Source organism: Biomphalaria glabrata, chromosome 17 (genome assembly GCF_947242115.1).
Source record: "Biomphalaria glabrata chromosome 17, xgBioGlab47.1, whole genome shotgun sequence".
In the NCBI taxonomy this organism is placed as follows: Eukaryota; Metazoa; Mollusca; class Gastropoda; family Planorbidae; genus Biomphalaria; species Biomphalaria glabrata.
The window spans coordinates 22967275-23039363 of record NC_074727.1 but is presented as its reverse complement, the minus strand read 5'-3'; the positions used below and the strand labels follow the sequence as shown (position 1 = coordinate 23039363).

At 36.6% G+C, this 72089-nt stretch overlaps 2 protein-coding genes across 4 annotated transcripts; one reads left to right on the top strand and one right to left on the bottom strand.

Moving 5' to 3' along the window:
• Window positions 1-4766: 4766 nt before the first annotated feature.
• Window positions 4767-31393, bottom strand: LOC106058647 (uncharacterized). Of its 2 annotated transcripts, none has more exons than XM_056016548.1 (16): window positions 31248-31393; window positions 30035-30170; window positions 28607-28695; window positions 28068-28247; window positions 19675-19795; window positions 18609-18714; window positions 17620-17711; window positions 13604-13777; window positions 12639-12739; window positions 11219-11411; window positions 9854-9975; window positions 9367-9448; window positions 8630-8761; window positions 7361-7469; window positions 6504-6649; window positions 4767-5526 (listed from the first exon to the last, which is right to left on the bottom strand). In XM_056016548.1, the coding sequence occupies exons 2-16, from the start codon at window positions 30146-30148 to the stop codon at window positions 5278-5280; spliced, it is 2010 nt and encodes a 669-aa protein (XP_055872523.1). In that variant the 5' UTR covers window positions 30149-30170; window positions 31248-31393; the 3' UTR covers window positions 4767-5277. The 2 variants fall into 2 exon arrangements, with proteins under 2 accessions (XP_055872523.1, XP_055872524.1); XM_056016549.1 differs by having other exon boundaries at window positions 30035-30149.
• A 14039-nt stretch (window positions 31394-45432) lies between these two features.
• Window positions 45433-65794, top strand: LOC106058287 (uncharacterized). Of its 2 annotated transcripts, none has more exons than XM_056015845.1 (4): window positions 45433-45608; window positions 46516-46971; window positions 61347-61473; window positions 62827-65794. In XM_056015845.1, the coding sequence occupies exons 2-4, from the start codon at window positions 46680-46682 to the stop codon at window positions 64430-64432; spliced, it is 2025 nt and encodes a 674-aa protein (XP_055871820.1). In that variant the 5' UTR covers window positions 45433-45608; window positions 46516-46679; the 3' UTR covers window positions 64433-65794. The 2 variants fall into 2 exon arrangements, with proteins under 2 accessions (XP_055871820.1, XP_055871819.1); XM_056015844.1 differs by having other exon boundaries at window positions 45433-45612.
• The last annotated feature ends 6295 nt before the right edge of the window (window positions 65795-72089 follow it).

Sequence of the window (72089 nt, the reverse complement as noted above, 5' to 3'; positions counted from 1 at the left end):
AGGTGACATTTATTTGCATAGAAAACGCATCTCTGTTTTTCTTTCATCAAGAGCAAAATAGCAGGCGTTCTTTAAACCTTGATGCATTCCAGGCACTCCTAAATGTGTGTAACATGTTTGGAAAAAGTCTTTGTCATATTATGTTACCGTCTCTTAGTCACATCCAAAAAGACTAAAAGCTCATTTGAAAATAAAATTCGACGATCATCTCCATCAGAATGGATCAAGAATGATTTGAAAGTAATAATAATAATAATAATAAAGTTTCTCGTTGTCTAATACTATTTTGTTTGGTGGGTCTCTACTACAGCTTTTGATATGATTGTTGAATTTGAACATTGATATTTTCTCCGCACATATTTTAAAATGAAAGATATATATATATATTAGCTTTTTTTTAAGAAAGACTATTAAGTTTAGTTTGGAGTTTTAGCAAAATTGCATCAATTATTTTGAACATTAATGTAATTAAATTTTAGTAGACCTATTGTAGTCAAACCATAATACATTGTCTTGAATGGAATTATTTATATTAAATGTTTGTGTTTAGCGAAAATGTCAAGCCCATAGCATGTTCAGAGCAAGCATTTTTGTGAACTAGTACAAAGCTTATACAACTTATAGTATCTCACTCTGTCTGTCTGTCTGTCTGGTAAAAAGTTTGTACACGTAATTTCTCCCACACCCAAGCTCGGATCAAGTAGAAATTTTGCACAATTATTTCTTGTACCTGGCAAATCAAAAATCAATAAAAAAAAAAACAATTAGTTAATTATTTGTAATTAAACATTTTGCTTGATATTAAATTAGGGAAAGAAATTGTACTAAGCGTGCGTGTGAAGTTTTCTTTCTTGTCTACTAGTCGTGTTTTGAGGTATAGGAATTAGTTTGCATTGGACTTGATTTGTTATCAAGGATAGTGTCTGTGTTTTACGACACGCTTAGTGCCTTTTAGCGGGGAGGGCTGTTCTGGCTGTAGATTCTTTTAGCGGGGAGGGCTGTTCTGGCTGTAGATTCTTTTTGCGCGACATTTTTCTCTGTTTCCACGTTTTAAAGGAACGTAGGTACATCAATGTGTCAATCAGGTTGATGTTTCAGTACGGGTGTCGTTAATGAAAGTTGTGTGATTTAGCAGCATCTATAGATCTCAGTATATTCCTCGTTTCAGGGTGTTGGGCTTGGGGCCACGACTTAGCGTGTGGCTTTGAGCTCACCATTGGAGCCGTGACTGACCCAGGTCTGGGACAAGTCTAACCTTGATGTATGAGTAACTCGACCGGAATTGAGTGTGCGTGCGTGGGGTGTGTTGTTTCGTACAATTACCAATGCATTAACTTATTATTCCCATGATTTGTACATAATTTGGATATTAACTATTTGTATTTAGTATTAACTCTTTCGCTCCTAACTGACGATATCAACGTTGATATGACCACAGCCCATTGAATTAATCTAATGTTTGGTTGTATAAACGTAAACACAATTCAAGACCTACAACCTTTTCTAAAATATATAAAATGCATTTAAAAAGTGATCACGGTAACATTTTAAAGATGGCCTCTTTTTCTCCCCCCCCCCAATCTTTCACATTGCAGGCAAGTGATAGGATCACTAGAAGCATGAAATAGCGATCAACAAAAACAATTGATAAAGATATTTCTAATTGCTCTGATTTTTTTGTCTAGATCTATTACAAATTTAATCCCGTGGCCAAACTAATTAATACAATTACACTTAACATAACGTATTGTTTTTTAAATAGAAGTATTTTATATTTTATTTTCTTGTTCATACCGTCCAATTGAACAACCTTCAATATAATTCCTCCCCCACACACTTTGGTTCCGAGACACACATACACACACACCTTTATTCTGTATCAAGATGTAGATCCAGCCGCTATTGGAGATTTACAAAATTCCATTAATAATGTCAAGGACGCTGAATTGAACGTCTGTATTGCCAACCAATTTAGAAAGAATTGATTTAAAATTTCAATAATATCTCAATACATGGCAGATGATCATCGTATCAATTCTTCTCTCTTAACGCTGACCTTTTTTTTGAAAAAAAAATAAATTCCAAGTCATAGAGTTAAAGTCTAAAGCTTCTTCTACATTGATCATAGTATTGAAATTATTTTGTGCACAGTGGCGTACCTAGCAATTTGCCACCGTTTCGGGGCCAGGAAGATCTCTTTAGGGGCCCCTGTATTTTGACATTAGACATCATGACATGAGATACTGGTGTAATATTTAATATGTAATGTAAAAAAAAATAATTCGAACACTGATCCATCACCCCACCGTAGCTACGCCACTGCTTGTGCTACAAACGAGAGACCTTTAAAGATTTGATTCTGCAGTGCTAAAAAGTGCCAACAAAAATACCGTTTACACTTTTAAAACCCAAGCTTATAAACACTGCTTTGATTTTGTACACCGGATACACCAGATAGCTAGCTATTTAGAGTTTTTTTCGCCATGTATGAAAATGCCCCAATAACTTTCCCTTTCACACTTAATAATTTAGGTAACAAAACAAACAAACAAAAAAACGCGTCCATGCAGCTGTCTCATATTGTGAAACATTTTCTTTTTCAAATGTATAATCATCGCCTCCCGCTTTATGTTGGAAGCTAAACCTAACATTCTTCTTTTACATCATTGAAAAACAAAAACAAAGCCAGAATGAGGATCGAGCCCACGGCCTCTGCGTTATTCCCTCGACCCTTATCAACAAAACTAATGAGTCAAACTATTTTGAAAAAAATACAATTAAGAAAGGTGAGTTAAAAAAAAAAGGGAGAAACTATTTGTTTGTTTGTCTACAGTATCCACAGTTAAGAGAAGGGGGCACCTCATGTTCATGAATGAATACTTATTAGACATTTGACTCTTCATTGTATTTCGCCTTAATGAAAACGTATTGAGAATTCAGGATAAAAACAAGGGCTTAGGGACATTGGCCAGCAACCATTTCTTAAATGAAAAGTATTACACGTTAAAACATTTTCATCGCTCCAAAGTCACAAATACACAATGACAGATTTAGAAAAAAAAAAATGATTCAAGTTTTCATGAAAAGAGAGGTCACTTCGCAGACATAACTTTGTTGTAATTTCTTTTCAGTTATTCCCCCTCAACCATACGTTGATTTCTATCTATACTAAAGTAGAATGTATGTATGCATGTGAATGACAAATAGAAACCAAAACCGCTTGACCAATCTTGATAAAACTAGGCAGGAATGTTCCTTGGGTACTAACTTAGACCGTAGTGTATGTATTGTAGCCATAAAACAAACTTAAGACCCTCAAAAAAAAAAAGTTGACCATCTCTCTGAAAGCATTAGAACTTCATCGAAATCTAGGCCATATTTACATGACAAACTATCGAAAGGGTCTAGATCTAGATCTACTTTTAAGAATTACACTTTGCGCAGATAGTTTTTTACTTTGACACTTTGACACATGAAAATACAAAATATAGTCTATTGATTTCATTACGTAATAAAATTAACCTTCAAATTTGTGTTTCAAAAGCATTTTTACATAAATTCGTTCTATATATCTGCGAATTCAGACGTCCTGACTTACTTTATAATTCCATTTACTTAACAAATCGGGTAAACCCGTTTTAATTGTACTTTATATCCTATTCATCTATCGCTTCTTTTCGTTTTTAATAGATATGAATGTATCGGCTTCGGGTAAACCCATTTTCGCAAAACTAATTTTATTTCCGTAGCGAAAGAGAAAAACTTGAAAGGATCATTAGCTAAGTTTAACATACATCTAAATCCAATCAACTAGATAAGTAAACACAAACTAGGACCCGCAGGCCGCGGGTAATGTCCGGCTAGTATTATATGAAGGTAAAGAGCATTTGCTTGACACATACTTTATAATTTGTCGTGATAAGGTTATTAACTAAGAAAACATTTATACAAATGAAGCTATTTACTTTTTGATGTTTCTCTCAATATTATCCTTCTTCACAATATACAGAAGAACTGCAAGTGCGGACTGGCTATATAGGCATTAGGGCAAATGCCCGGTGGGTCGGTACCTAAATGGGCCGGTAGGGCCACCAAAAGGGCAGCATGGATGTCACTTTCTTCTGAATTGTCAAACTTTCAAAGGTTGTATAATATTCTCTTATAAAAGCGGCCGTCTGAGCATCGTGTTTAAAAGAAATCTCTTTACACTGTTATTCTAATTTGATCTAACAAATTTTCCGAAATAATGTAATAACCTACAACCGTAGGCGGTGCTACTCGTAGGCTTCGTCCTTTTATGGCCTACACACTTAGCGATTAAAAATCAACTTAAGGCGTATATTTATTATACAAAAATATATAGCTCACTGCAAGTGTACAGTTATCGATGCTCAAACACAACTTACAGATTTTGAGGATGGGTAGGCCTATAATTGAATGCCCGTCATATGATATGCAATTTATGGGCCTGATGGTATAGAAATGCCCGGGCCGATTTTGACACACAGTCCGCCCCTGAGAAGAAGTGACTGATTGGTTGGACAAAATGTTCAGAGCCCAGTGTAGTCCGCCTTATCGTTCCCCAGTGGAGCTTAACGTTCACGGAAACTGAAATTGAATGGGCCGTTAACAGAAATAAAGATATTTCGATAACTGTAAAGAAAATATACAAATTAGTTAACAACAAAAAATATTGATCTAAAAAAAAAAACGAAAACAACTTCGCACAGTGTCGAATAAATATTTGAAACAATTTTATTGTCCAAATCTTACTTCTTGAGAATGGAAACTGTAATTAAACTTTTTACTTATCGAAACTAAAACGAAACAGTAAATGCTTAACTGAAATAGAATTAAAGAAAAAAATGCAATAAAAACTATAATCAAATAATCTCAAGGCAATGCTGAATAGTTGTGACCGTTAATTTAATTCTGTTCTCATTTCCTCAAACATTTCATTTTAGTTGGCATTTAATTTCATTAGACATAATATTGGTTCTATATTTTTTTAAAACTTTATTTAACTATTTATTATTATTACAGTTATTTGGTCAAATTCTGCTACACCAACATATTATCATCTTATTATCCACCAACATGTTACAATCTTATTCTTCGCCAACATATTATCATCTTATTTTCCACCAACATATTATCATCTTATTTTCCTATATCATTTATCATCTTATTTTCCACCAACATGTTATTATCTTATTCTCCACCAACATAGTATCATCTTATTTTCCAACATCATTCATTTTCGTTAATTGAACTCTATTATCGTCCTGGACTACTGACCAGCTTGATGTTCTTAGGGTGCTGGTCAAAGCACACGTTCTGATAGTCACAGGTCTTGTACTCCAGCACGTTGGTGCCAGGGTTTTTCCACAGCTCCAGGTTATGCTGGTGACCATTGGCCAGCGAGGTAGACACGGACACCGTCTCCCCATTCATGATGAGGTCGTAGTCTTGTTTGAAAACAGTGAAGTCGTGGCTGTGGAGTCCGCCAACTGTGGCTGGGTACAGCTGAGAAGAAATGGAAGAAACATGAGATTGTCTGATTTTCTTCTCACCAACTAGGCCTACACATTTACCAACTACACCTGGTATTTCTTTCCTGTTTAATACTCACTTATAGGCCTACATGTTTACCCACTTCACCTGGTATTTCTTTCCTGTTTAATACTCACTTATAGGCCTACACATTTACCAACTACACCTGGTATTTCTTTCCTGTTTATACACATTTATAGGCCTACATGTTTACCCACCACACCTGGTATTTCTAAGCTGTTAAATACTCATCTATACTTTTCTTCTTACCTACCACACCTGATATAACTATCCTGTTTAATAGTCAGCTATGCTTTCTTTTTACCCACTACATTATGGCTATGCCTATGGCTATGTGCTTTCTACTTCATTAAATGCTAGATCTTTATGAATTGTTTAATCTATTCGATGTTTGTGGTCCTTTGGACATAATATAATCGTCACAACTGTGTGTAAATTAGGTATAGATTTGTGGTGAAATAGTTGAGACTTTCTATGATTTTGTAACGTCCTGAGAATGTGTTCAAAGCTTTTATTTAAAAAAATTAAATTATTGCTTTTATATAACGCTACTTTCAAGCTCAGAGCGTTACAGTCTAATCTCATTTGTAGACAGTGGGGAGGGAGGGGGGGTACATGGGAGAATGTTTTCCGTGCTGCCTTTAACTCTGCCCGGGTCGGGTGTCGAGCCTCGAGTTCCTTTCATAGGTAGCCATGCGAAGCCAAATTCAAACCTACTTAGCTCTCGACCACGCTTTCACTACCCACTTTAGTGTGTTATTATCTAAGTCTCTTTCTTCAGTTCATGTGTGGTTCTAGTTAATAAAACCTTGATTCTAACAAAACTGCCAGGAAAATTAAAGATTTTTTTTTTTACAAACTTTGAGTTTTAGATGGAAATATAAGAAGAAGAAAAAAAAAACTCTTCTTTTTAGAAGTTTAGAAGTTACCTGCATTTGGTAGGCGGGTACTCCAGCGGACCCTGCACCCTGCATCACTCGGATAGTGTTTTTTACGATAGCCAGGTCCTTCCAAACGGTACTGCCCTCACCATGTATGGGCGGGATGGGGTAGCGTAACCTGACAGTGCCAAGACCTGGAACAATGGAACTAGTTTGGTGGGGGTGTTTTGTGTTGAAAATTATAACGTGGCATTTATCTATCTATCTATCTATCTATCTATCTATCTATCTATCTATCTATCTATCTATCTATCTATCTATCTATCTATCTATCTATCTATCTATCTATCTATCTATCTGTCTGTCTGTCTGTCTGTCTGTCTAATCTGTCTGTCTAATCTGTCTGTCTGTCTGTCTAATCAGTCTGTCTAATATGTCTGTCTAATCTGTCTGTCTGTCTGTCTGTCTAATCAGTCTGTCTAATCTGTCTGTCTAATCTGTCTGTCTGTCTGTCTAATCTGTCTGTCTAATCTGTCTGTCTAATCTGTCTTTCTAATCTGTCTGTCTAATCTGTCTGTCTGTCTGTCTGTCTGTCTCTCTCTCTATCTATCTATCTATCTATCTATCTATCTATCTATCTATCTATCTATCTATCTATCTATCTATCTATCTATCTATCTATCTATCTATCTATCTATCTATCTATCTATCTATCTATCTATCTATCTATCTATCTATCTATCTATCTATCTATCTATCTATCTATCTATCTATCTATCTATCTATCTATCTATCTATCTATCTATCTATCTATCTATCTATCTATCTATCTATCTATCTATCTATCTATCTATCTAATTAATTAATTTATCCTGTCAAAGTTGTTTCCTAAATCCACTTCTAACCAGCAATAGGTAAAGTAAAGATCTGTACGCCTGAAGCTGTGACATTACGGATCACCCCAGTCTTGTCTAAAACTCCAACAGTGGCTATAGCTGTATCTGCTGGGTCAGGCTAATAATACACAAGAAACATTCAGACAATAGTCTTCAAAATTTTAAACTTACTTATTCATAAAGATATACAAAATAAAAAAAAAACAAGCAAAATATACATAAAAATACTTTTAAAAAAAACTTTTATTAAGTGTATTAATTAGTTTGGGTCAGTCATGTAATTAAATCTGTAATAAACCTCAGACGACAATCTATAAAGGGGACGAATTCAGCTTATAACACCACTTCGGTGAAGTACTATTTCTTTCCCTTGTTTGAGATACCAAAGTAATTTATAACCAATAGATAATTAAGAATTTTTTTTTCATTGATTCTTCTCGTACTAGTACTAACACTACGGCGCCATGATGCGCTCTAGTTTGCTCTAGTCCCTCTACCAGTTTAGATTGAACGTTTCCAAGGACGCTGTGAGAGTTTCTTTCAACAGTTTCCTTTGCCCTCACTGCTCTCTCTTTAACTCTTTCTCTCCGTAATTGTTTTCCATGATCCGACAGTTATTCATTTTACTCATTTGTAGCTCACTTTCCTGTTATGATTCAACGTCAGTCACTTTGTCATATCAGAAAATATTTTTTTTTGGTTTAGAAATAAATGTGAATTCATGCTCCTTTTTATATAACACAAATTAATGTTTATAAACCAAAGAATAATTTAAAGTGCTTAAATCAACGATGGTATCGTCAATTAGGAGAGAAAGAGTTAAATAGCTTGCCGAAAAGGATTCTCTAAGGAATGCAGGAGTTTTTTATACTTCAGACTTCATTGAGTCTAAACCATTGTGATATCTTCATTGATATCTCTTGCCATCAGGAACTCATTCGATGCTATACCATTATAAGGGCGGGAGTGGTGGGTGAGTGGCAATGTGCTTGGATTCCGAACCGAGGGGGTCACGAATCCCGGTAAAAACTGGAATTTGGAATTTAGCAGTTTTCGGAAACCCCTGAGTCAACCCATTTCTAAAGGATACATGCCATTAAATAAAGAAGATTGGTCGTTGTGCTGGCCATATGACACCTTCGTTAACCGTCGGCCATAGAAAAAATAGATGGCCTTTACATCATCTGTCCCATAGGTAGCAAGGTTTGAAAGGGTGCTTTACTCTACGTTATGTTAGACCAATTATTATCAATACTGACTTTTAAGTCCGCCACGTACCTGGCCAGTTGTACTGCTGTAGAACTCTTTAGGTGTCAGATAGTAGTAAGCAATTGGACTAGAACCGTTAAACGCTTTGGTCACATCTGTAGTGCTGCCTGTTCTTCCATTCGCCGGCGGTGTTTTGAAGTCCTGCAAGAAAGTAAATATAGTGTCACGTGGTGTACGCGTCAAGGTTGCAAGAGAAGTGTAAACAGCAAGTTTATTTATACATCAGCATCTCGAAGATTCTACACAGAAATGTTTTACGACTAAAAGGAAGCTGGTAAGAAACTTGTATTTCATTTCATTTCCGGGCGTTTCACTTTGACAAAGTAAATAAAGAGGAAACGAGCTTGTTTCAGGATCTACAAATCAGACTGTTTAGTCTATAAGCTTCATGTTAAGTCTACGTTTGTGAAACTATTATTGAATTTGGATTATAATGTGTTTTCTAAACCTAAGCAAGTATCTCCGGCATACTTTGGACGTTAATTCATCAGATTTAACTTTTGACAGTATCAAGTCGTATTAACCACTAAATTCCTTTGAAACAATGGTGTATACATTTTAGTTTATTCTAGACCAACTATTTCATTCCAAATTATATTTACTTTTGATTATTTTTGTGTGTGTGTGCTAGTATCATATTTCTATATAGCTGATGTTTCGTTTCGTGTTCAATGCTTTTAAATATTTAAATAAACATTTAGGATTGGGCCTATATAACTCCACCTAGAAAATATTTATAACCTTACCGGATATATAGCTAAATTATAAGGATTCCATGTCAACAATGGCGTCATGTAAACAATCTCAAGGGGAATGGCATAGGAAAATCTAAAGAAAGAAAAATAACGTATAGAATAGGATTCAATGATTCAAATGATTCAATAACTCATTGATTCAATGATTCAATAACTCAATGATTCAATGATTCAATAACTCAATGATTCAATGATTCAATAACTCAATGATTCAATAACTCTATAAATTTATGAAATATTAAATAAATCAATCAATTAATCAGTTATTAAATAAATAAACAATTATTGATTTTACTGATGAATAAATATATAAAACAACTAATTAAACTATTTGTGAATCAATTATTAAATCAATCGAGTAAATTAATCAATGCATTGATCAATGAAGAGTTTTAAGTAAAAAATAAAGAAATCAATAAGTAAATAAAATTATTAACCAAACACTTTATTTAAACAATTTAAATGAACATAAAATTACCTGGAACTTCTTGTAGTGCAAGGTCCCCTAAAGACACATATGGTGAAGTCAAAGGCTGGAATCTGGGGCTGTGTGTTTTCTGCAACGAACAGCATCTCGTCTGAAAAGCCGCGATCCACCATCTAGAAGGTAAAAAGTACAAACAAAATGTATCAGCAGCCGCAATATATTCATTTTATTTTTTCGGGACACGTTAAAGTAGTAAATATAAAGACTATTACAGCTAATAATTTTACAAAGAAGTCAGAAAAAGTTTCAGACAAAAAAAAAATTATCAATAGCACTGTCATTATTGCAACTGGTTGTCTTGCATAAAAAACGTGTTTTTAAAATCGAATGTTCTTTAAAACCAGGATATTTTAAAGCAGCACTGAAACTGGGAATTTCGGCTTAGAGACTTGCATGGGGGTCAAGTCATCAACCACCTATAACCAGAGTTAGATACTTGTGTTTGTGGTTCGCTAATGGATACCTTGGGTACTAGTTAGCTCCTTATTAAGTATATGAGGTATATTTTTTTGTTGTTGTCCTGAGTTAAGAAATACGAAGTCTTCTTCATTAATTCTGAAGCGGTGTGGAGTTATGGCTTCAATCATGATTTCAACTCTCAATCCTCTGTTTCTATCCGCTACTAGCTTTACCGCATGGAAGCTACCCAGACACCAATCTCGAAGCAAGGTTCCAGTGGGCCCAGGTTTAAGAACATGATGCTGCTTCTCCCACTCAATAGTTTAGTTTTATCCAAAAATTTAATTGAGACATTCAATACATCGAGAAACATATCTCAATGAAAATAACAGTTTTTATACGCATAATTCAGAAAATACTTCTCTTAAGTACTCAACGCTTGTACCTCTTATTACAAATAAGAAACGACCATCTTTCTATATTCCTTGTAGACCTCTAATGTCGTAAGCCCAGGCTCAATGAGACCTTTCGCGCTATGATTATTACGGCACTGCCTAATACATTTGTATTGGCCTGCTTACTTTGTCGTAAGAGCTGAGTCAAAAACTCTTGAAATACTAGGCCCATGGAAGTTTCACCCTCCATCGGCCAGTCTGAACCATTTTTTCTGTCTGGTAGGGATCCAAGCAGATGTAAACTTGTTTCCTCTCTATTACCGATGTCGTGTGCCCCAAAATGCTCAAGTTGGAAGGGAGATCGAAGACCAAGCACACAAGGGATCTCCCCCAAATTTCTTCCTTTTACCACTCAGCCCTTTGAGAGTTGTTCACCGTTGTTGGTATGCTCTTCCATCCCTACCAGGGCACGTTCTGTTTTGCTTCCCTATTTAGCCGAATATTATCTTCTAACCACAGCTATTACTGGGGCGCCACTTGGAGGCTGAGAAGGGCTACTTACTGACAATCCCATAGCGTTTGCTGTCCCTGTCTTGTAACTACGGTGGTAATAGCCAGTGTTCAGCTTGGTAAAGTTGTTGAAAGCAGTGTTGTACACGCCCATGCCAAAGGCGACTTCATTCAGCATCGAGGGATTGTTGTCCAGCCCTGGGATGTCCTGCATGATCCGATCTAAAAGTGTGAAACCAGTGACCCTGAAAACAATTGAAGCATACAAGAAAATAATGAAGAAGAAAATCATGGTTTGTATAATCGCGGCTAATCATGTTAGGGGAAACTTTGTATGTGTATGTGTAAAAACCTGATAGGAAAATGGGTCAAAGTGTGGGGTTCGTTGCATACTGAACTATTATATGATTGAATAAATATTGATCGTATGTTACGTTATTCGATTAGTGCATGGGCATGGGCGTAGCCAGGATTTTTTTCGGAGGGGGAGGGGTTGTTGTTTTTTCGCCCCCCTCCCCATATATATATATATATATATATATATATATATATATATATATATATACACATTTATAACCATATTTATATATATATGTGTGTGCGCTTGTGTATGTACGTAATTAATCTTTAGTACATTCCAAACCTTCATTCTTTTGGCAGACGTTTATTATACCCTAGAATAGATTCTTCCATTCTTCCTAGAACTACTGGAAAGTCTGTAAACACCCCTGCCTTGCACTATTTCCGGTATCTAAAACAAAAAAAATCTACAGTGCATTATCATCCTATAAAAAAAAATTGTTCAAAAAATAAATCTGCTATTCTCTTAATGAAGGGACTGGTACAAATGTGTAACTCCTCTTGGCTACACTCGTGGAATTCGATGACTAGTTTGCTTTAGATTTTATATCGAAAAGGGAAGTTCTATCGTCTATGGGCTTTAAATATGATATCTAGGATCCTTCTGTAACATAGAATCCTCCTCTCTAGCTCTGCAGTCAGCATTTGTAAATTGTAAAATGTAAAATGATTTACATGTTTCGGATGTTCCTTCAGAGTTGAAGATAATTACTTCCTAGTCCAAACCTCCCGCAGGACGACGGGGGATGGGGCGGGCAGGGTTTGAACCCGGGACCATCGATAAGTCCGAACGACAGTCCAGCGCTCAAACCGCACGACCAGGCAGCCATTGAAGACCAGGCCATGACCAGGGAGCGCATGGGTCTGATTTTGGTGTCGAGGGCTATGTCTTAATCTTTCCATATGTAGTATGCGCTGACTAAATATTCTTTAAGCCACAATGCACATTGATTACGTACACATTAAATACCTATAACGTACTCACCTATTATGCACAAGCTTGTCACGCAACGTACGCAATGACCTTTTACGCACGTTTACATACATGTTACACATCTCATACGCATTTTGTTGTTTACCAATCATGCACCGATGCCACCGGTTACACCTACCTTTCATAGTCATACTCTGACAACCGGAAGCGACCTGCTCTAGTGTTGTTGACATTCTGATAACTCTGCCTTAATCTGGTCCTAGAGGCCAGGTCATCTTGCTGAAGGAATAAAAGAAACAAAAAAAAAAAAGCCCACTTAAAGGGAAGATGTCCATATTTACATCCACATATCTCAGTACTGTAAGATATATTGCCTTTTTTTAAATCACATAAATTAATAACCACTTATAAATTAATTAACTTTTTAAAAAGTTTTTGATTGATTGTTTCATGTTTTGTTAGGGACAATGAATAATTGTGCAAAGTTTAAACTTAATCCGAGAATGGGAAGGGGTATAAATAATTCTTAATTATCTTCCGCTATTCTTCACACATTCTCAATATCTTTATTCTACTTTATTACAAAGCTTATATAAGTTCAATATGTCTGCCTGTCTGTCTGTCTGGTTAAAGTGTGTACACGCTATTTCTCCCACACCCATTCTCGGATAAAGTTAAAACTTCTCAGAAATATACATCGATATAGACAAGACATGAATCAATTAAAAGAAAACAGTTTGACAATTAATTACTGGTAATTCATTATTTTGTTTAATAGCAACAAGGGAAACTAATACTTCAATATTCACAGATATGGCTAAATTTGTTGGCGATAGTCTCTAAAGTAATTGTTAACGCTATTTCTCCCTCACGCATTCTCCGAACAATTGATACTTTAAACAATTATTTATTGTAATTAATAAAACAAGAATCAATAAATTAATAATTAATTATTTTGTTTGATTTCGAATAAGGGAATTATTGATAGGTATAGTTTTATGGGCGGAGTTCTCTCCCTTTAGATAAGCTTTGTTGTTGTTGTTTTTTAAGGATTTATTATATTCTGCTTGTAATATATCCAAGTTGTGATATATATATAGAGAGAGATAAGGGAGAGTAAAACGTACGTCAACTGAATCTTACCACTCTGAAGTATTTCAAGGGAACCTCCACATCAATGGGGTTGCAGAGGATGCGATAGTTCCACTGGGCGTACACCGGCTTCCCCGTGATGCTGTTCACAGAGACTATGGTCGTGGGCAGGTAGGCCATGTTCTCTAGGAGGTCTTTAGTTCCAGTGTAGGAAGTGTAGAAGATCTAATGTAGAGTGACAGAGTTGGTAAGTGTAGTTGGTCGTTGGGTTGTAGCTTCAAACATCTAGTACAGCTAAACCGATGTAGGCGTATTTTATTCTTAATATTTAACTTGAAATAAAATTGAACATACCTCTTTTCATGGGCGTAGCCAGGTGTGGGGGGGGGGTGTTGGGGTTCACCCCCCCCCCCCAAATGAAATCCAGTGACTGATTTTTTGCTTTAATTTTGTTTATTTTAGGTGAGATTTTAATACTAAATCATCACTTACCACAGCACAGTCGAAGGGGTTTTGAGATAAAAATCCCTCTACCAGGGGGTTTTGAGTTTAAAACCCCCTACCAGGGGTTTTGAGTTTAAAGCCCCTACCAGAGGGTTTTGAGTAAAAAAAAAACTCCTATCAAGGGGTTTTGAGATAAAAATCCCTCTACCAGGGGTTTTGAGTTTAAAACCCCCTACCAGGGGTTTTGAGTTTAAAACCTCCTACCAGGTGTTTTGCAGTTAAATCCCCCTCTTCTATCAACAAAACTACAAAAAAAAAAATGCAAACGACAATCCCCAAATTCCAAGAAAAGGAAGATTTTCACTTTAAAAACCGCCTCCAAAAATTACGATAAACCCCCTCTCAATATAAAAAAAGCAAATTACACACTCAAAATTCTATGAGCGTAGCCAAAGGGGTTTTGAGTTTAACCCCCACCCCTTCCAGTTGGGGTTTGAAGCTAAAAAGTAACTCTTAAATATAAAAAAAAAAGCAAAATTACACACTCAAAATTCTATGAGCGTAGCCAAAGGGGTTTTGAGTTTAACCCCCACCCCTTCCAGTTGGGGTTTGAAGCTAAAAAGTAACTCTTAAATTTAAAAAAAAAGCAAAATTACACACTATGAGATCTATGACGGTAGCCATAGGGGTTTTGAGTTTAAAACCCCCTGCCAGCGGGGTTTGAATCTGAAAAATACCTCTTCAAATTACGCACTCAAAATGCTATGAGCGTAGCCAAAGGTGGTTTGAGTTTAAACCCCCCTTCAGAGGGTTTTGATACTAAAAAATACCTCTTCAATATAAAAGAAGCAAATTACACACTAAACTTCTTTGAGCGTAGCTAAGCTAATGAGGGGTTTTGAGTTTAAATCCCCCTTCTTCTGATGGCTTTTAAAAAAAATTAAAACCCTTTCAGATGGTTTTGAGTTTAAAATTCCCCTACAGAGCGTTTTGAGTTGAAAACCTCTCTCTTCAATATTATTTTTAACCCTTAAAGTGCTGAGCAGTTTTACTGTGAGTGCAAACAAAATGGAATAACAATTCTGATGTTTAGAGGCTAAACTACCACACGCGTTTTAAGGGTTAAAGCAAATTTTAAAAAAATAAAAAAACTCCATAGATTTTATTTTAAAACCCCTCAACAGATGATTTTGACGATAAAACTTTCCTTTTCGATATAAAATCTAAAGCGAAATACAGGCATGTAATTCCAAGAGCGTAGTCATGAGAGGTTACAAATTTTTACCAGTGGCTGGGCTTCATTAATCAACTGTGAATAGTCTTCTGCCGAAATTGAAAAACACTAAATGTGGCTCAACAAAGATGGCTAAGACAGATTTTAGGAGTCAGTTATAGAGATCGGGTCTAAATCAAAGAAATCATATGCCAAACTGTGAGTCGAACCCTTAGTAAGGTTGTGACAGAGCGTCGCAAGAGGTTTGCGGGACATGTTCTCCGACAAAATGAATTACGCATAATAAGAGTTGCGGAAACAGCTTGCCGAAAAATGCGCCGAACGGCGCGAGAGGGTCTAAGTCAGTAAGAATAGTACATACGTTTTTGAAATTAAACTTTTTAATAGCAAGATAATGCACTGTAGATACCTCAGAATATGCATTTTGTTGGCTTTCAATACCAGAAATAGTGCTCGGCGGCGGGGCTTCGCACTACGAGCTCCCCCAGGCCCCCTTGCTAGCAAGGGCGGGGAGTCTACAAGATTTCCACTAATTCCAGGAAGAATCTATTCTAGGGCACAATAAACGTCTTCCGAAAGGGTCAAAATGTAATAAAGATTAATTATGTACACGCACACACACATATGTATGCGGATTGCTGCCTGGTCGTGCGGTTTGCGCGCTGGACTGTCGTTCGGATTTATCGACTGTCGAGGGTTCAAACCCTGCCTGCTTCCATCCCCCGTCGTCCTGAGGGAGGCTTGGACTAGGAAGTAAACTATCTTCAACTCTGAAGGAACATCCGAATTATGTAAAACATTTTACAAACGTATATAATTTTTTTTCCGCGGGGAAGGGGGGGATCCCCCCAACCCCCCCCCCCCCTCCGAAAAAAAATCCTGGCTACGCCCATGCCTTTTTTTTTAAAAAAAAACTTGAATATAACTTTTATTTACATTATACTAGCCGGTTATGACCCACGGCCTGAGGACCTTAGTTTGGATATTACTGATCTACTGGATTGGAATTAGCACTATGTCAAACATGGAGAATGTTCCCTTACCATTTTTTTTTTTAATTTTGCCACGAAAATAAAAAAAAGAGTGTGAAGATTGGTTTACCCGTTTAGCCGACATATTCCTATGAAATATAAAATCCTGCGAAAACGGGTTTTCGTTCTTTAATAAAAATACAATTAGTTACTTTTTGTCTATTTTTAAGGCCTTCCTGTTGTGGGAGGGACATTAAACATACACTATGGTCTCCGCCACGATTTACGGAACATTTATGCCAAGTTTTATCAAGATTGGTCAAACGGTTCTGATTTTTGTTCTGGACATACGCACATACACATACATACGCCTTACTTTGCGCTTTATATTATAGATATCCATAAAATCAACTTTAAATGAAATATAGAAGTGACACAAATGAAATAATAATTACAACAAAATCTAACTTACTACAAATACACGTCTTATCTGTCCTACGTCTCTGGTACGTCTCAAATTCATTCTACAGAACCAAAACTATCCGCTCAAATTTTCACATGGTTACATCAGAAACAAGCACATACACTTCATAAATGTAAGAAACAGATTTTCCTACATTTTTTTTCCTTTAGTCCAAAACGAGGCTATCAGTTCACAAATAAAGCAAAATAGTTTTTTTTTTTTTTTTTGTAAATGCTCGTCTACATTAAAAGAAAACCTTTTAAGGCAAGTCATGTAATTAATTCCTTCTTTAATTAGGTACGAATGAAAGTTGGGTGTCCCAATGGCTAGTAACGTATATAATCTGTGGAAATGTCCGAAGCCTAACAAGGCCTGTCAGGTACCAACTACACGAATGTATTGTGTGATCAAGTACCAGCTACACTAATGTATTGCTTAATCAAGTACCAGCTACACGAATGTCTTGTTTGATTAAGTACCAGCTACACTAATGGTTTGTTTGATCAAGTACCAGCTACACGAATGGATTGTTTGATCAAGTACCAGCTACACGAATGTATTGTTTGATCAAGTACCAGCTACACGAATGTATTGTTTGATCAAATATCAGCTACACTAATGTCTTGTTTGATCAAGAACCAACTACACGAATATCTTGTTTGATTAAGTATCAGCTACACTAATGTCTTGTTTGATCAAGTACCAGCTACATGAATGTATTGTTTAATCAAGTACCAGCTACACGAATGTATTGTGTGATCAGCACAATGACTAACAGTCAACTTTCTTTAGATAAAGTCAGATAACCAACCCATTTTCAGCTGGGAAGATAACCTACTCATTTCCAGGCTACAGGGACTTCAGAAATAAATCAATCATAAAATTACAGATTTTTTTTCTTAAGATATAACTTATGGTTATTACACTATCATTAATTATGTGGTCATCGACTGACCTGTTCCTGCAACTGTTTCCAGGAGGATGCAAACAAAGCATGGCGGTCACTCTTAAATGGCTCCATTATATTCTGCTCTAAACTCCAGAACCCTATAAATATTCAATGCGGAGTAAGACTATCAATATGCATTAAATTATTATCTCTATCACTCGGCAAAGATGTGGTCATATAACTGTTTTACCGCTGAGACATATGATTCAAATTAATCCACTTCATATTGATGTAGTAAGTACATAAGTTCCAATAATATAAGAATAACATTTTTTACTACTTTAAAAATCAAAATACAATGCCTCCTTTACGTAGCTTATAGACCGATTTTTTTCTTTTAATCAGTGATGTATGATAGATTTAAAAAAAAAAAAGGATTTTTTTGCCACGCCCCATCACCCCTCCCCCACCCCGCCCGAGAAAGAATCCTGGCTAAGCGAATGTATAGATCTCTACTAAACTTTAATATTCCAATGATAGGCCTTTAGATCTAGACTTAGAAAACAATACGCAAAATTATTCAACTCTTTAATGAATAGGGTATTAGGGCCTACATGCGGAAATACCCGAAGACGTATTGTCCGTTCAAGATAAATATTTTCCCGTTCTCTAGCCGAATTAATTTTTTTGAAAGAGTTTATTAAGAGTGGCCAACGAGTAATTCTTTTACCAACGATAGACATCAAATTTCCAGGAAAACTGTTAGAGCCGTTTATGAGATCGTGTCCACCCACCCAGTTTTTAGGGTTTTTTTCCCCGCGAAGTTACGAATTGAATGGAGGTTTTGTAATTTATGATTTAAAAGGGGGAAATCAAAACATATTCATGCTAAATTGTATCAAATCAAATGGCGAGTAAGGGGTCAGCTTAGAGAACATTTAGTCATATAAGCAATAATCGATAAACCAATATTCATCAATAATCAAAACTCACACTTTCACTTATCTATAAATAATAGCTACACCATAAAATCAATGGGGGATAGGGATCATTACCTTCCATATAACAGATCACAGGTTGAAAGTAGGGGCGGTAATCCCGATGTGTAATGTTCTGGGTTTTGAAAGCCTTGAACCACTCTCTCATCTCCAAAATCTGAAGCTATAAATGTTTTAGAAGGGAAGACAATTTTCAAAGGTACATTTATTAAAATATACATGGAAATAACCACCTATCATAATACTATCAAATAAATTTAGTAATAGCTTTCCTTTTTTTTTTCGTACTGCTCGATAACGGCTCAATGGAATATTAACCACTAATTACGGGCTATTCCATCTTCAGCTCAATCGTGCAGTACAAGTGAGTGGCAAATGATTCAATGGAGACAAATTTTAAAAAAATGAATAAGAGGCTTGAGATTGGAATCATTTAATGTACTACTTTCACTTTTTGATTGTTCTATTCAATTATCCATTGTTAACATTTTCACTGTATGTATATTTTAACTACTTTATATTTTTTAAAAATATTCATTTTGTGCTATTATTTTTAAAAAAATGTCGTATGATGAATAACCTATACAAAGCAACTTATAACGATAAAATGCTATGACAATCTTAGGCAGTTTGCAGCATCCAGAGCTACACTCTGGCAGAACCTGCGACGCCGCTGACCCCAAATTATATCGGCACTGCCGTTCCTTTGGATACATCAGCTGCGTGGAGTGTGGGGGGGGGGGGGAAACTGATGTGTGAGCGACATCGTTCCGACCACAGCTACTGCCTAGGCATTCATCTCATTTCCATGAGATGATCCATATTCGCTTCGCGACTGAAGGAGGCCATATACCATAGAGCGTGTGGTATTTGACTCAGACCGCCGTCCTGAAGGACACTTGACCAGGACAAAAACGTATTATCGAAAGAAATCTAAAGAACAAAAGGGAAGTTTGCTGTTCAACACACACACACACACACACTCACTTAAGGGAAACATTGAACGTAATGATAAACTAAATATAGTTACAGAGCACGCGCCAACTTTTAGTTATCGTAAAACTAAGACTAAGACTAAGACTAAGACTGCTAATCAAATCAAATTACTAATCAAATTACTCACTGCCACTGTTGGTTTACTTGACACTTGAGGCGGGACAGGAGGCGGGATGATGTCCTTGACCGCACGAAACGTCCTTGTGCTCGTGTCTGGCTGAACCAGACGATAGTCGTTATGGCGGGTCCTGATGTTTGGTTCCAAGAAGAGAATAGATTTGAATTTTTTTTTACTGACCTCTTTACTAAGAATAATATCATGCTACTAGAGATGTTCCACTATGGCGGATACCAATCAATAGCTAGCCATTTGGTGTATCTGGTGTACAGACAACAGGAAGTGTTGAATAGTCACATATTGTTAATATTATATATTCGGTGACCAGACACCTCATCATACGAGACATTTCATCATTGCAACATTTCATCATTATAGCAATTCATCATTTAAGGTTAGGGTCAGGGTTAGGGTTAACTTACTTAATTACACCCAGTGGCGTCACTAAGGGGTTGCAGAGGGGGGGGTGCGGTCAGCACCGGGTGACACCCGATAGGGAGTGACACCCGAGTGGAAAAAAATGCACTTTTCCACTTAATGCACTTAAAAAGGTGACAGAAGCAAGATCATAAAGCATAGGAATAAACTTATTCCTAACGGGAAAAAAATCAATAGCAAGATTTTCTTGTTTGATAAATTGTGGACTGAGAACCTCGCGAGAAGAACATTTATCAAGACTTTCAAATGTGGAACAATTTGGCAGCCGCAATTGAGCTTCAAAACATTGACCGGGAATTTATTGCCATGATTGACGTGTAGATGAGAAAACAGAGGAATATCTTGCACTTATAGATTGCTTACTATCATATTGTTTCTAGCAAAGCAAAAATTAGTATATGGTGGCGTATTGAAGAAGACTTTTTATAAATAATGGAATTTTTTTCATGGGATTGTGGAAATATTATCCAAAATATGACCCAGTGCTGAAATAATAACTTATACGATTGCATGGGAGCGATGCAAAAAAAAAAAGTTACTTTCCAAGCTTGGAACAAAACTCAGAGAGTTTCTAAATGTTTTAGCAAACCACTTAAGGCCTAAGGGATATACTTATCAGAGACATAAATGTTGCAAGGTACTCTGCTATCTTGTAATACAGCACACCTAACATAGATCTCTGAAGTTGTAAGATATAGTAACAGTAGCAATGGTCATGTTCAAATGACTGAAATATTATGAGATATTCCTCCTTAAGTGGACCAAAAGTTGATGGTAGCAGTTCTGATAATTTAAAACTCGTGGAAAGAGATTGATATGATGAGCTCAAGGACTTGGTAATGAAGCTACAATGTCAAGGAAGCACGAAGAAGAGCAGGCAGTATTAATGATGAACAGAAAAGAAACTTGAATGGATGTGCACACCGTTTATATAAGCTATTGGATCAAACTCTTAATCAGAACATACTTCTAACATACATTTGTTACAAATCGATGGGATATTTTAATTGATGCTAGAGTTTCCTATGAAGAACTCGCTGGTGTGCTCATCGTGTTGCTGATAGACCCATGAAAGAACCATTTCAGGAAAGTGTGGAGGCGAAAATCTTTGCCGTCGCTTTGAAAAAACAAACACTAGCCCAAAGACAGTTGTCTGTGAATACAGGCATACCTTTCATTGTTTGACTTTCTTGTTGGCAGGTGTACTGGAAAAAAAAGTCAACAAACACAAGAGTACCTTCAAATTAAAGAGTTAATTATTGTCAAAGTGGTGGCAAAGCTAGAGCACTTCAAAGTTTTGAAGGACGTCAACGAATCTCTACCAGCCTTAGATTTTAAGACTTGAACTTTTTCTTGCCAAATGCATGTCTACGTGGCATATGGTTTGCCTACGTGGCGTCATGTGAAAGAAGCTTTTCAAAACTAAAGTTAATTAACAAATATTAATAACTTTTGGAAAACGAATTTCAAACCAAGCCATTTTGTCTATTGAAACCAAAGTCGCAAACTATATTGAGTTAAAAGTGATTTATAGAATTTGAAATCCTGAAAAGGAAATTTAAGTTTTAATTTTCTAAAGTTATTGCAGTCTTTTAATTGTTAAGAGAAAAAAAAATTTTCAAGTTTTTGTACCGATCAATATACTTTTCATAAAGTTGCTTTTTTTTTCAGAAGCCGTCCTCAGGAAACTACCACTATAATCTTAAATAGTTTCCGTTAGGAGCTCTTTAAAGTTTACTAAGGAAAGCACGCATTTTCAGCTTATGTTTAATTTGTTTCTAATTTTAAAATCTTAGATGTTAATCTTTGTAATAATGAACGATAAAATGTCAGCGACAAAAAAAAAAGTTAATAAAAAATTAAAACAGAATCGTCACTCATTTGAACGTTGTGTAACAGGCAATCAACGAACTGTGTAACAGCAATCAACGAACTGTGTAACAGCAATCAACGAACTGTGTAACAGCAATCAACGAACTGTGTAACAGCAATCAACGAACTGTGTAACAGCAATCAACGAACTGTGTAACAGCAATCAACGAACTGTGTAACAGCAATCAACGAACTGTGTAACAGCAATCAACGAACTGTGTAACAGCAATCAACGAACTGTGTAACAGCAATCAACGAACTGTGTAACAGCAATCAACGAACTGTGTAACAGCAATCAACGAACTGTGTAACAGCAATCAACGAACTGTGTAACAGCAATCAATGAACTGTGTAACAGCAATCAACGAACTGTGTAACAGCAACGAACTGTGTAACAACAACGAACTGTGTAACAGCAACGAACTGTGTAACAACAACGAACTGTGTAACAGCAACGAATTGTGTAACAACAACGAACTGTGTAACAGCAACGAACTGTGTAACAGCAACGAACTGTGTAACATCAATCAACGAACTGTGTAACAGCAACGAACTGTGTAACAACAACGAACTGTGTAACAGCAACGAACTGTGTAACAGCAACGAACTGTGTAACAGCAACGAACTGTATTATTGCGCTTTAAAAAGAACGATAGTTTTTATTGGGAAGACTAAGTGGAATGCTGGAAAGGGGGGGGGGTGACACCCTGATCTTACTGAACCGGGTCACACCCATCCTAGTGACGCCACTGACACCTACATGTACTTATGTTTTCAAAATGCACTTTATACAATGATGAAATGTTATGGTGATGAAATGTTGCAATGATGAAATGTCTCGTATGATGAGATGTCAAGGGAACCTATATACTCTAGTCGCGTGTTTAATTTGTTTACATTCAAACTTTTGTAGCTATTATTTTCCAAAAAATTTTAACCGAGTTTCCTTCTTCATTCTTTTTTTGTTAATTCTTGATTCAATGTTTACTTTAGAGTGAAAATGTCCAATAGACATGTTAAGTTTGGGGAAAAAATGTAAACAAATAAATAAATAAAAATAAATAAAAAATATTTTACAAATATTCAAAGATAACAACAAAAAAAAAACCCACCAACATTTTCACCAATGTTCTGAAAGGCGTGGATGATTGAAAAAAACAAAACAATGACTTGTCAATGAACCATTTGTTCCAAAGTAATGGTTCCCTGTCCGAGAAAGTTGTATGACTTCTAGAGCCGACATTCTGTCTACCACTGAACGAGGTGTTAACTAAAGTATCCAGAGCTGAATGGGTAGATAAAATAGGAGAGGGGAGGTATAGGTAGAGGAAGGCCTTAAAGAGTGTTGACCATAACGGCATGATGGAACAGGCATGTCCATTAAACATCTGGACCGCTATTAAGAAGATAAGCAAAATGTGGGTGGGGCGAACAAAACTGAATGACGGACATGGGTGTAAAAGGCGGCCTACATGATCAAAGTAAAAATGTTGCATAAAGTGAAGGGCCCATTAAAATGTTTCAGCTAGCTTGTTGTCAGATCGCATTTTTGAAGTATAATTTTGTTCACATACTGTTCTATATAACAAAGAATGAACAAATATAAAAAAATTAACAAAGAAACTCAGATTAGGCCCGATCTCTAGCAATCAATTTTTTTTGTGTGGAAATAATAGCTACAAAAGTTTTAATGTAAACAAATTAAACACGCGACTAGAATATATAATAGATGTTACTATCCAGTGAACGATTTGTCGGTGAACGAATTGTCAGTGAACGATTTGTCTTGTGAACGATTTGTCGCAAACCAACTGTCGGTGAACAAGTTGTCGGTGAACAAGTTGTCTGTGATCGAATTGTCGGTCAACGATATGTTGAGTGAGCGATTTGTCGGGTGTACGAATTTTCGGTGAACGGAATGTCAGTGAACGAATTGTCGTGAAACCGTGCAACTAGCGGAGTAGCTAAGAAATGTAATTCTGTGTTACTATGAAATGTGAAAAATTATTGTTTTTTTTACAATACCTTTATTCAAGTCAGAACCTCGTGGAACCAGGATCCAGAAACATAGACAGCTGATCTCAAAAAAACGGCTTTAATGATTCTGCTAAAAAATTTAACAGTCTTAGGTCTAGGTCACTGGCGGATCCAGAGGGGGGGGGGCGGTAGGGGCGATCGCCCCCCCCCCCCCACTCAGTCGAGTTGGTAGGATGGGGAGGTGGCGATTGCATCAATCCCGCCCCCCCCACCATAAACTTTCGAGTGGGGGGGGCGGTCCAGTTTATTTGTGGAAATCACAGCTTGTTAACAGAATCAATTAAATATCTATATAATTAAAACTTGTTATTGACATTTTAACCGATTGGGTGGGGGGGGGGCGAATACATCTACAGCCCTTCCCACCTAAACCCTTTGAGTGTGGGGGGGGCGGTGCTACTTTTATTTAGAAATCATAGTTTTTGAACAAAATTAGTTGAATATCTATATAATATAAGCTACATATTGATGTTTTAACACATTTGTATATTATGTCGCAGACAAACTCTGATCTCAAATGTTATCATTAGTAAATACAAAATTGAAAAAGTGTTGTACCAGGTGGGAGGGGCGATACATGCAATAGCCTTCCACCCATCGGACAAACCAATACTTTTTATATTTTGTAAGAAATTACAAAATTTTAAAAAAAATGTCACTAATACAATTTATATATGCTATAAATTAAATTCTTTTATCGAGTCGCCCCACCCCTACTCTTTAATGCCAAAATGCAATCATTAGCAGAAATTTAAAAAATGAGCGAGGATTAATCGTTTTCACTCTACCGCCCCCTCCTCTTTCCAGACAAAAAGATGACGTTTTAAAACAGAAAAGTCAAATATGGCGAGAGAGTTTATGTCATTGTATACGAATTTATCTGAGTTATTTTAGGAAAGACAAATATTATTTTCCTATTCATCTTTTTCAACCTTTACTCATACTGATATTTTTCTGTTGTATAAAAAAATTTGGGATGATAACTCACAATTTATACTCGAATCATAAAAATGCAAAATAATTAGAGTAAAATCGAATAGGTTCACTTAATTTCTCCTCCCACTTCCGAAATGTATTTTTTTTAAACTTTGAATCAAAGTTACAAACATGCCTATTGAACAAAATGTATCACTTACAAATGAGTTGTTTGTTTTTTAAATATAATTTTTCAAATAAATGTTTTTTTTTGGCGGCGTTCCTCAAAGTCTTAATCTAAATCTGTGAAGTATCTTATCTTTTCATAAACAAATCAGTTGTATTTGCAATGTAGTAAGAGCCTGTCAAATCATATTAGAATATTAGAATATAAAACATTATTCAAAAGGTCTTATCTTAGTAGAATGAATAATAAGCTGTAGATGTCAGGAGAATGCGTTTCTGCAGTTAAGGATGCAAGAAAAAGATTTTTGGCGTCGGGGCTTCGCCCCGATCCCCACTGGGAAATATTACAACTCTCCCCCATACCCCTTAGCTGTCTAGAAAAAGGCCTAAACATAGCTGATTTTTTGTTTCCTCAAAGCCTTATTATAAATATGTGGGGTATCTTATTTTTTCAAGGAACAAATCGGTATTTTTCAAGTAAAACATTATTCAAAAGATCCTTTTTTGAATTTTTGAATAATGAGCTGTAGATGTCAGGAGAAAGCGTTTCTGCAGTTAAGAATGCAAGAAAACGATTTTGGCGTAGGGGCTTAGCCCCGATCCCCACTGGGGAAGCTTACAGCGTTCCCCCAAACCCCCTAGCTGTCTAGAGAATGGCCTCAACGTGACTTTTTTTTGGTGCTTTTTTTTCGCCGAAGGTTGAGAAATACTGATTTTTTTTTAAACATTATAATATATATATATATATATATATATATATATATATATATATATATATGCTGTACTCGCGTTTATGCTTAGGGTTAGGGTTTACTGGGCGTTAGGGTTAGGGTTTGGAAAAAAATCGCCCCTCCCCACTCCAAAGTTCTGGATCCGCCAGTGGTCTAGGCTTAGATCAAGATGTTCCAATAATGAACATACCAATAAATAATCGAATAAATATACCTCCCTTGTTGGCCGAATCAGAAAATGCATATTTTTTTTTTGGCAGCTGACGGTGTCACTGGTTCGATACCCGAATTGAACCAAAAAAATGTTTAAATTATTTTTTGACCTTATTTTATTCTAATTGAAGATTAATAATGGAGGTTTTGTCTTTATATAAAACTAGACATATGTTACCCGCGACCCGCGGGTCTTTATTTGCGCATTACTGTCGATATAGTCACTGAGAGTGTTTTGTAAACAATTAAACGAAATAATAATGTAATAAGTAAAGCGAATGTGTCAGTGTAAAAATAGTGTGAATGAAGCTATCAAATAAAAATAGCTAATAGGCTTAAATCCATTTTTTTCAAATTAAAACATTTGCTTGTATGCCTACATATATTTGATTAAAATTTGAGACGAATAGACTTAATTTTGTATGTTCTTGTGTTACAGTATAAAGTAGATCTTTAGGTAGACATAGATCTAAATCTACACTAATCTAGAGGCTTTTATAGAGTTCATTCTGTGTTGCGCATGCGTGACCTTTTTTCATGAATGAATATAGGCCTATCTCAACACGGCTACGCAGCTTTATTTAGATTTAGCGAACAGTGAACGAATGTATTAAAAATGATTTAGAAAAACAAATTTGAATGTTAATTTGATTAAAATATGAAATGAATGGACAATAATTAGTATGTTTATGTGTTAAAGCATAAAACTATCTTTGCGAAAAGAAGTTTTATCATCTTAGAGTTCAATAAGAGTTTTAGACCTAGGCCTAGTAGTAGGAATAGACTCAGTAGAGAGATGTGTTAATCACAGTTAAAGTTAATGTGTAACCATTTGGTAATGTCTAATGAAAGGATGTTCGCCAGACATTACCCGCGGCCTGCGGGTCTAAGTTTGTGTTTACTAATCTAGTGGATTGGATTTAGATGTATGTTAAACTTATCTAATGATCCTTTCAAGTTTTTTCTTTTTCGCAACGAAAATAAAATTAGGTTTGCGAAAATGGGATTACCCGAAGCCGACACATTCATATCTGTTAAAAACGAAAAGAGCGATAGCTTTGTTAAATGAATGGGATTATAAAGTGAACAATTAAACGAAATAATTTTTAGTACGCGATTCATGAATGAATATAGATCTAGGCCTATCTCAACTCGGCTTCGCAGCTTTCGCAGACGAATGTAGCTTTAGAAAACCAAATTTGAATATTTATTTGATCAAAATATGAAATGAATGGACTTTAATTAATATGTTTATGTGTTAAAATATAAAACTATCTGTGCGAAGAGAAGTTTTATCATCTTAGAGTTGAATTAGAGTTTTAGATCTAGGGATGGGATTATAAAGTAAACAATTAAACGAATTAATTTTTAGTACGCGATTCATTACGGTATTGTCTAATGAAAAAAGTTCGCAAGGAAATCTGTAGGCTAGTCACAGATATCAGTAACTAATTTATGTAAAAAAAATGTTTGAAACACAAAATTGAAGGTTAATTTTATTATATAATGAAATCAATGGACCTTCCTTTGTATTTTCATGTGTCAAAGTAAAAAACTATCTGCGCAAAGTGTATTTCTTAAAATTAGATCTAGGTCTAAATCCTTTCTATCTTTTCTCATGTCAACATTGTAGACATGTCCTAGATCCATAAAATACTATAGCTGTAATAGAGTCGGACAACTTTATTTTTTTTTTGAGGGTCTTAAGTTTGTTTTAGGGCTACAATACATACACTACGGTCTAAGTTGGTACCCAAGGAACATTCCTGCCTAGTTTTATCAAGATTGGTCAAGCGGTTTTGATGTCTATAAGTAACATACATACATACATACACCTCACATTCTACTTTATAATATAGATATATTTTCAAAATGTTGTTCTTGTTTACAAATACATAGATTATAAACGTGTCTGCTGTACTTCATTGTTAGAAAATGTTTGCTTTATTTCTGAAGTCACACATATTTTTTTTTGGGATGTTTATAGGATTGGTATGGCTGAATACTGACCTGAACTCTACTCCATTGATGACCACAATGACTTCGCCCATTCCAAGGGTGTCGTGGTAGTTGGTGTGGTCGTGGATGGCGGCGACGCCAAGGTTGGCGTGTGTGTAGTCGAAGTAGCTGGACGTACCGTGGGCAACATATCTGACCTGCTTAATGCCCGAGTTGCCCTCTGACCTTACCCTGTGAGTAATAAGAGGATGAATCTATCTATCTATCTATCTATCTATCTATCTATCTATCTATCTATCTATCTATCTATCTATCTATCTATCTATCTATCTATCTATCTATCTATCTATCTATCTATCTATTTATCTATCTATCTGTCTGTCTGTATGTATGTATGTCTGTCTGTCTTTCTTTCTATCTATCTATTTATCTATATATCTGTCTTTCTGTCTGTCTGTCTGTTTCAATGTCTATCTGTCAGTCTCTCCGACCATCCATCCATCCATCAATCCATCCCCCCATCCATCCATCCATCCAACCATAGATCCATCCATAAATTCTCTCTCTTTTTCTACTTATGTGAACTTTACCTTTCCTCCACCTCCAACTGCTGCAGCTGAGTTTGTTTTGCCAGATCTCCTAAATTACTTTGTAACTCCGCTATTCTCTGCTGGAGTGTCTAGAGATGAGACCACGCAACACTATAGCTGGATACATGTTAAATATGACCAACTAAAGGTACACTATCATTGTAAAGGTATTCCGTGAAACCAGGTCTGGGAAAGATTACGCATCATTACTTCTCTTTGGCCAGTTCTCAAAATGATTTCAGTCAAGAGTAATGGGGAATAGTTTGTGATAGCGCATTGACTCTGGTTCTTTATTGCCATTTCCCAGAATGTTTGAATTAATACATGCACAGAGGCAAACGTTTTGAAATTGTAACTTATTTGTTTTTTTTAATTATTAACTTAGATGAACTATATTTATGCACTACATATGTAGACGTGTTTGTGTATGTGCTTATGTAAGTGCTTGTGTATTTGTGTGTGTGTGTGTACGTGTGAGTATAGAGCTTATTTAGGTGTAGGTGTAAATGTTGTGTTTGATTGTGAGTGTGTGTGATTGTGTGTGTATGATTGGGTGTATTTGTGTGATTCTGAGTGTGAATGTGTGATTTGTGTGCTTGCGTGTGTTTGTGTGTGTGCTTATGTGTGACTTTGTGGGTAAGTTGGTTTTGTGAGTGTCTGTGCGCTTGTGTTTGTGAATGTGTATGTGTGTGTATGTGTATGCGTTTGTATATGTGGTGTGAATTTGTGTGTACGTTTTTTTGTAAGAGCCTGTGTGTGTCAGAGTATGTGTGTGTGATTATGTTTGTGTGTTAGTGTGCTCGTCTATGCACTTGTGAGAGAGTGTATGTGTTAAGAATGCGTGCTTTTGTATGTGAAGTTCAGCTAGACTAATGAAGCATAAGTATACGTCCTCTAAGAACTATTGATAGAACCAAAGAAGGCAGCCTGAAGTATCAGTTTAGAATAATAATAATACTAACAATAATAATAATAAATATTAACCCTAACCCTAACCTTTTCAACTTTATTGTAGATTATACTATCACTCTATAAAGTAAAGCTCTAAAAATTGAACACTAGGTATCAGATATTTAATATAAGGAAATAAAAAAATGTCCTGTCTTTGAAACCTAACGAAAGAAAACATTTTCAGTTGATGTTAAGTCTGTTTTTAATGTAACATTGTAATAAATGTAATACAATGTCTTAAGTATATCGTCATAAAGAATTAACATTCATTGAAAAGTTTTGTAACAATCAGTGAATGAAGTCAACGATCTCACTGTTTTACGGTTATATAAAAATAAAATTCAATGGAAAGCTTTAGTTGGGATTTTTTTTTGGGGGGGTGGGGGAGATCTGAGCTAACCGCACTGGGCAACATCGACCCTAGTGACGCTACTGGCCGTTAAGATTTTATTTGACAAAGAGTAGGTCGATACTTACAGCGACAAGGGCGACCGTGTCGTTGAACGTTTTCTCCAGAATCACAGCTTGTGTAGTGGCCAGGTAGAACAGAGTGACAAGAAAACACAGTCTCCTAGACCGGTAGGCCACCATTCTGTAACTTCAGAGAACACGTCTGGAGGCTAGGTTAGATAAAAAAAAAATTCTACACTTTGTGCTGACGTTTAGGCAGGCCGGATAAAATCACATTGCAGGCTGGATCTGGCCCGCAGGCCGTATTTTGGGCATCACAGATATAGCTTATTATAGATTCTAGTTTAAAGCTTCTCAAACTTTTTTGACCCGTGGACCTCTTTTATTGTGAAAGCTTGTCCACGGACACTCGAGTGAAAAAAAAAGTACTTAAATACACAGTATAGAAGTTACAGCATATATATATATATATATAATGAACATCTTTTATATGTAGTAAGATACATGTCGGTAATCAATCCACGATGTACCAAAATAAGATGACAGGAAAACAAAAACTTTAGTACCATGATCCAAAATGCAGGAAATAAAATTGAAATGAGCTGCTCCTGTATTAGTATGGCTTCATCTGTGATTGGGTACAATTTCCATCTTTCTGATATCCCCCTACAGTCGTCTCACGCAAGCCCAGAGGTTTGCTGACCACAGTTTGAGAACCATCGCGTGTGGTCTTCACGCACATGAAGATTATCGGAATTTCCCGAATTCAATTCAGTTAAAGGACAAATAAATACTATTACACAAGCGTAAATTAGTTTCACAATTGCCTTCTGTGCAGAGATTTCATATCACAATACAAAAATACTTAGAAACGTAACAGAAAGATTACATTTTACAAATCCTTTTGAAATGTCACTAAGAAACCAAAAATATAACCCACCACACTACAACATTTAATAGCAAAAATGATGTTTTAGATGTACAAGTATATTTCTTAGAGAGAGTTTGAAGTCTACAGATACATATCATACTTTAAAAAGCGCAGCCTTCTGAATCGAATCATAAGTTATATGTAATAATTATAACCCATTACAATACTTATTATTCCTTTGAGAGTTTTTACCCCCCCCCCCCTCTTTTATCCCTTAATTGAACACCACAAATTTAAAATGTCCTCAAAAATACCCTTCCATCACTGAAAGAAAAATGTGTACAAAAAGCACCGGTCGCAACCAGTAGACAAACTCTTTAGTTTTTAAATATGTAAATGCCATCTTACCTTCTGGAGGCTGTGGTCTTTAAAATATAGCGAGCTAACTAGGTACGAAGTTTTAACTTTATCCTATACGTCCAACTCTCATCCATCTATATATAGAGAGAATGGAGATACATAGATGTAAAGACGATGCTATGATTAGAATGTAAAGACGTAACCACCCCCCCCCCCCCCAAAACATCTATTCATTATCAATCTACAATCTTAATTGGTTTCCGTGCTAAATAATTTATAACACAATGGGCGGGGGAGATATGTAACAAGTCTGATTTGGCAGTGACCAGTAAATAACGATTTTTTAATATCATCTATATAGGTCAGAGGCACAATTTCTAAATAAGTAACTGGGTCACTATTTCCCACTTCGATTTGTATAATTGTGGACTTATTTTGTTTCGGTAAAAGATGGAGTGTGTTAGAGGCAACTTATAGGAAATATAAGGAGAAGAACTCCACATTCATATATATATATATATATATATATATATATATATATATATATATATATATATATATATATACATATCTTTACCCTTTTTTGATGTAAAAAAAATTAATTATTGTTGAATAATTATTTCGTTTTTTTTTCTACATTGATTAATGTTTTGTTAGGTACAATAAATAATTGTGTAAAGTTTCCCCTTGAACCTAGAATGTGTGTGGGAGAAATAACGTGTTCAAAATTTGTACCAGACAGAGCAAGTTGATAATAAGCTTTGTAATAAAATAGTGTGAATGTTTATCAGTGATGCCAAACCTTTTCAGCAAGGCGTACAAACATTTTTTTACACAAATATTATGGGCTTCATCACCGAAATAAAATCATCCAGCCAATCGTGCTAAACCCCTGCGACTTCATTATACACTACGGGCAGAAGTTACGTGGTCCGGATAGCACTGGCTGAAGGGTCAGATGTGGCCCGCTTGCCGTAGTTTTTGCATGACTGGTGTATCGTTCAACGCATTTTGTAGATGAAAATTAGGATAAATGTTTACAAAAAGAGATCTCGCAGTAAGGGAGAAAAGGGAGCTTCGGAAAATATAATTGGGCAAATATAATCATGGCCCGTCTTAGATAATTGGAGGCCCTAGGCGATGTGAATTTGGTCACCCCAAATGAAATAGAAAAATTAAAGAAAAAAAACTGCGAAAAACTACAATTACGCAATTTATTAAAAACCAACTGTACTCCAACAATAATATCGCTATTTCTTCTCCAAAAAAATGTTTGGAGTCCTGTGAGAGGCCCCCACCAATTGGATGTCTAGGGCTAGGCGGCTGCCTAGTTTGCCTATGCCTAAGGCCGGCCATGATATAATTGTCTTTTCCCTTGGTACAATTTATTAGTCGTATGGTTCATCAAACATCCATTATGTTTGATCTGGACCCTCATATGAAGCTGTGCCTCATGGAAAGTAGCACCTGATTCCAGCCTCTCTAGCTGCTCGTCCAATTAATAGAAGGCAGGATAGCCGATGGTCACTCACTTTAAAAGGTATACTGATGTATGCAAACACGACTGGTGATTGTAGATGCCCAACCTGTGACTGCAGCTGTATATTAATGATTGGCCTCTTTAATGTGAAGTTGCAAAGGGAAAATTCGTAGGGGGGGGAAATCCTGGGATCTTGGCCAAACCAACCCACTAATATGCACATTTGATTGGACACGCTATTTTTAAGTCATTTCTGCTCTCAGTTGATCTCTAGATTACTTTATACAATTATATCGCCATTATAACCGGAAATTTGTTTCTAATTTATAAGTTCAGCGTCTTGTTATAGATTCTGTTCCAAGTAATGCGACATTACAGGGCTATACAAAAATATAAACCATATCTTATTTGTTAAAGTCGTTTATTTTTTAGAACTGATTTAGTAGGTCATCATAAAGTGTGCCTGTTCCCCTTTTTTGGTACATAGAGGAATGTAACTAACCAGTAGCAAAGTATTATGGATATAGATCTAGGTGATTCCATAGTTACGAGAGTATGTGTTAACTATTACACAGTCAAGTCTGTAAAGTTCTTAATGAAAGGAAAACGAATGTCAATCACATTTACGCTACTTATTGGCATTCAAAGTGGCCCATTCGGCGAATTCACCTGCCCATTTGGGTACCGTCTCAGCGGACCCAACTAGCCATTCCTCTCCTGGCGAACTGCATGACGTTATCATGAAAGGCCAAGGTGTGGTGAAAGGAGTGGAGATAAGAGAAATAAGATACAAGAGATAAGAGAGATAGGATATCGATTAGAATAGATAGGATCATGCCGCTGATAACTTATCTCCTGTGATCGTCTCTCACTATTCATTTTTTTTACTCTTTGTTTTGGTCAAACTCTCTTTCTTGAACATGGGCGCGTCTATTTTAACCTCGAGATAACGATTTATTTATTCCAATAAACATTGACATTTCCCATCCTCTGGAGCCACTGGAGGATCCGGGAGGGGGGTGGGTAGGTGCGATCGCCCCCACCCCAACTAGGCCGTCCCACCCCCAACCCCCTAAATTAATTTAAAAATCATTTTTTGTTGATTAAAAAGTTTCGTGGATGAAATGACAAGGAGATAAAATGACCAAGGGATGAAGTGACCTGACAAACCCGGTCAAAAAGCATTTTGAAGTCTTTAAAGTTGACCGGGTTATGCATGATGGCATGTGGCAGGTGATGAGGGAGCTCAACTTAGATAAAAACATTATTGATGTTATCAAAGCCTTATAACAAAATGCAAATAGACCATTACTTCTGAACAACCAAATCGGAGAAAGTTTTAAGACAATCATATAGTTGTGAGGCATTCTCTGTCCAGCTCATTTTAACTTATTTCTGGAGAATATTATGGTGGAAACTCTAGAAGGGTTTACTCCTATCTTGACCATAAATGGGCTGCCGATTTCCAATCTCAGGTTAGCATTAGAGAAAACACAGATCAGGTAGCAAGATCTTAATTCAAAACTGAATGGAGCAGCTGGAACAGTTGGCATGGATGTTAGTGTAGAAAATATCAAAATACAAGTAGTCAAGGAACAGATGATGACGATGAAGTGACCGGAGATGAAGTGACCGGAGATGAATTGACCGGAGATGAATTGACCGGAGATGAAGTGACCGGGGATGAAGTGACCGGATATGAATTGACCGGAGATGAATTGACCGGAGATGAATTGACCATGGATGAAGTGACCGAGATGAAGTGACCGGGATGAAGTGGCAGGGATGAAGTGACCGGGGAAATACCAATACCATTTTACTATCATACAGTGTTGTGTCGCTTAGACAGTCTTAGAAATAAAAAAAAAAAAGCACGCACAGCGCTACCACATTAGAATGAACTTGTCAACAAATATGTCTCATCAAAGTCGGACAAAGTTTAGTGGACAACCGCCACTGGCGACGTGGGAGACTTCTGGACTTCTGTCCATTAGGGCCATGGGCGTAGCCAGGATTTTTTTTCGGGGGGGGGGGGGGTTGGGGGGGGTGAATTTTTTTCTCCCAAGCACTATTTCTGATATTGAAAACCAACAAAATGCATATTCTGAGGTATCTACAGTGCATTTTCCTGCTATTAAAAAGTTCTATTTCAAAAACCTAATGTGCTATTCTTACTGACTTAGACCCTCCCTCGTCGTTCGGCGCATTTGCCATCAAGCTGTTTTCATAAAATTGTAGATTCTCCGCCAATACTAGCAAAGGGGTCTGGGGGAGCGCTACGAGCTCCCCCAGCGCGGGGCGAAGCCCCGCCGCCAAGCACTATTTCTGGTATTGAAAGCCAACAAAATGCATATTCTGAGGTATCTACACTGCATTTTCCTGCTATTAAAAAGTTTTATTTCAAAAACCTAATGTGATATTCTTACTGATTTAGACCCTCCTACGCCGTTCGGAGCATTTGACGTCAAGCTGTTTCCATAAAAATCTGTCACTGGTAATGTCTGAAGCCTCTTCCCATCTACTATGAGGACCTCCACGAATGAGTGGCGTCAAGTTGTACTAGGATATCATTGCAACTCTTCTTATGCTTAATTCATTTTGTCGGAGAACATGTCCCGCAAACCTCATGCGTCGTTCTCTCACAATCTTACTAAGGGGTCGACTCCCAGTTCGGCATAGGATTTCCTTGATTTAAACCCGATCTCTATAACTGACTCCTAAAATCTGTCTTAGCCATTTTGGTTGAGCTACATTTAGTGTTTTTCGATTTCGGTAGATGACTATTCACTGCAGTTTATTAATGGAGCCCTGCCACTGGTAAAAATGTGTAACCTCTCTTGAATACACTCTTGGAATTAAGTGACTGTAGTTTGCTTTAGATTTTATATCGAAAAGAGAAGTTTTAACGTCAAAATCTTCTGTTGGGGGTTTTCCACCTCAAAATGCTCTGTAGGGGGATCTTAAACTCAAAACCATCTGGAGGGGTTTTAAACTTAAAAAAAAAGCCATCTGTAGAAGAAGGGTTTAAACTCAAAACCCCCGATTGGCTTGGCTACGCTCAAATAATTTTAGTGTGTAATTTGCTTTTTTTTTATATTGAAGATGTATTTTTAGCACCAAACCCCTCTGAATGGGGGTTTAAACTCAAAACCCCTTTCGGCAACGTTCATAGCATTTTGAGTGCGTAATTTGCTTTTTTTCTTACACTGGAGATGTATTTAAATTTATCCTCAAACCCCACTGGAGGAGAGTTTAAACTCAAAACTCCTTTGACTACACTCATAACATTTTTAGTGTATAATTTTCTTTGTTTTTATTACTAAAGAGATATTTTTTACCTTCAAACCCAGCTGAAGTGGGGTTTAAATTAAAAACTGAGTCAAAACAATTTAGCCACGCTCATAACATTTTGAGTGAGTAATTAGCTGCTTTTTTTATATTAAAGAGGGGGTTTATCGTAAATTTTAGACGGGGTTTTAAAATCAAAATCTTCCTTAACTGTGCTCTTGGAATTAGGGGATTTTCGTTTGCATTTTTTTTTTGTTTTGTTTTATAGAAGAGGGGGAGTTAACTGCAAAAACCCCAGGTAGGGGGTTTAAAACTCAAAACCCCTGGTAGGGGGTTTTAAACTCAAAACCCCCTGGTAGGGGGTTTTAAACTCAAAACCCCTTTGGTTGTACTGGGGCAAGTGATGGTTTAGTATTAAAATCTCACCTAAAATAAACAAAATCAAAGCAAAAAATCAGTCACTAAATTCCGACTCCCCCCCTTCGGGGGGGGGGGATTTCATTTCGGGGGGGGGGGTTTGAACCCCAACCCCCCCCCCCCTGGCTACGCCCATGATTAGGGCAACAACTGAATGGTACAAAAACTTGATTGTTCCTTACTGTCAAACTGTATCAGCGCTGCTCGTTGACTAGGGAACATGCAAAAGGATCAAGACATCTTTATGTAGTCACTCAATGAACTTCCATGCGATAGTGTCTGTTAGTTTTGTGGAATAATGATATTGTATTTAATGGAAAAAAAAGAGTAATCAGATCACATTTTCTATGTGGATCAGTACAGAAGTTTTAGTCTTTGTCTTAGAAAATCCACTTTCACCAACGTTTTCCATATGCCCAACTGGTATTCTAAAAGTGAGCTTGATTACTTTTTAAAATTATGCGTCAATATTTTATTTAAATGAATTAAAACCATATTTCAATCTAATTTTTTTAAAATTATTTTTTTGTCCAAAACAACTGCCATTACCAGCGGGGGCTATTAACAATAAGATAACGCTTCGCTTTAAATAAAACCATAGACTACATATATATATATATATATATATATATATATATATATATATATATATATATATATATATATATATATATATATATATATATAATATATAGTCTATGAATAAAACGAAGCAAAAGTCTGCATTATGTTGCTTTCGTTTGTTATATCATGAATCACTTATTGCATATCTTAAAAAAAATGAAATTATAGTTTTTATATAGCGCTACTTTCATGCTTATAGCATGCTCAGAGCGCTGTGGTCCAATCTCATTTGTGGACAAGTGGGGAATGGAGGGGGTTTCTGCTTTTAGTCAGAACCTCGAGCCCCTTTCATAGGTAGGTAAACCAAGCCAAGTTCAAGCGTGCTCAGCCTCTCGACCACGCTTCCCACATAAATATAAACCAGTTTAAAAGAATACGAAGAAGGCAGTTCATGTTGCAACATTCTTCATCACATATACAATATCAATGTTGTATTAATCAGTTTAAATCTATATTATACGTTCATGTTGTAGGCTGGCCTAGAGGACTAACCTAGGCTTATCAGGAATTGAAGTGCATCCTTCTGAATTCTGAGTAGACACTTTTTAGCACATTTTTTACACTTTCAAATCAATTAACTTCTGCGAAATAACAAGATGGCAGTCATCTATTGAATTAGTTTGCTCCCAGGCTTTCAATGTAGGAGGTGCTGTGTCTGAGTGGTAAAGAGCTTTGGTTCCAAACTTTGGGTTCCCGAGATCGAATCCTGGTGAAGCCTGATATTTTTAATTTCGGGATCAGCAGAGCTCCTTTGAGTCCACCCAGCTTTAATGGGTAACTGACATTAGTTGGGGAAAAATAAAGGTGGTTGGTCATTGTGCTGGTCAAATGACACCCTCCTTAACCGTGGGCCACAGAAACAGATGACCTTTACATCATCTACCCTATAGGTCTGAAAGGGAAACCTTATTCTACAGGATTTCCGACTATCCACTTTCCACCCAATGGATATTTACACAAAAGGCGCTACGGTAACTAGAATATTCGGGCTTCTGTCGGGAGACGATTGGACCTGATGATGACCTATATCAGTGGTTCCCAAACTTTGTTCTTAACGAAACACTTCGCACTCTCTGAGTATTTAGAAGAACACTTTGTTTATATTTTAGAGAGATTAATTCACATAGTGGTCAACTATTTCATTATTCCAGTGGTTCGTGGAATCGATGTACAGAGATTCGTGGAATCGATGTACAGAGATACACTTGGCAGGTAAAAGTTTGTGTGTGTTTCGGGTATTTGTCATGTTGCCAAGCAGTCTCACGAAACGGAAGTCTCTAAAAGCGTAGGTAACTCTTGAGGAGTAAAGATCAGACAGGAACTTTTTTACAAAACTTATATCAATTCATTCTGTCTGTCTTTTCGTCTGTCTGGTAAAAAAGTTTTAAAATGTTATTTCTCCCAAACCCACTCTTGGATCAAGTTGAAACTTTGCACAATTATTCGTTGGCAAAGACAATACACGAACCAATTAAAAAAAATAGCCAATCAGTCAAGTTTTAACTTTTAACAATTATTTATTATACTTAACGAAACATGAATCAATTAAAAAATTAAACAATTAGTTCATTGGTAATTAATTATTTTGTTTGATATCGAAAATGGGAAATAGCTTATACATTATTGAAATATTTAGTTGTAAATGAGTAGTTCTTCCCCATAGATAAGCCTTTTTTAATTTTAATTTTAATATAGCCTATTTCAGGGGCGGACTGGCTATATGGGCAAACGGGCAAATGCCCGGTGGGCCGGTACCAAATGGGCCGGTCTGGTCGCGACCAAAGAAAAAAAAAACTCAATGCAGACAACTTAAAAACAAAAGTGACAGCAGCAAGACACAAAGGCCCGAACAAATTTTCTTGTTTTTTTTTTGTGTGTAAATTATTGTTACAATTAATTTTGTTTCAAATTTTAAGAATTACACTATACACTGCACGTATTATCATTTGTAAAACGTTAGACCGTACTTTCTGCTATGCATGAGCGGCATGGTCTTCAACACTACTTTGATGTCTTCAAGACTGTGTTTGGCCTGATCATTTTGCTGGTCGGCATGGGCCTTTGATGGCACTGCCGTTTTTGTTTTGCTCCTTCCCTCACCCGTCTTTTGATGGTTCCAATGAAAGTTAACGAAAAAGAGGGATGGTAAAGGTTAAGTAAGAAAACATTGATATAATGCGGCAAAAGGGGAGACAATTAGCTCTTTAACAAAACGTTTATAGAAGTTAACTTTTAACACATACACACAGCCGCGAAATTGCATACCACCCAACTTATTCACAGCTCAATATGGGTATAAAGCTCTACTTTCTGCGATTTGAAAAGAAAAAGTAAATTTCTTGTTGTTTATTTGTAATAACATAGATCTAAAAGTACTACACTTCTGCCACTTAAGGCTTACAAAAAAAATAATTTAATTAAAACATAAATCTAAATTGACAAATAGCTCTACACTTATAATTTTATGATTAATGGCAAACTTATGCTTATGCTTAGTATGACGTCATTAATAATGAAAATTATTACAATAATTAAAATAATTTATATTTATATAGCGCTGTCACATACGATATTTAATGAAAGGAGATTTAGAATCATTTATATTTTAAATAATATATTCATATACAATTGAGAATGTACTAGGAGGAAGTAAGAGCTTTTCACATTTAGAAGTGCCTCCCTAACCGTTCTGCTTTCTCTTATCTTGTAAAAGAATATCTATCTATCTATCTATCTACCTAATATATATATATATATATATATATATTTATATATATATATATATATATATTTATATATATATATTGTTACGAATCTCGCTATCCAGGCTCTCTGCAAACTGCACCAGACACCACCAACTTAAAGAACTTGACAACTCTGGGCTTCAAAATAACGTAATAGTTTAATGTCAATAAATAACAGCCAATACTGTACAATTGGCAGCACGTAACACAAGACTGTACAAATATCTCTCCGTCGTATCAACTCTTGCACTGGTCTCTCTCTGTCTCGCCTCGGACTTGTACTGAGCCGTTGTAACGAACTGTAGATCGGGAAGTTGTGACTGACTCGTCTCTGATACCTTCGCTCTTTATATAGGGTCCCTACTGGCCTTCTAGAACCGGACAGAACGTCGCTCGACCATTCTGGGTGTCAGATGACTACAACCCTCGTGACGCTCCTGAGCTCTGTTCACGGCGTCGATCCTTCCCGAACCATCATGTTGATACTCGTCTCGGACGATCGTCGTAACTCGTCACGGTTGAACGCTCGTCTAGCGCTGGCCTGGGGCGATTTGCGTCGGCTGACTACACACACACCACTACCCCCATCTGTGCCTCCACCAGGTTTATAACAATATATATATATATATATATATATATATATATATATATATATATATAGTTTCTTCCATCGTGGTTCGATGATGACCACTTTGTCATCCAGGGGGCTGAGAGCTTTACACTGGGGTTTTATGTCTCCTCGTGTGGCTGGTGAGACCTATGTGAGCCCGGAATGTTTGGCCGTACACTAGGCAGGTTATTCCAGCTGGAGCTAGTGTCATTGGCCTTACTTTTCTTCTCTGGCCTTTTGCGTTTTTTTTCTGCCAGCATTGTTCTCTTTTCCTCAGCAACATGTGAGCCGGTTTTCACAGCGCGACGTCATGATGCTCTGTCATGTGCCTTTGTCTCCCAGGGTGTCCCTGAAGCGCTTTCTTTGACCACCTTGCGAGCGCTTTCCTTCGCTTAGTTGGCCATACAATAGTCGTTTAGGGATGCGGTGGTCTTTCATTCTGCATACGTGTCCTGCCCATCGCAGCTGGGACTGCATCAGGATTGTGTGGATGCTTTGCAGACCCGCTCTTTGAAGGACTTGAGTATCTGGTATTTTGTCTTGCCATTTGACATTCAGTATTTTTCACAGACATGTCATGTGGAAGTGATTCAGTTTCTTTGCATGTAACTGTACACTATCCATGTTTCTGGGGCGTAGAGCAATGTAGGGAGGATGACGGCTCGATAGACAACTAGTTTTGTATTTGTGGTGATACCACTTTAAAGGAATGGGTTGCCTGAGTCAGCCTTGAAAACCAATGATTTAGCATATTTTAAGTCACAGATCAACATGCATGACTAGATTGACACGTGAAATGCGTAGGACCTAATTATTTTATTTTTTTGAAGAAACGTCTGTAATCTATAAGTAATACCAAAAAGTTTGAAACTCATTAAGGCTGCTAATGTAGTGTTTATAGTTTTCAGACTACATACATGTATAAATAGAAAACATTATATAAGCCTACGAAAGCATACATTCAGTTTTCGATGCGTTATCAAACTTTATATGTTTTGAATAGAATTAGGCTTACACCTATGATAAAACACATGGGCGTAGACGAGAGGGGAGGAGTTCAAACCATCACTGGCCTCAGATCTCATTGTCTATAAGGGAAACTTTACTTATTTCCTGAGTGCAGCCAACTTAAGCAAACTACAGTCACCAAATTTCATGAACGTAGTCAAAAGGGGGTTTGTGGTTTCCCTCCCCCCCCCTTTCCAATACAAAACTAAAAGCATTTTACCATTTTCTACCAGTCGCTGAACTCCAGTGAATAGAAGATTTAGTTTTTGATCTTTTTAGCGGAAGAGTAGCAGGCTAATTGCACAGTAGATACCTTAAAATAAGCATTTTTTAAAGCTTAAAATAACGGAAATAATGCTTGGATCCGGGGCTTCGCCCCGGACCCCACTGGGGGAGCTTACAGCGCTCCCCCAGACTCCATAGCTGTCCCTTGGCGGTGTGTACTGCCTTTCACTAATTATAGGAAGAGAGTATTCTAGGGTAGAAAAAACGTTTAAAATAATGAAAGATAAGAATGTAATGAAGATTAATTACATATACACACACTAATATATATATATATATATATATATATATATATATATATATATATTTATATATATATATATATATATATATATATATATATATATATATATATATATATTTATATATATATATATATATATATATATATATATATTGCGTAGGGGGTTTAAAATCCTCCCCCTACACCGAAAATATATGACATGCCATTTGTGGGCCGGTTTATAAGGTAATGCCCGGGCCGATTTTGATACCCAGTCCGCCCCTGGCCTATTTTCTTTTTGTCGTATTGCAAAAATTTGCTCTGCCACTGACTGAGCTCTAGAAACCTCCCAGACCGACCAGACTATGGATCTTTGTGACTCATACCCATTGCCCAATCAGATTCACTCAGTGTCATATTAACAGTTGGCATCATTACAGAAGGTCACTTGAATAAATTATGATGTTCACAAGTTCACAGCACAGACTTAATGTCATCAATGTTCCCCACTTTCCACTTTTTCTTTTCTTGCTTACTCCGACTTGACGAAGCGGTTCTCAAACTTACACGTCAACTCATCCAATTTTCTGACACCAATATTAAAATGCGAAACTAATAGATTTATTATAAAGTCCGAAAAACACAATTACATCTGGCCAATGAAGAGGTAAAGAACTGTATAAGAGAAGTTTGAAGATTGATGGACATATACTTAAAATTAAAGAATGTTTGGGCCACGAAGCTTTCGTCAGCAAAAGACAAAATAAAAAAGACAAATAATATAGGCCTACACAAAGTCAGTTTATAGTTATAACGTATATTAAATGTTATTTTTAGTTTATAACTTTTTTTAAAATAGTTTTATTATCACGTTGTCTAGGAGGAAAAGGAAGGGAGATAAGATGCACCCCTGTCTCACACCTGTCTCGATTGTAAAAAACTCTGTTGTTCCCTCTTCTGTTATAATGCAGCAACTAGACTGACTGTAAAGGTGTCGTAGGATCTGGACGAATTTTTCTGGGATACCGTATTCTCTAACTATTTTCCATAGTGATTCTCGGTGGACACTATCAAACGCTTTTTTGAAGTCCACGAAACTAATCGTTAGCCGTTGTTGGTACTCAAGACTTTGTTCTATGATATTTCGTAAAACGAAAATCTGCTCTGTACATGATCTGCCTCTTCTGAAACCTGATTGTTCTTCTCTGAGCCTTTCATCTACAGACTGTTGAAGCCGTCTCAACAAAACTGCTGAAAACTTTGCCTGGGACAAAGAGGAGAGTAATGCCCCTCCACTCTGCCACGTTGCCCTTTTTTGGAAGCTTTATAATCACTCCCTTTTGCCAGTCCTCTGGGACTTTTGAAGTTCGCCAACAGAGATTTAAGAGATCAGTCATTCTGTTAACAATGCACTGTCCCCCATATTTTAGAATTTCTGCTGATATCATGTCTAGTCCTGGTGCTTTGTTATTCTTTAGCACTGCAATGGCCATGGTAACCTCCTCAGCAGTTATTGGGTCTGTCTTGACCTTGAGATCATTGTCTGGAGAGGGGTCCTTGAATATGTAAGTTAGGTCTGGAGACAGTTGGTTAAGGGTCTTTTTAAAGTGCTCTACCCATCTTGCATCCTGTTCTTCTTTCATTAACAAAGTTTTGTTTTGCTTGTCTTTTATTGGTGCCCCATGTACACTCTTTGCTCCAGTGAGATCTCGGACAATACGATGGAGGGTTTTTGTGTCATTTCTGCTTGCAGCTGCTTGTGCCTCTTGTCCCTTCTGCTCAATCCAGTCCCGTTTATCTCGCCGACAGCTTCTCTTTACTTTCAGATCTGCTTCCCTATAGGCTTCTTCCGCTCGGCTGCGATCCTGTGTTTCATTTTTCTGATCTCGTCTACGTTTGGCCTCTTTCCTCTCATCTATTAATTTCCATGTTCTCTCTTGTATCCACCGTTCCTTGTATGAACCTCGCCTCCTTCCGATAACTTCTTCCACGCACCCAATAGTGGTATCTTTGAAGTTGGCCCACTCTTCTTCAAGGGTCAATATATCTGCAAGAGCCTCAAAGCGGTTCGTTAGTTTCAATTGGAACTGTGCTGCAGTATTGCCGTCTTTAAGCTTCTCTACATTAAATGGGCGGGGTCGTGTGGCTCGTTTTGGTTGGCGTTTCAATCGGAGCTTACATTTGCCACTGACAAGGTAGTGGTCTGAGCCGATATCAGCTCCTCTGCGGGTCCGCACGTCTAACAGAGATGACCTCCATCGTTTGGAGATGCAAATGTAATATATCTCGTTGAAGGTTTCTCCATTTGGTGATCGCCATTGTCACTACATTATGAGGAGAGCAATGAACCAGACTGCCTTTGGTATTCCATGGCATGAACAACTCCGATTGACGGACTTGGACTTTGCTGATGATGTTGCACTACTCGGGGCTACAAATAAATGCATTCAAGAAATGACGGAGAGCCTAGACAGAGAGGCACCCAAAATTGGCCTCCACATAAACTTGGATAAGACTAAAATTATGCGAGTGGGATATAAGGCAAAGGGTGTCCCCGTCAGACTTGGCGACTCAAAGCTTGAAGAGCTTGACAAGTTCACGTACCTTGGCAGCATCATAACAAATGATGGAGATGCTTACCATGATGTAGCGTGCCGAATAGGAAAGGCTGTAGCCTATTTGGACTAGCCAAGCCTTTGGACTCGAGACAAAAATACACCTTCTCAACACAATCGTCATTCCAACTGCTACATATGCATGTGAGACGTGGAAGTCATCTTTCAAAATTGAGAAAAGACTAAATGTGGCTCAACAGAGATGGCTGAGACGGATTTTGGGAGTCAGTTACACAGACCGGATCTCAAACAAGGAAATCCTATGCCGAACTGGGAGTCGAACACTTAGTGAGGTTGTGACTGAGCTTCGCATGAGGTTTGCGGGACATGTTCTACGTCAAAATGATTTAAGCGCACCAAGAGTTGTGATAACATGGAAGCCAAACCGAGGAAAGCGCAAACAGGGCCGTCCTCGTATTACCTGGCGACACACCTTCATGGAGGACCTCAGAACAGTGGACACCAGGTGGGAGGAGGCTTCAGACATTGCCAGTGACAGATCATTATGGAGACAGCTTGCCGCCCAATGCGCCGAACGGCGCGGGAGGACCTAAGTCTAAGTCTAAGTATGAAATTTATTTCATCTACTATTATAGTGCAGTATCGGTTAGTCATATTTGACTACCTTTCTCTCTCTCTTTCTCTCTCATTCTCTTTTCTTTTATTTCCAATTCTCTTTACTACTTATATTTGCTTTCTTTCTGTATCTCTCTCATTCTTATTTTCGAATTCTCTATTCTCTCTCTCTCTCTCTCTTTCTCTCTCACTCACACATACACACACCCTCACGTGACATTCATTCATAGCTTCACTCACTGTCCAGTGAGATAACTGGCTGACACCGGCCAATTAGCTTCAAGGGGGGTCTTCTAATTTTAGATGTGACCTCCTACCTACCGTTACATCCTGATTGCACTGCTCTAGTGTAGTTTCAATTGTAACTCTAAATGTTCTCGCAAAAAAAAAAAAGAATCAAGTGTTGGGAGTCCCCGAACTTTGGTTCTAAACTCTCCACTTGATTTTGAGCTACACATAACTGTACATTAGAAGCTAACTAACACTATCACGGAGCTGTTTGTATCTATCAGAAATGTGTTTGTTAAACATTTGTATTGGTGGGTAAGTTTGCTTTATCAATATATAGCAATTTACAACTGAATATTTTCAAGCTTCTCTACGTTGCTTATATGTTTAAAGTCAACTGAAACTAGAGTAGTGGTGGCCTTTTGTGTTAAAGAGATTGGTCTCCGAACCGAGAGGTATCAAGTTCGAATCTCTGTGAAGTTCAAAAGAAATTCCAGTTTTTTCAGGACGCCCCTGAGTCCACCAATCAACTCTAATGGAAGTCTGACATGTTAGTGATTTGGTCGTTGTACTGGCCACATAACACCTTCGTTAACCGTCGGTCATAAAAATGAATTAGCTTTATATTATCTGTCCCCATGGAGAAGCTCTGTTATGGGAACCCTTGATCTGAAATCAGGTGAGGCTAAGTTTATCATAACTGTCTGTTGCCCATTGTTTACAAGGACATCGCGTGGATATCATGATAAGTACTTGACTGAATGTTTTCCCTTTGCTCCAACGGTCTCGTTGAAGATAGCAGAAATTCGTCCAAAATATGTTGGTCAGTTTTTCTAGTCAAAGTATACCAAGTTGTATTCTATCTCCCGAAGAGTTATGTTCATTTTTACAAAGCTTATATCAACTCTGTCTGTCAGGGGCAAATTTTGAACACTTCATTTCTGTCGCGTCGGGGGCGCGGTGACTAAGTGTTTAAGCGCTTGGCTTCTGAACTCGGGGTCCTGAGTTTGAATCTCGGGGAAGAATGGAATTTTTAGGGCGCTAATGAGTCCACCCAACTCTAATGGGTTCTTGACTTTTAAGTTGGAGAAAGTAACGGTTGCTTGGTCGTTGTGCCCTATAGATCGTAACATCTGAAAGGGATTTTTTTTCATTAGATTCTAGTATATTAATTCAAACTTTAGCAGTTCTAAATACGTCCTAAATGTCTTTTTCAAGGTTATCCAAGAGAAATCGTAACCAAAGAATGGATATACATTCAATTCAAGCATCTCTATGCTAAGGATTCAACGGACTTGCTATTTCAGCTTTAATTTCAAATAATGTTAACTTTGTACATTAAAAGGACAACTATTATAGAACTCAACTAAAGAAATCAAACCATGATGGGTTCTACAGCAGAGGAACCTGATGAGATGCTGACCATTTCAAACAACGAAACCAGGAATTACACTGACGATGAGGTCTATATGCACCTGGAAAAGCTCCAAGAGAAAGCAACTCTTATCATGATTCCGTCCATGATTTATCTAATCATACTAAGCATTGTGGGATTTATTGGGAATTCTTTGGTGATATTTGTGTACTCCCAGAAGTTCAAGAGGACGCCAACGAGAATCTTCATCTTGTCTATCGCTAGTTTCGATTTGATCACAAATGTTGTGGCTATACCTGGTAGGTAGTACCAATCTGTTTTTTTTAATGTTCTTTTTTTTTTATTGTAATATTTTAGAAGATTAGCACCATTTATAAAACTAGTTTTAATTCTACAAGATGAAAATATATTTGTATATATTGAAAGTCCACACTATGGTTGTTAAATATAAAAGGATCATGTTCTTAAATTGGTAACTTGTAAGTAGAGAGCGACTACAATAATGACCACCTACGTGGAACCAGATGTGTGGGTGTCGAATGAGTTGTCAAATTTATCTTGAAGTTATTATAGATTTGGTTCCCTCGGACGCTGTTTTTATTCTTTGTATATACCTATAATATAAAGCAGAAAGTAAGGCGTATGTATGTATTTAAGTATGTATGCATGTATGTAAGTCCCGAATAGAAATCAAAATCGTTTGACCAATCTTGATAAAACTTGGCATAAATGCTCTTTGGGTACAAACAGGAAAAGTTACAAATGTAAAGTAGCCCTAAAACAATCAGAAGACCCTCAAATAAAAAAGTTGCCCAACTCTTTGAAAGTATTTCTATTTCATGGATCTAGGCCATATAATCATGTTTACGAGACAAGACCGAAATGTCACGCGTTCGCAAAAAATGTCTCGAAGGCTATATCTAGATCTCGATCTCATTCTAAGATGATAGATCTAGATCTATTCTTTGCAAAGATAGTATTTTTTCTTACTTAAACACATAAATATTTCATTAATAAAATGAACCTTCAAATTTGTGTTGCAAAAGTATTTTCACATAAATTCGTCCTCCAATGCTGCGACTTATCTGACCTGAACTACATTTAATATCCATTCATGATATCGCGTGCTTTTTTACATTAGACACTACCGAAAAGTCACGCATGCGCAGGGCATAGCATTATTACATTCACCTTTATACCATTATTATTTACCCCTAATGTAAAAAGCACATAAATGCATATTTTATAAATTATAAATGAAAAAATAAAAAAATAAAAAAAATTTTGTTGAAGAAGTGTTTGTTAAAATTATAACTTTACTTTAAAAAAAACATAAATAAAAAATACTAATGTGTGTTGACAAGGTTGATGAGATTGTATGAGTGTATTTACGAAATACTTGTGAGTAGCACTAAAAACATCCCACAAGCACACATTTCTAGTATCTTTATTTTATTTATGATTGGGTTCGTTACGGCAATAAATTAAAGTTATACAAAATGGGAACACAAGAAAGCAGTCAACAGCTTCTGTACAATGAACCATAATGCAGGATATAATTTGAATAAGCTTTTATTAGGGTAAGGGTTAGTTGGACGATAGAATACTAAAATTGAACCTTTTATCTCTTAATTTGGATCTAGGACAACTAAGCCATTTTCAAGATCGAAATCGCAGCGTTAAATTTACCAAAAATGATTTTATATTCGCAATTTCTACCAACTATGTATTTGAAAGCCGACATTTTAACTTCTTCAGTACAAAACAATAATTCCCTTTGATTAAGCACTTATTAACACTTTTTTTTTCTTTCGTTATAGATTTTGTTATTTATGTAGTTCCGCTACACTGTCCAACTGGACATAATTATTTGTAATGTAGTCCTACCAGCGTATGATTATTGTGGATGGTGCAGGAGGAAGAATTCAAGGACCTTACGATGCTTCCTATAGAGCTCCAAATTCTCTGACCCATACAAAATGTTGAGAATCATTGCTTTATAATTTTAGGAAGTTTATTAAATAATCATGCTTATACCAGTCTTGAATTCAAATAAATACCCAGCCATGACAATTTTGAAAACTTGTAAACCATGGTATCCACCATCGTGTTTGTGTGTGTAAGGGGTGTGTTATGGTGTATGCGTATGTGTCTATGGTGACCATAAAAGAAGTTAGCGACTGATTGTTGGCACGGCAGTGTGAATGATGGAAGATAAGCGGCACTGTCAAACCATATTGTGTACGCCAGACGGCTTCGGGGTGCCAGAGTGTAAAGAGTCAGTACAGACGTGTTTTTATTGTGAGTTTGATTCGTTTAAAATATCAGTTTATTTCATTTCATCTCAAGTTAATTTGTCTTTAGTGTAATAAAAGTTTTATTTAGCATTGTTCACAAAGAAGTTATTGAAGTTATTTCAAGTTTTATAAGTTAAGATTTGATACGCATACAGCGGTTTGGTTGTCTACCAGCAGTTTGGTGCTATACGTCAACGACCATTAACAACAGGATGTCGCTAGGAATCAATGATCTCGTGACGACGCAATCTTTCTCAGGGTATCCGTTAAGCAGGGCCTGCGTGATGTAATTGGAGGCCCTAAGCGAATTCAATTAGGTTTCCCCAAATTATATAGAACAAGATTACAAAGACAGTTTGTGTGGAAACACAAACTCAAAGTCGGTCCCCGAAGTGGCCCAACCAGGCAGGTAAAAAAGGCAGGTTTCAATAATTTCAGAAAGAATATCAGAATGAAATTCTATCGAAGGCAAATGATAGAGAAGAATGGAGAAGAATGTTGACAGATTTGTGTGGTGCCCCAGTGCCAGTGGTCCAGCAGACCAAGAGATAGGGGAAATATGTTCGATATTAACATGGCCTAACTGATGTCTTTTGATAATTATCTAAAGGTTTTGTAAAGTGTCAATCTTTTATTCAAAGCCTTGAGAAAAAAAAAAGCATTTCCGTAAAAACTTCAGTTAAGTGTTTCGTCATTATACTAAAGCTCTGCCGTTTACGAGATAATATGAAAAACTACTTATTAATTGTAGTTTTAAATTATGTTCCACTTATATGCATACTACTTTCTTTAAAAAAATGTAAACATTTTTTTGTTAATGTAATAGTTGGTATGACAGAACTTACTAAACTTAGCAATACATTATATGTAAAAAAAACAACAACAATTTTGACAAAAAATCTTAAACTGTTTGCATAATTGTGTTACAAACTCCCTTACCAACTAGCCTCCAGTGTTTGTTACTATTAATAGTGAATAGTTGTAAAAATGGTGTATTTTCATAAAAAACTGCTTGAGTAATTGATTACTATTATAGCTTTTATATAGCGCTACTTTCATGCTTATAGCATGCTCAGAGCGCTTTTTGGTCCAATCTCAGTTGTGGACCAGTGGGGGGGGGGGGGGGGAGGGGGTATCTAGGAGTTGGTTTTCCGTGCTGCCTTTGGGCGCTCAGTAAACACAACTCTGCCCGAGTCGGGTGTCGAACCTCGAGCCCCCTTCTAGGTAGCTAAGCCAAGCCAAGTTCAAGCGCACTTGGATCTCGATTTCAGAAAAAAAAAAAAGTAGCCGTTGCATCAGAACTTTGAATGGTCTAAAATACTTTTATATCGGATTTTCACTATATTCTCTAGATTAAGAGATATAAACGGGACGGACAGACAGACAAACCATACAAAACTAATAACGTCTTTTCCCCTTTCGGGGCCGCTAAAAATAGAGACACAAAAAAATAAATTAAAAACTTCCTCCGTCTATATCTAAATCAACAAATAAAATAAACAGCGCCATTCCCGTAGCGTTCCACTCCGTATGGCATCTTGAGACTTAGAGCTAGGTTAGTAAACGAGTCATTGAGTTCTTATAATTTCGAGATTTGATCGAAGTTTCGCAATTTTTTCTCTAAATTTTTTATTCCTTTGCGAGACCCCCACCAATAGGAGGCCCTAGGCAGCTGCCTAATTTGCCTATGCCTAAGGCCGACCCTGGATAAACCGGAACTTTTATCCTATCTTCTTCGTTTGTAATTAGTTCAAGTTTTGTGTAAGAATCAGTGTCCACTCTTAACGAATACACGCTATCTTTCTCAGGACCCTGATATTCTCACGGTATGTTACGATTAAACCGGAACTACCTTATCTTTCATCCATTCTTCTTCTCCCTTTGTAATTAGCTCGAGTTCTCTGTTAAATCCTGTTAGTTCTTCTATTTCTATACATCTTCTTCACCCCACTGGTCATCGTTTCTAAATCTTATAAATCACAGACGCTCCTTCTAAAGATAAGATAATTACCTCCAGCGCTTGTCCATGGGTTAATCTAGTCGTGGATGTGACTTAAAGACATATACTATTAAGTCATTGGTTTTCTTGGCTGATTCAGTGCTCTTGTGGCATTAGGGAAGAATGCACGTTTATATGTGTATTGGATTATAACATTCTGATATTTTGTAGAAATCACCACTTCGTGAAGTGAAACAAATTTAGTGATTATAAACAAGTAACCATAGACAAGACTGGAAACCGGAAATAAATTCTTACCCACGATTGATCTATTCACAAACTAATATATATATATATATATATAGATTTTTATGTACTTAAACTCTTTTTCAAGCTCTAAGGTAGGGGTTCTCAACCTGTGGATCGCGACCCCTTTGTGTGTCGAATGACCATTTGCCAGGGGTCGCCCAAGACCAAGGGAAAATTATGTTTTTTTTTTTTATAATATTTAATCGGAAGTTGTTTTTTTTTTTTTGGTTTCAAATGAGTAGTAACAAGCATATTTGTACCATAGTGGATAGATATTTACATAAGAGTCTGTAGTGGAATAGGACATTACTCAAATTGCATTATTACCAAACAAATTATGAAATGATCGTCAAGCTTGAATGAAAAAAAAGGTGGGGATGACAAATATAAACACGGACATACTGCCAGAGGATACAAAAGGCAATAATAGTCAATGGAAATAAATTCATAATGGAACAACTGATGAACACGGACTTCGAACAAAAGAAAGTTAATAATAGAAAAGAGAATGACGATTTTTTTGCGGTATAGTTTTACTTCAATAGTTTGAGCAGCAATTCAGAAACCCCCATGCGACATTTGTAATGAAGTTCTCTCTGCCGTATGTATTGAGGCCGAACAAACGTCCGAACTTTGCCAATTACGATATCCAGTAGTTTAGTCTAGACTAAATGGCAAGTACATATCAGCCTATGAATCTTCTTGTTTGGTGGCTATCAGAATTACCAGAGTTCTGAAACCTCTCACCATTACCAAGGAGTTCTTGTCAGCTCGTTATGATTGGAGCCGAATTGATTAATAAATTTAGTGCAATTTCCATACCTGATGACACTATACACAGGAGATTAGTTGACATGTCTTCTGTTGAGAAAATGATGTCTTCTTCTTTTACAATACTTAGCATCCAGCTTGATGAATACACAGGCGTTGTCAATTGTTCACAATAACTAGTTCCGGTATACTTAAGATATAAACATAATTTGCGATTTCAAAGATAAGCTTATATTCAAACCTCTATAAACGACCTCTACATGCGATGTAATTGACAAAGTTGCTTAAACATGAAAAAGTAAAAGACTTCTTGGAAAAATATTGTGTTGTCTGCCCAGATGGTGCTCTAAGTATGCTTGGATGTCGGTCTGGATGTCAGAATGAATTACACAGATGGTGCTCTAAGTAGGCTTGGATGTCGGTCTGGATGTCAGAATGAGTCACACAGATGGTGCTCTAAGTAGGCTTGGATGTCGGTCTGGATGTCAGAATGAGTCACCATAAGAATCCATTGTAACTCACTGTATGATTTATCGACATATGTTAGCAACGTCAATAGCAATGCATCTAAATATTTCTCTTCAATGTTAGTTACACAATTCAGGATTAATTGTTTGCTGTCATTCGTTCTAGTTGAGATTTTTTTTCAAGACTTCCTCTTCCAGTTCCAACACTGTACCTGTGTGAAACTTTTTTTTTCTGCCAGTCATCTATGAATTCTAAATACAGAAATAAACATGGATTGAATTCCTCATCTAGTGAACTAAAAACAAGCTCGCACTAATTTAGGCGCCACATTGTTCATGATTAGTAATTATTTGTAAATTGTAAATAATGCATGTGTCACAGATGCCAATATAGATTTATTTGTATATTTCACATTTAAAAGCTTGTGTGTAAATAGAAATATAAACCCTTGACTGAGCCTCAGGAATTACCCCACAAATCTAGATCCTTGACAGCGCCTCAGGTTTTACCCGAGACGTAATTATGATGTTGCAAATCTATTGGTTAATTTGAAAATAAATAAATACATTTTTTTAAAAGAGTTAGCGCCAGAGAATTGACGAGAGAGAAAGAACGCCAGTCGATGAAAGAATGTCCTAGTAGATAGTCACGTTTTCTAAGAGCTCTGATTTAAAGCCTTTGTAATATTACTTGTGCTTGTTGATCTGTAACTTGTACATAAGCTGTACTTACGTTTTATATTTAAATAAAGTTCCAGAGTTGTGTTTTAACAAAGAATCTTTTATTGTGAATCCTAGATCGTCATTTATTCAACTATTTTAATTCAAGTGAAATCCCCGGCACCACAACGCACATTGTGACATCTGGCACTCCGACTAATAAAAGTTTATGGACAACTTCTAACGAAATTTATTCAAGATCTAGGACCAATTTCTAAACTCTTCAAAGGAACTTCATTCTTATTTAACGGAGAACAGAATTTCTGTGTTTAACAGGTCAGTTGGTTATCGATAATTCTTTTATAAAGATTTTCGTTAGAGTTACGTCTAACTCACGAAATCTATTATTATATGTAATTGGCAAAAGGAATAAGACCAATATACATAATAACTGGCATTATAAAAAAGACCAGTAAAGCAAATAACTGGCAATATAAAAGACCAGTAAAGCAAATAACTGGCATTATAGTCATTATAAAGAAGACCAGTAAATAATCATTTGTCTGGCACAAAGTAAACAGAAGACCAGATTTAACCAACTGTTAAACCAGTAAAAAAAGTACTCGGCTCAATAGATCTATATATCGAAGCTTACGACTCCAGTGAAATACAATTTTACTGTCAAGCATTATTGGCAAATTGAGGCTTCAAGAACTTTGTCACTATATTATTATTATATCTGAGATAAAGCCAAAATCCAGATATTGTACATTTTGCTCCAATACAAGAAACTAACAAAAAAATTAAATATGGCTTCCGGTTCTAAAACACAACGACTGCAGTAGTACTTCTACTGTAAAACAAAGTTCTACTTCATAGCCAGTTACGGCATAACTAACATTGATTTGTTATATTCAAAACGTTACTATATTTCTACATTCCAAGTTGGCATATTTTTCAACATGTCTCCAAAGACAAGAACACAAAGATGGTTAGAATTATTTGACATAGCTAAAGAAAAACAAGTACCTAAACCAGATGAATGGGTTCATCGACAGGAAGAAAAAGAATATCAAACAAAGGAACATTGTAACATGACTTTAACAACAGACATAATAGGTGAAGCCATAGCTTTAGCAGAAAAACGCAATATTCCTTCACATGCACGAGAAAGATGGTTTGATAATAAATTAGCTGAGATAGACAGAGAAGATGACAAAAGACGGCAAGAAGAACTAAAACGAGAATTATTAAAATTGAAAAATACTGAATTCAAAGCTGAACAAATGAATGATGCAACATTAACATTATTATACCAGGAAGCTTCATTGGGATGCAGTGTGGCATATTTTGAAGATGGATTTCTCAAGAAGACTTCTTTTCACAAGTGCAATGTAATTGAACAAATATATGTACCACTAAAGTACAGAAAACAAATACTTGAAGCAAAGCATGAGTTTCATTACACCATACATAAGAGTGTAACAAGTACTAAGAAGAGAATTGCCAAAGAATATTATTGGCCTAGCTTGAACAAAGATGTCAAGAAATACATTAATAATTGTTCACATTGTCAATATGATTATTGTGAGAAGAAACAAACTCAAAAGAAAAGCAACATAACTAAAACAAAGAAGGAACCAGACTACAAAGTCAGAATTGACAACAATGAATCTATGAATCATGACTCAAGCAAATCTACAGGGACATCACTGCCTACTACATGTCCATCCCTACCTGTTACTACATGTCCATCCCTACCTGTTACTACATGTCCATCCCTACCTGCTACTAGTTCTACATGTCCATCCCTACCTGACAATACAAGCCCACCTCTACCAAGTACTTTTCCATCCCTAACCACTGATGATGACTTCATACATCAAGACTTGAACAAGACTGCATCTGCATCATTATCTACCAATACTATGGTATTCATTGAAAATTCTTGCTACAATCAAGACAAGTCTCAAGAACCAGAAGCAGAAACTAAAGAAACTTATACTCAATCAACTTTGGCTATACCAGACAAAAGAAAAACTATGCAACTTGACTCTAACACTCATACAAGTATTCCTCATTTGAAAGAATGTGAGTCAACTCAAGAAGCCATTACAACCATGAACATTGGAAGTCAAAGAATATTACATGAACACATGAAATCAAGATATTTTGCTCAAGGAGATCAAGTCAATTTACTGTTACCAGATTGGAGTAACAAGCTATTCTACAAATGGCAAGGTCCATTTACCATCACCAGAAAGATTTCCAACCTGCTTTATGAAATCAATGTCAACAAGGTTACCAGAGTATTTCATGTTCATATGCTTGAACATTACCATGAAACAGATAATGAAGACATCAAAGCAGAAGTTGATAATTTTACAAGCTTAGCAACTATTCCTGAGGAAGAAGAAGAAACATCATCAACACCCATTCCTGAGATAGATGTTTCATTGCCAGCATCAAATCAAATTGACATTCCAAAGGTAATCACTCTGGATGATATTCCAACATCAAATCAATTTGACATTCCCAAGGTCATCACTCTGGATGACATAGCACTACAGAAAGTGAAGGACACTAAAGTGTTTCCAGACCATGCAGATTTCTTTACCGGTGGTCCTGAAACATTTCCAGTTCTGCAATTTGAAAGCAACTCAGAGAGCAACAACATTGACAACACCAAGTTTCATCCTCCTTCTACTCAAGGGGCAACTTTTCTTCAGAAAGGAACAAATGAACTTCTTCAACATTGCTGTATTGACCGATTGAACTCAGACTTGTTCAGTCATTGCTCTATTGAACATTCTAATGCAAAGCATTCTGCTACCATTGTTCTACAGCGTCAAAGTTCATCAACCAGAAAATTGAGTTTTGGTTTCGGACAGTTCTTATTTTCACCAAACTCAAACGCGGTTCAATCAGACATTATCTGTGAGATCAATATGACATGGAGACAACAGCTTCATAAACTGAAAGACCTTTTCTTCAAGTTTAGAAAACACGTACACACATCCATGACGGCAACTCAGAAGGGTTCTTAACTTCACACTTACATTTTATATATGTACTATACCATATTTAGTGTCACTTGATCCATTATCATTCATACTCGTCAAGGAAGAACATTATCCAGTTATATTTAATTAATTAATTAACTTGTCTACTCATTTTTCACAGGTGTAGTATATCAGTTTTGTATTGTCATATTTTAATTTTATCATGAAGCACCATGAAGAGAAGTAACTCATTCAATTCAAGATTTAATTTATTCAAGTATTATACTTTGTACAACTTTTGATATTGTCTCATTTTCATAACCACTTGAATAGTGAAACAGGTGTTCTAAATCATCAATAATTTTGTTCTCATATACCTGACACTGCATTTACATTTTTTTAATGTTATCTCCAAGTTGACTTTATTTTTCAGAGCATTGTCATATGTTACCTCAACCATTTTTCTATAATTTCATGTATGGTATCTTGTGTATATTTAAATATTTTTAATAAATATGAGCATTTCTATTACCATACAAATGCTAAATGGAGGGGGGGGTAATATGTCACAGATGCCAACATAGATTTATTTGTATATTTCACATTTAAAAGCTTGTGTGTAAATAGAAATATAAACCCTTGACTGAGCCTCAGGAATTACCCCACAAATCTAGATCCTTGACAGCGCCTCAGGTTTTACCCGAGACGTAATTATGATGTTGCAAATCTATTGGTTAATTTGAAAATAAATAAATACATTTTTTTAAAAGAGTTAGCGCCAGAGAATTGACGAGAGAGAAAGAACGCCAGTCGATGAAAGAATGTCCTAGTAGATAGTCACGTTTTCTAAGAGCTCTGATTTAAAGCCTTTGTAATATTACTTGTGCTTGTTGATCTGTAACTTGTACATAAGCTGTACTTACGTTTTATATTTAAATAAAGTTCCAGAGTTGTGTTTTAACAAAGAATCTTTTATTGTGAATCCTAGATCGTCATTTATTCAACTATTTTAATTCAAGTGAAATCCCCGGCACCACAACACACGTTGTGACAGCATGTTACGTGAATATTTTAAGCAGGCTTTAGAAAATTAATAAATGAAAGTCATAAAATATGCACAAATTTATTTTATACTAAATAAATATGAAACGTTTCTAGCAATTAATTGACATCATGGATATTAGTTCTATACATTTTGATCACCATTTTATAACATTAGCTCAATCACAATTACCTAGACAAAAACTTTTTTTTATGGTTGGGGGTCGCCTCCTAGTGAAAAGTTGTATTAGGGGGTCGCGAAGCTAAAAGGGTTGAGAACAGCTGCTCTAAGGGTAGTCGCCCCAATCAATCTTTTCTGTCTTAGAGAAGTAATAATCTTTAGTTTTCAAAGTTTAGAAATAATGCAAAATCATTTCTCGGATATTCACTCTAATATATGAAACAAAGCTATTTCCTGTTTGTTTCCATTGAGATAATGTTTCAAAAATCCTAGATGGAAATAATTCATGTTGATTTAAATTATCTTATGTACATTTAAATAGATTGATTACCTAGATTTTTCTAGATTATGTAACTAAAAATTGCAAAATAATAATTATAAGACCAAAGTACTCTTATTTTTATGTTCAATTACTAGATCCAGATCTAAAAATTAAATTATATGTTACATAGGTTAGGGTTGAAAAAAATACATTTTTACTTCTTTTAACTACCTTACAAAACAACGCCTTAATCCAACTTTTAAAAAAATTTTCACATTTTTTTGTAGTGTTAAAATATATCCATGTCCAGTCAAGAGTAGTATATATGAGTCTATGCAAGTAACATAAGAAACATTGTATTTTTAAAAACAATTCCTCCTTTTGAAGCTGATGACCTTTATAACTAACAAAATTGAATTTAAAAAAAAAAAGAACATTTTTACTCCCCCACCTATTCCCCCTTCCAGCTCAGAAGAAATCATGATTACGCCTATGTATAAGTTTACTATGAGTATATAAAATTCTAGTTTGTAGATATAGATTCAGATATGGTAACTATAAAAGAGTCCAGACTAGAAATACTGGATTTAGTTAGAGATATGATATCGGTTGGTAAAAAAAAAGATCCAGACTTATATAACTTGAAGAGTAGTCTAGACTAGCATACTGGATCTAGTTAGTGAGACGAATTAGAAGATTCTAATTTGGTGATATAGATCCACACTTAGAAACAAAAAAGATATTAGTCTAGATATTAGTCTAGACCAGTGATGCCCAACCAAATTTGACCTGCGGGCAATTTCAATTTCCGACACTTGTGTCGCGGGCCACATTACCGAAAAGAAACAAAACCTAATGAAATTGACTTGAAACTATAAGAAACCCGTAGATCTAATAGTTACATTAATTAATGAGAAATTGGAAGTATTTTTTTTTTCGCATTGGAAAATAGCTTTATTCCACTACTTGAAATGTGAGCAACATCGTAGCTTTTGCACCGACTCATTTTCGTCTCTTGATTGGTTAATATTCTCATAAATCCACAATCTCTAGGCGTAGTTTAATAATCTTTTATTCGCAGCTCAAATCAAGAATGTTGCCATTTTTGTCTGCTAAAGACGTTTAATGTGTTTTTTATTTAAACAGTCAGACTTTTTTAATAAAACAATAATGTTAATTGCTTATTATCAAGTTCCACAACTAAAGTAAAGGTCCGTTTACTTTAGATTCTACAGAGTTCCATTTCGTAAACGCACATATGTTAAAGGTCGTGGTACAAATCCATCAGAGAATTAGTGAAATCCTAGCATAGGGAAAGATATAATTTTCAATTTTTTAAAAATATTTTGTGGGCAATTTTCTACACATTGGGAAGACGTTTCGGCGTGCCGGATGGAGGGCCGGATGTGGCCCGCGGGACGTATTTTGGGCATCACTGGTCTAGACTATTTCTGAACGTCTATCTGTTTATTTCACACTGTAGTGAATATAATCTGGGAATTCCCACTGACGTTTGTTCGTATAGATCACCAAACTCAATTTGATTCAAAGATGATCATATTTTGAAAAATTACAACGGTCAAATTAGATTTTTTTCCTGTGTGGATAATTGGCAAGTAATTTTTTTTCTTTCTCAAAGATATGCAGAAACTGTCAAGTTTTTAGGAAATTTGTTTAGAGCGTTTTCGAGATCCGTATGCAGGTTCCAAGTTTTTGTAGATCCATAAACTTATAAAGAGCTTGCAAGCTGATAAGAGATATTGTTTAAAAAAATTAACGTAGAGTTTTTTTTTGGATTTCACGAAAACTATCGAACTTTGTTTCTCAGCTACAACATGGCGCCTGGGTGGATACGGACATACGGTCGATAAATGGGATTAGGCCAATAGGAAAGAATGTAAAGATGGAAGCGAGCCCCAACAAATATGTCATACACCGTTCCTCAGCAGGACATTTTATGGCAAACACCCGCGTAGCTGATGTGATACAGGGAATAGCAGGGAGTTTTTCCAATCTATTCGGCATTGTCTCTAGCCGGGATGCAAACCAAAGATAAAAGGGATGTAACAAGTTACGGTTAGTGGTTAGGGTTAGGGTTACATCTTCTTGGATCCGGCTCAAACAGAGCTGTTGGTATGACAGGCCGATTGGGGGAGGAGGGATGACTTTTATGGGCCTCGAGTTTCAATGGTCTTCGACTCAACTCTTAGATCTATTACAAAGGAGAAGTGATGATGCAAATACACATTATTCTAACCCTAACCCTAGCCCTAACTCTAGCCCTAGCCCTAACCCTAACCCTAGCCCTAACCCTAGCCCTAACCCTAGCCCTAGCCCTAACCCTAACCCTAACCCCTAACCTAATCCTAACCCTAATTTCCCACCCACCTAATACTTGACGTTGAACCCATTCAACAGAGAGAAAAAAAATAATTAGTTGAAGGATTATCCATTCTAGACGCTCACACTTAAACTAAATTTTCGAAACACCCACCTCTTCCCATTGGATATGACATGTTTCTATTATTGTGGACGTCATAAATGGACCTCTCCTTAAGTTAAAGTCCTCTTAAAAGGAAATGCACTTTATTATACGCCACAAGTGGTTGAAAATCTCTCTCTAGACTAGACTTATAGTCTGCTTAATAAACAGTTGTTTGTCAACAGTCTGGCTCTAGCATGTCTTTACCGCCAATTTTTGTATCAGACTACTCACTTTTACTGAGTTGATAATGTGTCGTATGCTGAGGGTTAATAGTTTTTAATGCACTCTAGTTCTTATTAGTCTAGTATAACCAAAGATATAATATTAACCTTCCCCAATCTCTTTCTCTCACACTCTCTATCTCTTTCTCTCTCTTCTTTCTGTCTCTCTCTCTCTCTGTCTCTCTATATATAGATATTTAGGTAGATAGATAGATAGATAGATAGATAGATAGATAGATAGATAGATAGATAGATAGATAGATAGATAGATAGATAGATAGATATATAGATAGAGATATAAATATAGGTATAGATAGATAGATAGATAGATAAATAGATAGATAGATAGATAGATAGATAGATAGATAGATAGATAGATAGATAGATAGATAGATAGATAGATAGATAGATAGATAGATAGATAGATAGATAGATATAGGTATAGATAGTTAGATAGATAGATAGATAGATAGATAGATAGAAAGATAGACAGATAGATAGATAGATAGATAGATAGATAGATAGATAGATAGATAGATAGATAGATAGATAGATAGATAGATAGATAGATAGATAGATAGATAGATAGATAGATAGATAGATAGATAGACATACAGACAGACAGACAGATAGATAGATAGATAGATAGATAGATAGATAGATAGATAGATAGATAGATAGATAGATAGATAGATAGATAGATAGATAGATAGATAGATAGATAGATAGATAGGGAGAGAGAGAGAGATAGAGAGAGAGAGAGAGAGAAAAAGACAATTATATAGTTATAGATGCATATTTACTTTCCTATGTAGAAACTGTAGAAACTCGAAGCTACGAGAAACCAATGTAAAATAAAATCTAAAAATAAACTTACTGTTTACATTTCTCTTTCTACACTGAAGCAATCAACAGCACTATGACGTCATTTCAAAGTTTGTTTATTTGCTCGGGATAGTAGTTTTCAATCAAACAAGATCATTTAGACACTTAACTTTATGATATGTCTAACTGATATTCGATATATATTGGCGTCTAGGTGAAATTTACGATATGTTCCACCTCTGGGACTTTGACAAACCCCACGTCTGCAAGATACGCCTCTTCTTCAACGCCTTCACCACAATGGTGGCAGCTATGGTGCTCGTTGCAGTAGCTGTGACAAGGTATGGTATCTCTTTGAGTTGACTTCTTCAAAACTGTAGCTATAAGAGGAATTTAGCCAGTTTATTCTTTAAATCTTTATGTAGAATGTTGCCAATTACGGCATGTTTAAAACGTATTCTTGATCTCGTCTGTAGAATATTGCCAATTATGGAATATTGCCAATTATGGAATTTTTAAAACTTATTCTTGATCTCTTCTGTAGAGTGCTACCAATTTTGGCATTCTCAAACTAATTATTTTAATGTCTAATATTGTAGATTGTCAATTTAAATAACTTGTAACATGTTTAATAAAGCAGAAAGGGACAGAGGTGGAATAAATGTTTGTGGGTATGTCTGGTTGAAATCAAAGTTTGTGGGTATGTCTGGTTGAAATCAAAGTTTGATTGCAAAATTTTAAAAATCACAAAACAGGAAAAATTATAGACGAAGAATGATGTTTTTGTAAGCGTTATTGTCTTACCCTTTCTCGTGTAGAACTGGCTGACAAATAGTTACATGCTTGGCTTGTAAATTGAGTGATTCTTTGTAATATATATATATATATATTGTAAATCTGTTTGTTAAGTACAAACTCAATAGCTTTAAACTAAACAAGAAGATCCTTGAGACTTTTTACGGCGCGACTATACAAAATCTGCTAACATACGGAATAACTTGTTGGCAAGGCAACGCCTCATCTAAACTGTTGCGACGTCTAGAAAACATCATTAAAAAAGCATCAAAAATTACACTCACAACATTACCACATTTAAAGGAACTTTTTGAGCAAAAGTGCCTAAGAAAAATCGAAAAAATCATGGAAGACAACGGCCACCCGCTCCATCAAGAACTACGTCAGGTCGTCGCGAAGTGGACGACTGCTGTCAATCAAAACAAGAACGGAGCGGTACAAAAACTCGTTCGTACCTCACTCGGTCAGACTCTATCACCGCCACTCATTGATCAGGGAACATGAAATGCACCAAGATACCTGTGTGTAGTCGCTGAATGAACTCTTTATGTTGTGTCTGTTGTATTTATGTGTATTTTTCTGTTGTGTTGTCTTTATATGAGATAAGGGTCCTTATAATCTCAACAAATTTCCGTAAGAATCAATAAAGCAGTCTTAGTCTTAGTCTTACTGTTTATTATAAAGTGAACGCTTTATTGTACCTTTTGTTATATATGTAGTGTTTGGTATATAACTTTTGGTATGTAGTGCTTGGTATATAATGTTTGGTATATATTTGGTTTTTATTGTTTGGTATATAGTGTTTGGTAAACAGTGTTTCGTTTTAGTAATAGTATAATGTAATATGTTGGCCATGTCAGTAAAATAGTCTAATGCTTATTATTTGTTTTCTATTTTAGGTACAGGAAAATTTGCAGGCCTTTCAAATGGCAGATTAATGTCACACACGCTAAAATTCTTAGCGTTTCATTAGCTCTGGCCTCACTGCTATTCTCTATCCCTTACGCAGTTATTAATGGCCGCCAGACCAAGCCGACGCCGACGCCTGGTATCCATGGTTACGAATGCACGATAGATGACGCATATAGGGACACAAAATGGCCGCTGATGAACGCCGCCTTCTTCATTTTCCTCTTCATCGTCTGCAGCACGCCACTTATAGTCCTTTACATTCTCATCGGGATTCAGGCCTGGAAACATAGGCACATGCACGGCACCGGTAAGGCCAAGGCCGACAACTCGTCTGATAAGGAGTCCAGCAGTGAGGTGTCCTCAAAATCGACAAAAGAATCCAGAGGGAGTCTTCCTGTCGTCGGCAGCAGGTCAAGGTCTTTTGTCCGGAAGGATTCTGGGAATCCCGAAAACGTCGTGAAAAAACAATCCAATCCTGAATCGGGAACTCCCAAAAGCACTAATCATGCTAAATTGGAAGATAGAAGTAATAATAATAAAGTTAGTAAGAGTCGGTGTGTTATTGAAAGCGGAGACGTTCGATCATCCAATGAAAGCGGTAACGTGATTGCTTCTATGTTTAGAGAACTGACTGTCAAGCTGAAATCAGCTCCACCAGACGAGCAGGAAAAGAAATGCCATCATAAGACTAGCGTTACTTTTAATGAGGTCGTGGAGAGTTTCGCGGAGCCCATCTGCCAAAGAGAGCTTAGCTGCGAAGAAGATCAACCAATGTCCACAAATGATACAACGGAATCGCCTAACAGATCACAAACAGACGTCGATGATGAAGAAAAGTCTCTTCAAGAAGCCAGAAGTGACTTTGCCAAGGCCATGCAGTGGATAGACTTAACATACTGCAAACCAACGACCGAAAATTCTGGTGATCAGACAGACTTCGACAGCGCCTCGGGCAGCGGACTTCTCTCAAAGAAAAACTCGATCATCTCGTTTAGGAAAATCTCGCGAGATAACAGCTTTCAGCGGAAGAGCCGTAAGTTCAAGGACGTTGTGAATGATACCTTGGTGCGTGCGAGGAAATCGGCGAAAGATCGTGAAGCTGCCAAAAACGACATCCAGAAAGTTGCAATCCTCGAGGACGTGCACGACGGTGGTAAATTGTGTGTGGAGGATGGAGATATGGGAGCAGAACATTTCAAACCAACGCAGGAGGAATCAAAGAGTTCTGCCATCTCTGCAGAGGTCACGCCAACAAGTCGCAAAGTCAGCGAGATTACGATTCCAGACAATCGGCGACCTAGCGTGAAAGAGACACGGAGAGCGCGAGGGGTCAGCAGGACCACCGTTATGCTTATCATCATCAGTTTAATTTACGTCCTGGGTTTCCTGCCGTACTTGGCGCTGGCATTCTTCAAGAACTTGGCCCCGGACTCGTACGAATCAATGTCCGACTTTGGGGAGAGTCTGTACAATTTATTTCTCCGATCTTATTTTTTAAACTGTGCTGCCAACCCAATAATTTATAATCTCTGCGATATTAACTTCAGAAAAGAATGTATCAAACTCCTAAGGATCTTTACAAATTCGAAATAATTCAGAAACGTATTAAGAGACTTTCACTCTCTACTTTACGCTCAAGAAGAGTGGCAAAGCATATTATAGTTCAAGATGATCAAGAATTGGGGAACAGGAAAACGCCATAAAATTATTTTAACAACCACACAAATAATTACATGGTCCCAGAAATACCAGGAACATTCGATAACCTACTTACTTAAAAACATTATTAGAAGTATTATCAGTTAAACCATTAGGTATTTGGATATATCCTTCTACAGCTGCAGATCCTATAATTGCTGAAGAGACCAATCCAGAGGCACTACTATGATGACAAAGATAATACAATAAAACTATGATTCTAAAAAGAAGTAGATTTCTTTTATTAGGAGTACTGCCCATCGTCTAGCCAGCACCTTTATTGAATGCTTGCCCTCCATGTGGATGTAGAATATTCTACTTTCTACCAGCTGTAGGAAACAACAACGCTACATGAGTCCAACTGGACGGTATTCCTGTGGCTGTTAGCCAGTCTTTGAAAAACAAATATGCAGATAGGTCTCTTGAAGTGCCAGCCGAAGAACTGTCTTTTGTTAGTAATGTATAGATCGATACTTCCATACCGACATTCAGCAGAACAACTTTATTTGTAGCGTAGACTTGCCATCTTATGCTCATGGTGGAACCCAGCTGCATTAGGAAGCCCGTCTTACAGTTCTACAATCGCGCATGGAAGGAGATCTATCCCATGTGGGGAACGATCGTATGCCAAAGGCATTTATTTTTACGGGTTCTGCGTAACCAAGATGTAACCTCATCCCTGAAAGCCTTCTGAACACCAGTTTTAGTGTCAGCTTGCACTCTCTGAAAGAGACATCTGAAGATATTACAATGGTTGCGGAACACTCATTATAGACTAAAGGTAAAGCTACCGCCGAAGATAGGCAAAGATGGACAAAAGTGAACTTGATTCCTCGAGCAGACAACGCACTAGATGTACCAAAATATGTATGTCACATCTCAGTCCATAGCCATGGAAATCCTGCGATTCTTTCTTAATCTTCGGACTTGAAGACTTTCGCCTTATTATTATTGTCATTATTTCATGTCATATCGAAAATATTCATTGTTCATTATCACTATTTTGTTTATCATGAAACTAGAAAGCTATTGTGGCTGAACTTATATGGGGACGTCTTGAAAGTAATTGAATTGATTGCAAGATTTTTAAATCGTTTACCAGAGACGATGAGAAAGAGAAGTCTTTGTGGAAGTTCGGCAGCCAAAACGTTATTTGGTGTTATTTATTGAGATCGTTTTATATTGAATGTTTGAATTCTATGTTTTAAATCTCGCTGTCAGGTCATCGCATTGTAGATAAACATTGTATTTCAGAAAGACCATTTTGTCCTCTAGTGTTTATAGCAAATATTACATTACTTGTGGACACAAGCAGGATATCTCCTTACTTGTCTCAACGAACAACCTTTCCTTCTTTCAATGCCAACTTTCCACTTCCGGCCCTCTTCCCTTCTCTTTCAGTTGTCCGAAATATACCCAGATACAGAAGAAAATAGCATAAGACCACATACATCAATCGAAATGGGCTTATAATGTAGACATTGCTCTTTCTTTTATTAACCAGACAAATCAATTAATTTACGTAGGAAGTAATCATCTTCTTTTTTTAAGTAACGTCTGTATTATATAAGATAAGATAAGATTTGTTTTTATTAAATTGTGGATTCTATTGAAACTGAGTTTATAATAGTTGACTTTCTATTATCATTTGTTACTTAATAACAACAGGCTGAACTCGAGGTCTCTGCTGACAAATATCTCACAGAGCTTATACTTGAGGCACATCAGAATGCTTCCATTCAAGGGTAGTTAGCGCAAAATTCTACTCTCCCCCCAACCCCCTTTTACGCTACGGAAGTCGGGTTCGTGCTAAGAATGCGTCACTTTTAGTACGATCCTGGAAGTTGGCAATGCTAGGAGGAGTCAGTCTCCCAATGTTCGAAGAAATAAACCTTCAGTGGCAACTACCCCATCTATCTCATAACTAAGGCCTACATCGAAACCCATACGGTCATGAAATACTCTGCTCTTATACCACTTCAAGTGAATGGGTTGGGTACTGTCAATCTATTTCATGCCGTGTATACATTGGGGATGAAACTCTTTACAGGATCTTAAAGCGCAATGGTCCGTCTTTTAAAAAAAAAAACGACCCAGAAAGGTCTTCTCTCTTATTTTAAATTGTCACCATTTATTAGACCTGGTCGTGTGGTATGTGCTCTGGGCTGCCGTTCGGTTGTCTCGATGGTCCCGGGTTCATAGCCTGTCCGCTGCCACCCCCCGTTGTCCTGCGGCTGGTTTGGACTAGGAAGTAGATTATCTGAATTAACATCCAAAACATATAAAAACAATTTACAATACATTGTACGTGATTTATGCAAACATACAGTGACTTATTTTACAGGTCTCGGATTTAGTAACCCTACAAGCTTAACGACTTTGATCTCATTGGGAATCAGGTCTCGGGGCAACGTAGGAAGGAGTTGAAAGATAGATGGAAAGAAAAGAGGCCTGTCCCTCTGACCTATTCTCTGAGGCTTTAATTATCACAGTCAAGACGTCTTGCCATCTTCTCTTACTTGTAGACTCGCGATCCCCACTGCCAATCAACTATTATGGTTACATAACATAGCAGGTCTTGGCAAGCAACACTAAAGGATAGGAAATAAGAATTGAGTTGGATGTTTATTTGAAAAAAAACTAGGATGAGATGGTAATCAACACACACAATAGGCTGCCTCCGTCACAGTCTTATCTTATGGATTTCTTTCTCTGCCTTCTCTCTTAAAATTCTTCTCCTCTCTTGGAATTCTTCTCTGTCTTCTTTCTTGGAATTCTTCTCTGTCTTCTTTCTTGGAATTCTTCTCTGTCTTCTTTCTTGGAATTCTTCTCTGTCTTCTTTCTTGGAATTCTTCTCTGTCTTCTTTCTTGGAATTCTTCTCTGTCTTCTTTCTTGGAATTCTTCTCTGTCTTCTTTCTTGGAATTCTTCTCTGTCTTCTTTCTTGGAATTCTTCTCTGTCTTCTTTCTTGGAATTCTTCTCTGTCTTCTTTCTTGGAATTCTTCTCTGTCTTCTTTCTTGGAATTCTTCTCTGTCTTCTTTCTTGGAATTCTTCTCTGTCTTCTTTCTTGGAATTCTTCTCTGTCTTCTTTCTTGGAATTCTTCTCTGTCTTCTTTCTTGGAATTCTTCTCTGTCTTCTTTCTTGGAATTCATCTCTAATTTCTCTATTTAACTACTTCTCTGTCTTCTCTATTGGAATTCTTCTCTGTCTTCTTTCTTGGAATTCATCTCTAATTTCTCTATTTAACTACTTCTCTGTCTTCTCTATTGGAATTCTTCTCTGTCTTCTTTCTTGGAATTCATCTCTAATTTCTCTATTTAACTACTTCTCTGTCTTCTTTCTTGGAATTCTTCTCTGTCTTCTTTCTTGGAATTCTTCTCTGTCTTCTTTCTTGGAATTCTTCTCTGTCTTCTTTCTTGGAATTCTTCTCTGTCTTCTTTCTTGGAATTCTTCTCTGTCTTCTTTCTTGGAATTCTTCTCTAATTTCTCTATTTAACTACTTCTCTGTCTTCTCTATTGGAATTCTTCTCTGTCTTCTTTCTTGGAATTCATCTCTAATTTCTCTATTTAACTACTCTTCTGTCTTCTCTATTGGAATTCTTCTCTGTCTTCTTTCTTGGAATTCATCTCTAATTTCTCTATTTAACTACTTCTCTGTCTTCTTTCTTGGAATTCTTCTCTGTCTTCTTTCTTGGAATTCTTCTCTAATTTCTCTATTTAACTACTTCTCTGTCTTCTCTATTGGAATTCTTCTCTGTCTTCTTTCTTGGAATTCATCTCTAATTTCTCTATTTAACTACTTCTCTGTCTTCTCTATTGGAATTCTTCTTTGTCTTCTCTATTGGAGTACTCTCTTCCTTTTTTCTTGGAATTATTCTCAGCCTTCTCTCTAGGAATTCATCTCTAATTTCTCTATTTAACTACTTCTCTGTCTTCTCTATTGGAATTCTTCTCTGCCTTATCTTTTGGATTAATTCATTGTATTGATGTGTTGTAAAGGATAAAGCACACTATGATGCTCACCTTGGCACTTTTGAAAACGTTGTGCTTCTCAGAGTCGTTACAATATTTTGCATAATTTTTAACTAATCAGAATTCAGCTAAACGTCTACCAAACCAGAGGCTACATACATTTTATTTAGTGGTACTTAACCCATACTAGACAACTCACGACATCCTTGAATAGAACATCCTGCTCGACTTCCCCCACCCACCCACAACAGGAGGACTCACTTTGTTTAATACGCTCTACCCAGTCTTAATACGATAAATTATATACAAACAATCCGAACATACGAACAAGCACACGTCTGCTTTGTAGAAAGGGAGGTAAGATGGTGGCTGTTGATTATTTGTAAATCATTGCTTCATATATTCCCGTGGAAACTAATTAGATCTACAAATAATCAACAGCCACCATTGGCCATGGATCGAGTAATGGGACCATGTCGCGCCTCGGTCTTGAGTCCACTCGCTATAAGAGGCTGAAGGCAGCGCTAACCATGGGGAACTTACCTAATGTTCCTATACTATAACCGCCACTGTTCTGTGCATAAAATGTAAATATATACGAGACACTATTGTTGTGAAACGACGTGACGGATATTTTTGGACTGGTGGGCTACATGTTCCATACCCACCCTAAGTGAGATAAATAAAAAAAAGCTCACCAAAGGTAGCCAGGACGGGGCCCTCCCATAGTTAGCCTATCTAGTTCCACTACTAGACGCTTCCACGCTACCCTGAGGCGACAGGAGCTGAATCCTCGGCGTATTCCTTACTAAAACAGAGGGCCCAATTGTTGGACAATTTAAGGGCCGCATTTGAGTTTTATCTGAAAACTCTAACTTTCTTGGTAATCTTGTTTCTATCGTAAACAACAAAAAAAAAAATAGCATAATTCATTTTTTTTTGTTCTTTCAGCTTTATTGATCAAATAGTAAATATAAGAATCATAATCGAATTATTTGCTTATTAGAACGAATACTTTGGTAGCAAGCCATTATTGTAACACATGAATAGCTCGTGTAATCAGACCATCCACTTGTATGGAATAAAATGATCGCTTCCCAATTTAAAAAAATCGATATGTATTACTTATCAATATCCTAGCTCGGCGGGTACTAGGATATTAATTAAATGTGTATGGTAATTGAAAGCACTCCAAAAGTAATTAAGTTCAGTAATTAATCATTCATAATAGTTTTTAGTGGTACACAGCTGTGGTAGATGGATGAAGCTAAGTTGTAGTTTTTTACTGCCTGAATACTATACACAAATATATATGTTTTGAGTACCACATTCAAACAAGTCTATAAGGCTGTAAGGGGCTTAACATTGGTCATTTGTACAAATTTGTCCTAGCATATGGGACAAGGCATGTGCCTTTTTCTTTGTGTCATTCTGAGTATATTATTAGGGTTTGTTTTTCTATTTGAAGATTTTGGTTTAATGTTTTATGTATAGTTGCTACTTTACTTTTAGGTCTTCTATCCTGAAGGCTTTCTAAATTTAGTAATTTCACTAATGGTGTTACTCTAGTCAAGTGTGAACATTCGTTTGTTATAAAATCTCACTGCTCTATTTTGTGTCTGTTCCAGTTTCTTAATGTTTTCTTGAGTTGAGGGGTCCCAAACAGAGGATGCATATTCTATTATTGGCATAACCAAGGTGAAATAACATTTTAGTTTTTATGGTCTTATTTTATTGCTAGACATTTCCTTTAAAGCCTAATGCTTTGATTGATTTTTTAAATTAGTTTCATCAATATGGGGATTCCATGATAGTTTTTCATTTATTATAATATTCATTAGTATAGAGAAACAGTGGGGAATATTCCCATTTTCAAGGAAAGTAGGCATAAGGAATCTAAATCACAGAAGTACAGCTTGAAGAGCTTGCAGCTCTTGTGAATGAGATAATCTAGCTCAATTAGCTCCTTATTGTTTGATAAGTTCCCGTTGTTACTGTTGCTTCATCTATTAGGTTGCATTCATCGCCTTCATAGCTTTCTGAAAAAGTAATCATCTTTTAAAAAGTAGAATACCATATTTCTCTAGCGTTTCCCAAACTGTGCTCCGCAGGGCCACTGGCGGATCCAGGGGCTGGGGGCAATAGGGGCAATCGCCCCCCCCCCCCCCACTTGGCCCCATCCGCCCAAAAAAAGGAAAAAAAAAAGAGTAGAATCTAATTAGTCCACTTAATTTCTACTCCCACTTCTGAAATTTTTGAATTATAGTTCTGTAACAAAACAAAGTAACAAACATGCATGTTGAACAAAATGTATCACTTACAAATGAGCTTTTTTTTTTAAATATTATTTTTCGAATATTTTTTTTTCGGCTGTGATCCTCAAAGCCTTCATCTAAATATGTGGGGTATCTTCCAATCGTTGTATTTACAATGTAGTAAGGGCCTATACATTTATATTAGAATATTTTTCAAGTAAAACATTATTCAAACGGTCCTTTTTTAATATGATGAATAATGAGCTGTAGATGTCAGGACGATGCGTTTCTGCAGGGAAGAATGCAAGAAAACGCTTTTGGCCCCTCTGATGAATAATGAGCAGTAGATGTCAGGGGAATGCGTTTCTGCAGTGAAAATGCAAGAAAACGCTTATGGCGTCAGGCCTTCGCCCCGAACCCCACTGATGAATAATGAGCTGTAGATGTCAGGAGAATACGTTTCTGCAGTGAATAATGCGAGGGAAACGCTCATGGCGTCGGGGCGAACCCCACTGATGAATAATATGCTGCATATGTCAGGAGAAAGCATTTCTGTAGTGAAGAATGCAAGAAAACGCTTTTGTATATATATATATATGCTGTACGCACGTTTATACATAGGGTTAGGGTTTACTGGGCGTTAGGTAAGGGTTTGGAAAAAAATCGCCCCCCCCCCCCCACTCCAAAGTTCTGGATCCACTAGTGTGCAGGGCCCTAGTGTTTCGCGAGGAGAACTACTGGAGTATTAACTAGTAGGCCAGTAGGCCACCACGTGACTTAGTCTCTTCAAAAAAAATAAGCAAAGTGTTCCGTTAACTACTCAGAATATGCTAAGTGGTCAGTTCAAGAAAAAGTTTGAGAAACACTATTCTACATGTATAGCACCGTGGCATCGTTTGTGCAAAGATCCACGCGTCTCTTTCACTAGCATATAATAACCGCAACCACTCCCCAGTACACACTCATCATAGAGTTTACTCCCTTGCATTGTATTATTCACTTGATTTTCCCTCCACTTGACTCAATAGCGCTATTGCGTCTGTTTTTGGAGAGGTCTGGATGGGTGAATATGTATTCGTTGTATTACATAGACAAAGGATGTAGTCCTGAATGCAGTGCTTGGGGTAGTTTCAAGTGGTCTATTACCTAGTTGTTTGTTCATGTTTATATATCTCAATAGATATACTGACAGTTTCAGCTATTGAGTAAACCAAACAGTTCAAGTTCCCCTTTCAGATCTTGAAATATATGACCGCAGACGATGCAAGGCTCATCTGATTCTATGGCCGACGGTTAACAAGAGTGTCATGTGGCCAGCTCAAC

What these genes read in the sequence shown, in the direction of transcription:
- LOC106058647 (XM_056016548.1), bottom strand. Translation starts at nt 30,148, where the DNA reads ATGGTGGCCTACCGGTCTAGGAGACTGTGTTTTCTTGTCACTCTGTTC. An exon ending in CAAACGCTATGGGATTGTCA is followed by an intron (nt 9,976 to 11,218) that starts GTAAGTAGCCCT and finishes TTTACCTTCTAG; the next exon opens with ATGGTGGATCGCGGCTTTTC. An exon ending in ACAGCAGTACAACTGGCCAG is followed by an intron (nt 7,470 to 8,629) that starts GTACGTGGCGGA and finishes GTGTATTATTAG; the next exon opens with CCTGACCCAGCAGATACAGC.
- LOC106058287 (XM_056015845.1), top strand. Translation starts at nt 46,680, where the DNA reads ATGATGGGTTCTACAGCAGAGGAACCTGATGAGATGCTGACCATTTCA. An exon ending in AAATGTTGTGGCTATACCTG is followed by an intron (nt 46,972 to 61,346) that starts GTAGGTAGTACC and finishes ATTGGCGTCTAG; the next exon opens with GTGAAATTTACGATATGTTC. An exon ending in GTTGCAGTAGCTGTGACAAG is followed by an intron (nt 61,474 to 62,826) that starts GTATGGTATCTC and finishes TTTCTATTTTAG; the next exon opens with GTACAGGAAAATTTGCAGGC.